At 36.2% G+C, this 58049-nt stretch overlaps 1 protein-coding gene across 7 annotated transcripts; it reads right to left on the bottom strand.

Moving 5' to 3' along the window:
- Positions 1 to 242: 242 nt before the first annotated feature.
- On the bottom strand, positions 243 to 55976 carry LOC117409357 (interleukin-11 receptor subunit alpha). 7 transcript variants are annotated; one of them, XM_058994432.1, is made up of 13 exons: positions 55794 to 55976; positions 31180 to 31245; positions 27688 to 27784; positions 26266 to 26326; positions 25475 to 25641; positions 21980 to 22094; positions 18495 to 18661; positions 16690 to 16853; positions 15179 to 15320; positions 14500 to 14586; positions 8394 to 8496; positions 7473 to 7554; positions 243 to 3758 (listed from the first exon to the last, which is right to left on the bottom strand). In XM_058994432.1, the coding sequence occupies exons 3-12, from the start codon at positions 27782 to 27784 to the stop codon at positions 7476 to 7478; spliced, it is 1182 nt and encodes a 393-aa protein (XP_058850415.1). In that variant the 5' UTR covers positions 31180 to 31245; positions 55794 to 55976; the 3' UTR covers positions 243 to 3758; positions 7473 to 7475. The 7 variants fall into 7 exon arrangements, with proteins under 7 accessions (XP_058850415.1, XP_058850403.1, XP_033871175.3 ...); XM_058994420.1 differs by having other exon boundaries at positions 26266 to 26332; positions 55794 to 55974; XM_034015284.3 differs by lacking the exon at positions 31180 to 31245 and having other exon boundaries at positions 55794 to 55975.
- Between the last annotated feature and the right edge of the window lie 2073 nt (positions 55977 to 58049).

Genomic DNA, 58049 nt, shown 5'->3' with positions numbered 1-58049 from the left:
AGTGTTATTTCCTAATTGCTTATGCAAATTGTGTTACATAGTGTAATTTATCTGCTCATAACGCATTGTAGTTAAACCCATTTTATTCAAACTGCTCCACAAAGCTATCTCCCCAGTTAATTTGCTTGAAGAAACTAAAAACATAACAATATTATTGTCCACCATACACACCTTGAGAAGGGCTTTCATCCTTGGTATAACTCATCACAAGCGTTTCCACATGGGTGACCAATTCCACAGCATCATTGCAAACACAGTTATTTATTAGTGTAGATTGAGATTAAGTACCAGTTTCAAGATCTAAAATCACTTTTATTACATGAAAATACATACATGAATAGTAACAAAATCAGCTTATTCGGTCTGTTGTCCTGCGCACAACACACTGTACAGTAAGTGTGGTCTCCTCCTTTTTTTCTTTTTACTCACAATGACAAAACTTGTTTTCTTCTGTTGATACCCCATACCTCAGATTGTGTATTACCCACAAAAGGACATTTCAAAGAAAAAAATATAGGGATGCCACATGCTCTACATTTTACTGAAGTCTAATGAAAAATGCACACCTTGGGTTGTTACAGCTTTCATGATGTATTTAGCTTATAATGCTAAATGCACAACATTTCTTTATTGATTCCAAATTCAAAATCATGACAAGGGAGGTCAACAATATACACTGAATTGTGCGATGATGCAATTGTCTATAAATAAAACAGATACAGAGCACTCTGCAATGGAATGCATTTACTGTGGTATGTGAATATTGCATCTTTTCAGCCAAGTTTTACCATCAAAAATATGTTTGAATGGTTTTTCCCTTTCTAAAATATACTGGACAAACATCTTATCATTTTAATGTAACTCCATGCAATTCCTGTGTTATGCATAACATTTAAAAACAAAATATTGAAGTCTAAATACTTATTTGTTCATTTTAAATCCATTGATTGTTTCAGTGAGTTTTGCAGGGTCTAACAAAAACACTTAAGTAGTATCAAATCAACCCTTTATTTAACAAGGTGGGACCAGCTGAGTAAATTGTATTTTTGAATCATATTTCCTTACATGCTGTAATAGAGGTGTGTATCATGATGCCCAACCAAAAAGCACTGCATCTAATTTAAGTTGCGCCTTTTAGTCCATTATTAAATTAAAATGTCATCATAAATCATACAAAATAAAGACAATTTGATCTGTATAATGACAACACCACTTAATGTGACCTAGATTTTGTGACTGAGACCTTATTGTGACCTCAGTGTATTATCACATCTCTTCTGGAGACTTACTAGAGAACTAAGAAGTGGCACTTAGCCAGGCCCGAAAAAAACAGGTCACGTACTCCTGCTCATCTGTCATGGCATCATTCATATCCCGGGTATAGAGTTTAACATCTCATCCTAAAGAAACCAGCCTGGGGCCCAGTGAGGACCCTGACCCCTACTAAATCAACAACACTTCATTCAGAACTCCATTTTTCTTAGAAGGTACCCCGTCCAAATACTGTCCAGGCCCAGCCTTGCATTTCATAGTCTGATGAGTTCAAGTTCCAAGGCAGCAGATATTCACTGGCCAATTCATGAGCCCATTCTTGAAGTTTTCTTTTCAGAATACTGACCTATCTAATGTCTAGGCATTTTTGGTTGAATGTTAATATTTTATTAAAACACCCAAAATACTAGGAATTGATGAAAAATACAAATATTTATGGTATATCAGCTGTTCCATCATAAAATTCACTCACTGACAGCTGATAAACCTCTACTGCCCTGGTATATTTTACACTTTTTATGACCTTCTTTCCTAAAACTCAATAAACCAACCTATCATCTGTTAAATTTCCCATGTATCGCTTCACCATATTCTGTAGTATTTTGCTCAAAAAGCCAGCTGCCCCGTTTATAGTCAAGTTCATCCAACTGTACCCCGATGACTGGCCCTACTGGAACCACACACACACACACACACACACACACACTATTTACTGTAACAACTGTTAAACAGGGTGAGTCATTTCCCTAATGTGTCATCTACTATCCAAGTATCCACAATGCTAAAATATAGAACATGTAAAAAAAATAAAACAAAGTTTCTAAAAACACGGGTTCTTAAAACATTCATATTATTCCAGAGATCTACTATACAAATTGAGTCAGAACTTGTCTGAATTGGCAGGGTATGGTTTTGAAGGTAAAGAATTAAACTACAGTATATCTTTTAATTTGTAGAAAATCTGATTATATTGTTTATAAAATTGCTAAAATAACAAATAAAATGTTGTATTATTATGCTTACATAATTCTGCTGGTATGGTACCCAGCAAAAAAGGATATCATCTTCTAATGAAAAATCTGAAAGGTGCTCTATGAGAATACCTTTATTAGCATTAACTGAAACTAAATTTCACTGTTGGGCCCTCTTTCTTTAGTTGTATTTGTTCTGTTTTCAGGTTTTACCACATCTGTGGTAGTTCTGATTGTATGTTCTCACACATGTTCAAGTAGTGAAAACTGTGGACTTTAAAAAGGCCTTACAGGTTGTGGTTTCAACCATGGACCTATTTGTTGAGCATTGTGTTTTAGAATTATTTGAAAAGTAACAGGAAGAGTGACTGTGCTTTTGTAATTACTGCAACAACTTTTCACTCAAAAATGACTAAACACAAGTTCCCTACGTCTCTATTGATTTCTTTTCACATTTCTTAAAGGCTACTGCCAAGATTTACAACGTGACCTGGTTTTATTTTGTGTGCCAAGAAATAAGATGTGATAGAGCTTCTTTTTCTCATGGCCCTACACCTTACTAGAGGGATTCACATTTTTTAAATCGCAACTTAAGATCTATTTGTAGGTTTATTTTATATACAGGTTTTAACGCTGTTACAGATGTGGTTAAGGCCTGAAAACGTAGCTAATGATTTTCCGCAGCATTCAAACAAACGCCCTTCTCCGTACTGTCTCTTTAGTCATTCAGGTGTGCATTCTACTGCACCAGCCTTCTCCATATCCTTTGGACCCTCCAGCTTACAAAACCAAATTCCTTACACTGTACACATCTCTGTGAGGTAGAACTCATTCCTTAGCACAGTAATGCTGCTCATCTCAATGCATTCCACATCAACCAACAGTGGACAACTGGTAGTTTGTATCTATTATTTAAATCACCCAAATATGCACATTTACTTCTTATACTGTTATAAGGCTATACAATAATATGTACATAATGCCCTGTATTCTAATCATTCATGAAGGACAGAAATCTCTTTTTTAATAGATAACCTCAATATCCAGTACTTGGATCTTTGCACATCTCAGAAGGGAGTTCTAAAAAATAACATTATTTTAGGGAAATGTAGCTAGATAATGGTTGATGAGATCTTCATTCTTGTGACAACATGGAATCCACGCAACTCTACGTAAAACTCACAAGTTCTTTCTGTAGAAAATATTACACTTTGTGTCCACTGGTGTGAAGAACTGAAGAATTTAGCAAACTCCAGCCAGTCCATGAATCAAGTGCTACAAAATCGCTGTAGGTTTATAAGACAGACTGAACTAAATCCACTTGAAACGAAACAAAACAAACAGGTTGATACTGGATCTGTAAATGTAGACAGTCACAAGGCACCAAGTTAGCAACTTCTTTTCAGAAGATCTTTAATGGCTCTTCTTCTGTCCTATTGTTATTAATGGCAGTGGTGATAATTCCCTTTGAGATGACCCTATAAGGGTTGATTCTTGTAAATGTCATCTGTGCACCTGAAAAAAAAGAAAAACGTCCAGTATTTAATGTTGATTTGTAAACAAATGTAAAGGCTATAGAATGTAGTATATGCTGGTGTTCTGACTAACTGATTCCTCTGACCTGTATTGCCTAAAAAAAATGTTTTAATAGAATAGTATATGGCAACAGTGCAGAACTCTGTTCCCTCGAGATCCATTTCAGTCCAGGGTTTTGTTCCAATTACAGTGGTTTGCAGAAGTATTCACCCCCTACCAATAATGTCACATTTTTGTTGAATTACAAATAATGTATGCACAGTTTTTCAAACAAACTTTTTTTTATTAAAAGCTGTAGTGGTTAAACGCAACACTGTTATCTGAGGAGGAGGTTAAATGTCAGCAAAACTTGCAAAGAAAATGTACAAAATGAAATTTTACTGGTTGCACAAGTATTCAGCCCCTTAATCCAGTACTTGGTAGAAGCACCTTTTGCAGCAATTACTGCTATGAGTCTCTTTGGATAGGTCTCTACTAGCTTTGCACAGTAGGATGGTGAAATTTTCACCCATTCTTCACAGGAAAATTGCTCCAGTTCTGATAAGTTTGTTGGGGATCGTCGATGGACTGCAATCTTCAAGTCTCGCCATAAATGTTCGATCGGATTCAAGTCAGGACTTTGACTGGGCCACTCAAGAACATTAATTCTCTTCTTGTTCAACCACTCCAGTGTGGCTTTGGCTTTGTGCTTTGGGTCATTGTCCTGCTAAAATGTGAATTTCCTCCCCAGTTGAGTCTTGTCTGACTCATACAAGTTTTCCTCAAGGATTCGCCTATATTTTGCACCATCCATTCTCCCCTCTATCCTGACAAGCTTCCCAGTCCCTGCTGAAGAGAAGCATCCCCATAACAAGATGCTTCCACCACCATGCTTGACAGTTGGGATGGTGCTGACTGGGTGATGTACAGTGTTGGACTTGCGCCAGACGTAATGCTTGGAATTTAGACCGTAAAGTTCAATTTTTGTCTCGTCTGACCACAAAACCTTTTTCCACATGTCTGTGGTATCATCTACATGCTTTTTCGCAAACTCCATACGTGCTTTAAGATGAGGCTTTTTGAGTAATGGCTTCTTTCTTGCCACCCATCCATACAGGCCAGCTTTGTGTAGGGACCAGCTTATTGTTGATGTGTGAGCACTGACTCCCATCTCTGACACAGTACTTTGCTGATCTATCAAGGTCATTGTTGGCTTCAGAGTGACATCCCGAACCAGTTTACTGCTTGCCTGGCTGCTCAGTTTGGGAGGGCGACCTGATCTGGGTAGTTTCTGGGTGGTATGATGCATCTTCCACTTCTTATGATGGACTTCACCATTGCTGAGAGGGATAATCAGCGCCTTTGAAATGTTCTTGTACCCTTCTCCTGCTCTGTGCCTCTCTACCACTTTATCTCTGACTTGTTTTGAAAGCTCCTTGGTCTTCATGGTTGCTTGGTTGGATCACTATCTGAGTTGCAGCTTGAAAGTCTTTATATACCTTTATATATTATTACAAGTTAAACCACTTTGAGTACACACAGGCTGAAACCATTTCACAAATTTTGTGACCTTTCAAACAAATCATTTGCAACTGAGCTGATTTAGGGCTGCAGTAGCAAAGGGGTTGAATACTTAAGCAACTGAGGTCTAATCTGTTTTTCTCTGTATAATCTTACTTATTTCTATTCTATATGCATTTTCTTTTAACTTTATCAATGTGGAGTAGTTTGTGTAGATTCCACATGTAAAGTCTAATTTGAAAGTGTTGTGGAGTACGTTCAGGTGCCAACAAAATGTGAAAACTTTGCAGGTGGGTGAATACTTCTGCAAACCACTGTATGGAGTAGTGGAGTAGTGGTTAGGGCTCTGGACTCTTGACCGGAGGGTTGTGGGTTCAATCCCCAGTGGGGGACACTGCTGTTGTACCCTTGAGCAAGGTACTTTACCTAGATTGCTCCAGTAAAAACCCAACTGTATAAATGGGTAATTGTATGTAAAAATAATGTGTTATCTGTATAATGTGAAATAATGTATAATGTGACATCTTGTAACAATTGTAAGTCGCCCTGGATAAGGGCGTCTGCTAAGAAATAAATAATAATAATAATAATAATAATAATTGACTAATTACAGGAATACATTATTTAACTGACTAATACCACCTTTCATTAACTAATTTAGGGCCTGCCTGGAATAAAGAATTAGGGAGGTGCCATATCCATTGTAAAGTATAGCGAGGGCGGAGCTATAAACTTTTTTTTTTTAATTCAGACCCAGTCTGGAATGGACCTCGAGGGCCGGTGGTGCGCTAAACTGGAGTATGGAATGGACGTGTTTTGTTTCCTTTATTTTTGGTTTTCTGAGAGGAATAAAAAAAGTTCCTCAGATCTACATAGTGTTAATATTAAATTGATATTACTTCCAGATGGTGATGATTAATTCACATGTAGGTTACCAGGTATTATATTGCCAAGTTTTCATACCAGACATATCATTTAATTAAATAGATCTATATTAAACATTAACCATCCACATGGAACAATCTATACATGGTTGTTTTGTGTGTTTAATGTGGTTTATTATGGTGCCTCAAGATTTTCCAAGAAGAAAATCACCTCAGTAAATCAGGCAGGTTTATTTAACGTACTCCCTTAACTCGGCACTGCAGGATTTCCTTCATGTGCCAATCACAGCAGTTAACAATGAAATGCTTTTCCTAAGAATCCATCATGAGAAAGACAAGGGCATACTTCCTTTCCACATACAAAAAAGGCCCTGTTGCAAATGTATCCAGTAGGTTTAATGACCTGAACACTATACACCTCCATGTATACTATATTAAATTGTATTATATTATATTACTGTGTAAAATAGGAGTTTTTATTTTTAAAATTTTATTTTTGTGATTTCTTTAAAAGTATAAACGTATGTTTCAATGTTTTTATTGCTCAATATATATTTTTGCATGAGGTATTCTATACATATATAGGGATATACATGTGTTCATTTAATTTGTTAAGTTCACTCTTATAGGTATCCGTATTCATGTTCTTTTTGTAATTGCTCTTATTTGAAATCATTCTCATCCATTCATCGTACTTACTATGTGCTCATACTGGACTTTACTCGTATAAGCAAATATTGGTAATATAAGTTAACTGCTCTTAGTGGAACCTGCTCTGACATGTAATTATTTACTGTAATCTCTATTTTATGCTCTTATTTGAATCTTTTGCTACTGATTTTATTGTACTTTGCAACTGCTCTTATCTGTAATGTGATATTCTGTAAAGTGATATTATGAAATGTGATACTTTACAATGTGATATTTTGTAATGTGATACTTTGTACTGTGATATTTTGTAACAATTGTAAGTCGCCCTGGATAAGGGTGTCTGCTATGAAATAATAATAATAATAATAATAATAATAATAATAATAATAATAATAATAATAATAATAATAATGTTGTTGAAGCTGACACCCTGGGATCCTTCAAGAAGCTGCTTGATAAGATTCTGAGATCAATAAGCTACAAACAACCAAACAAGCAAGAATGAATGGCCTCCTCTCGTTTGTAAACTTTCTTATGTTCTTAATAATAATAAGTACATATTCCATATGTATTTATGGGTCTTGAGATCCTGCAAATCATTTTTACGAGAGTATTATCTGAACAGCAACATGAGAGAAATAGATCAGTGTGTACCTACATCCTACATTGGCAGGGATTTCATCTTCATCATTGAGGTAAGTTCTTGTTTTGATGTCTCCTCCTTTCCTTTATGTCTTACCCTTAACAAAATGAAAAAAAAGCTTTACAAAATCATAACAGCAATTTTCAGTCAGATGTGAAAATATTATGTGAGAACTTCATACATCAAAAAGCCCATTCTGGTATATTTATTTAACTCTATGCCTAATAAAGTATTGCTGGTGAGAGGTACACTAATAACTGTAATCAAAGACCGATTGTGACAGAAAAATAACCAATGATTTTGGAAACTACTTTTCCAGCTATTTTGGACAGACCTTGGAAAATGATATTTGGAGGCCTTTCACTTCGAAAACAAACCACTGACCAATTTCAAAAGAATGAAAATGTCTTAACTAAATGGTTCCTAAAAGGTTTTTCTGTCATTATTTATAACTGCTTAAATTAAATCTTGAAATGGTCAATAACTGAGCTTTTACTGGAATAACATATAGATTGCCACCACTGTATATCCAGCTGGCTACGTTAAAGCAGTTTGTAAGGCCTCCCTCCCCTAATAACCAATAAGAAAATGTATCAGATTACACTGAAGGGATGACTACATTATATGTGGTTTTTATGAAGATATTTCAGCATGATGTACCAGTATTTGAGCTAAAAATCAGATAAAACACCAAGCAACACTGAAAAGAAAAAAATACCACAGCATTTTTAAGTATCTTGGTACATTTTTGGGATGTACCAAGATACTGGGCTAAAATATATACCTGAAACGATCATGCACACTAAAGAAGCCTGGTGAAATAGGTGATATGTTATCTTCTTTTCTCTTACATCTATTATTATCCACAAGGAGGGGTTCGCTAGACTAAATGTCAAACTGGCAAATACCCCGCCAAAGTATTACACCACATCTTACCAGATCAAAATGGTAAAAAAAGCCAACAATGCCAGAAAAACTCCTCCTAAGGATCCAAGAGAGACGAGTAGGGCCAGCTTCTCATACTGTTCTTCGCTTTCAACTAAATGACAAAAACACATGCGCATTATTAATAAAAGCAAATAAAGGCATCAAATTGAAATCATTAATCCACCTCTCTGATCATTTTTTATGCTTGTGTGCCTTTCCAAGTGTTTTTACACGGGGACACTGTGACGGGGTACACCCCGCCCCTGTGCTTATTTGTATTATTTTCGGATTGTTTTGTGTGTTGTTATTGGTGTAGGTGTGTGTGTGTAGATTATTGGGTGGCAGGAAAAGATGTTAAAATCGTCCCTGCAAAAACACATGGGAAGGTGGCTGGAGCCATGAGTTGAATAAGTGATTAAATAATTAATTAAGGCTCCAGCCACAGGTGTATAAATAAGGTGATCACGGGTGTTAACTTGGTTAGTGGTGTGGATAATTAATGTCAGTTTAAACTAGTGAAGAATGAAAATTATTGTTGGTGAAGGTGAAGGTGAAGGAGAGGGTTTGTGTGCTGTGCAGGTGTGTAAATAAATAAATAAATGTATATATATATATATATATATATATATATATATATATATATATATATATACAGGCGTGCTCAAATTTGTTGGTACCCTTACAGCTCATTGAAATAATGCTTCATTCCTCCTGAAAAGTGATGAAATTAAAAGCTATTTTATCATGTATACTTGCATGCCTTTGGTATGTCATAGAATAAAGCAAAGAAGCTGTGAAAAGAGATGAATTATTGCTTATTCTACAAGATATTCTAAAATGGCCTGGACACATTTGTTGGTACCCCTTAGAAAAGATAATAAATAATTGGATTATAGTGATATTTCAAACTAATTAGTTTCTTTAATTAGTATCACACATGTCTCCAATCTTGTAATCAGTCATTCAGCCTATTTAAATGGAGAAAAGTAGTCACTGTGCTGTTTGCTATCATTGTGTGCACCACACTGAACATGGACCAGAGAAAGCAAAGGAGAGAGTTGTCTGAGGAGATCAGAAAGAAAATAATAGACAAGCATGGTAAAGGTAAAGGCTACAAGACCATCTCCAAGCAGCTTGATGTTCCTGTGACAACAGTTGCAAATATTATTAAGAAGTTTAAGGTCCATGGAACTGTAGCCAACCTCCCTGGGCGCGGCCGCAAGAGGAAAATCGACCCCAGATTGAACAGAAGGATAGTGCGAATGGTAGAAAAAGAACCAAGGATAACTGCCAAAGAGATACAAGCTGAACTCCAAGGTGAAGGTACGTCAGTACCTGATCGCACCATCCGTCGCTTTTTGAGCGAAAGTGGGCTCCATGGAAGAAGACCCAGGAGGACTCCACTTTTGAAAGAAAAACATAAAAAAGCCAGACTGAAATTTGCTAAAATGCATATTGACAAGCCACAATCCTTCTGGGAGAATGTCCTTTGGACAGATGAGTCAAAACTGGAGCTTTTTAGCAAGTCACATCAGCTCTATGTTCACAGACGAAAAAATGAAGCTTTCAAAGAAAAGAACACCATACCTACAGTGAAACATGGAGAAGGCTTGGTTATGTTTTGGGGCTGCTTTGCTGCGCCTGGCACAGGGTGCCTTGAATCTGTGCAGGGCACAATGAAATCTCAAGACTATCAAGGCATTCTGGAGCGAAACGTACTGCCCAGTGTCAGAAAGCTCTGTCTCAGTCGCAGGTCATGGGTCCTCCAACAGGATAATGACCCAAAACACACAGCTAAAAGCACCCAAGAATGGATAAGAACAAAACATTGGACTATTCTGAAGTGGCCTTCTATGAGTCCTGATCTGAATCCTATCGAACATCTATGGAAAGAGCTGAAACTTGCAGTCTGGAGAAGGCACCCATCAAACCTGAGACAGCTGGAGCAGTTTGCTCAGGAAGAGTGGGCCAAACTACCTGTTAACAGGTGAAGAAGTCTCATTGAGAGCTACAGAAAACGTTTGATTGCAGTGATTGCCTCTAAAGGTTGTGCAACAAAATATTAGGTTAGCGGTCCCATCATTTTTGTCCATGCCATTTTCATTTGTTTTATTATTTACAATATTATGTTGAATAAAAAAATCAAAAGCAAAGTCTGATTTCTATTAAATATGGAATAAACAATGGTGGATGCCAATTACTTTTGTCAGTTTCAAGTTATTTCAGAGAAAATTGTGCATTCTTCGTTTTTTGTGGAGGGGTACCAACAAATTTGAGCACGTCTGTATATACAGTGCCTTGCAAAAGTATTCAGACCCCTGACCAATTCTCTCATATTACTGAATTACAAATGGTACATTGAAATTTCGTTCTGTTTGATATTTTATTTTAAAACACTGAAACTCAAAATCAATTATTGTAAGGTGACATTGGTTTTATGTTGGGAAATATTTTTAAGAAAAATAAAAAACTGAAATATCTTGCTTGCATAAGTATTCAACCCCTGTGCTGTGGAAGCTCCCAGTTTACACCGATGAAAGAAATTGCCCTAACGAAGACACAATTACCTTACCATTGGCCTCCACCTGTGAACCATTAAAGTTGCTGTCACATTTTCTGGATAAAAACCCCACTGTTGAAGGATAATTGGTTAGGCTGTGAATCTGAAGGAAAATGAAGACCAAAGAGCATTCTACAGAAGTTAATGCATAGATTAGGGAAAGGGTACAAAATAATATCCAAGTGTTTGGATATCCCAGTGAGCACAGATGGATCAATAATCAGGAAGTAAAAGCTGCATCACACCACCCAGGCACTGCCAAGAAAAGGCCGTCCCTCAAAACTCTCAAACAAGAAGGAGACTTGTGAGAGAAGCCACAGAGAGGCCAACAATCACTTTGAAGGAGCTACAGAGTTCAGTGGCTGGGAGTGGAGTAATGGTGCACCAGTCAACCATATCAAGAGCTCTGCATAACACTGGCCTGTATGGGAGGGTGGCAAGAAAGAAGCCGTTACTCAAAAAGTACAATCTGAAAGCACGTCTGGAGTTTGCCAGAAAGCATGAGAGTGACCCAGCTGCAATGTGGGAAAAGGTTTTGTGGTCAGATGAGACCAAGATAGCGCTTTTTGGCTTTTTGGTGGTGGCAGCATCATGCTGTGGGGATGCTTCTCATCAGCAGGGACTGGGCAACTTGTTAAAATTGAAGGAAGAATGGATGGAGCAAAATACAGGGAAATACTGCAAGAGAACCTGCTTCAGTCCGCTAAAAAACTGAAGCTTGGGAGGAAATTCACCTTTCAGCAGGACAATGATCCCAAGCACAAGACCAAAACAACATTGGAGTGGCTCAAGAACAAAAAGGTGAATGTCCTACAGTGGCCCAGTCAAAGTCCTGATCTCAATCCCATTGAGAATCTGTGGCACTATTTGAAAATTGCGGTCCACAAGCATCGTCCAACCAACCTGAACAACCTGGAGCAAATCTGCCAAGAAGAATGGGCCAAACTCACTCAGACACTGTGTGCAAAGCTGGTACATACTTACCCCAAAAGACTTAAAGCTGTTATTGCAGTGAAAGGTGGCTCTACCAAATATTAATGTGTGGGGGTTGAATATTTATGCAAGCAAGATATTTCAGTTTTTTATTTTTCTTAAAAATATTTCCCAACATAAAACCAATGTCACCTTACAATAATTGATTTTGAGTTTCAGTGTTTTAAAATAAAATATCAAACAGAACGAAATTTCAATGTACTATTTGTAATTCAGTAATATGAGAGAATTGGTCAGGGGTCTGAATACTTTTCCAAGGCACTGTGTATATATATATATATATATATATATATATATATATATATCTTGGCGAGAGCCGAGTTCAAATCAGCATGAAGTTTTAAAATCTACTCTCGTGTAATGGAAATCATTATATATAAAAAATAACCTATGACAGGGTGTACGGTAAGACAATGGGTGCGTTGTGAGGCCGCTTATAAAATGGCTACATTTTGTTTTTATTTAAATAATTACACAAACTAGCTTTAAGGAAAAAAAATAAGAAATACATAATGTATCCTTCCACTGAGAAAAAATAGTCCCTGAAGACTGTTTGACTGTAACATATATTTTGTACTTTTTTATTTATTTGCCATAAACATAACATTGAACTTTTCCATTTATTGTAACATTTTCAAGATGAAATAACATCTGAGGGAGGATTCATGGAACAGCCAAACACTGCACTGGCACTCGAGGGAGGTTTTTTTTTTTTTTGATTTTTTTTTGTAGGAAATGATCCTGCTCAGGCTTTGCGGTCTTCAAGAGAAGCTGACCAATAATTTCTGAGGCTTTTTTCACACCGATGGCCGGTAACTGGCATAATTTCCCTAGATTGTAAACCAGCATTAGATTATATGTGGACTAAACGACTTCTGTGTCAGTTTGCGCAGTGCCGCAGTCCTTCCCGTCCGCGGCGAGCACAATAGAATTTTATGCCGAACCCAACCTGAAGCCCAACGGTTGTGTCAGCAGAGAGCAGGAGAGATTTTAATTGTGTTTTAAATATGTTTCTGAAATCGGAGGGTAGTGATGAGATGTACATGTTGTGTTGAATTAAAAAATTGCATACTCACTAGTCAGTTTTATAAGGCGATATTTAGTTTAATAAGTAGATGCCGCTGCTGCATATATATTACATGCTGAGTGAGACTTACGTGGTGATTTCTCAGATGGCTTTTGAATAGTGTTACTGTTACTGCTTGCCTCAGAGTTTTCTTTGTTCTGTTCTCTGACTAAATAAATACCACAGTATACTTGCCAGTTTTTCTGTAATTCTTAGTGACAGAGATGAAAAAAAAACAGATTGTTGAGTGATTTAAATGTTGTTTCAGTTGTATGTTGACATGTTTACTATTAAGGCATAGTAATATTAATAGATCAGGTAAGTAAGTTGGTCTATGATGTCACAGTCGTGTGCTAAGACAATTATTACCGCACGGTCATGTGATCTTGTTCAGCCAATCACAGCACTTAATCCAAGCCATTATATATAGACGTGCATAGACCTACAGTAATTTGAATGTGAGCTGTGTACAGCTAAAATTACAGGTAACTTAATGATGATACACTAATAATGAACTAATAATAATTTTGCATTAATGTATAGTGCACATAAGTACAGTATTGTCATTGTCACGATAACCTACCCATGTCACCCTACCTACCCTATTTTATTCCGCACCATAACTGGAACCACAACATCAATTTATTTTGGCCCAGTCATGCTGCAACCTATTAATAGAACTTTAAATAAACACATAGAGTAGAATCCTGTACATTTAAAAAGGAGTAATTGGTTTCCTGGGTTCATGTTTGTTGAAACAGTTTGTAAGGATGAAAGGTTTTTTTTTTTTTAAATTTTCTACCATCAACACTTTTCAAGCTCTAATATAGGATGTTTCCTTTGGCACTATGTGTAACCGCTGATGGTGAGCTTCAATCCCAATTTTTCTTTCTTTTTTATTTATTTATTTATTTTTTCAATCGCAGCATGACATTTACAAACTGTAGCCAAATCTAATTTAAATTCAGAAGCTTGACCTTTTTATCTACAGAGATTTTCACATTATGTAAGATTTACTTAGAAAAAGTTTGATTTTTCTAAAAGGAAAAAACAAGATGTTAATAGCATTCAAAAATACTCAGTAAGTCCTTTTCAAGAGTAAGTAGCAAGGTTCTGAAAAATATAGCGTTATACGTCCCCACAAGCTGCTACAACTGTTTAAATAACGTACCTGCAATTTTTTTTCATTGTTAACATCCTGACATCTTTTAACACTTAACTTTAAAGTCTGTTTCAAAGCTCTTTTCAAAATGTCCGCTCTAATGCACTAGGGTTTGAGATCTGTCCTCTAAATCAGTGGTTTTCAGCCCCGGTCCTGGGGACCCCCTGTGTCTGCTGGTTTTCATTCCAAATGAGCAACACGTGGGGATGTGTAATGCTTTATTTTTTGGAACATGACAGTTAACTATATTTCTATAACATTACTAGTTTTACCGGTCTGGTAAAAACTTTGCATTGGTTTAAGTACTTAACAGTCATACTGTACTAACATTTACCTTTCGATTCTGAAGTTGAAGAATGATCTGTATTTTCTGTGTGACTCTGTGTACTGCTTTCAGACTCCTCTGGTTTAGGAGTTGGTTCTAATGTACAAAATACAAATGTGGTTAGTTTAGATGTTGGAAGTGTATCATTTTCTTCCAACTGTATAAAGAAAGATCACAGAAAGTTGATCAAATTAAACCAACAAGTTGCTGAAAACATTTCCTTCTGTTACACTGAACAAGAAATGGTTTGCTTGAGCTGTACTCTAAATGAATATAATTGATTCATCAGTACAAAATTATCTGGAAAATTCCACTTTGAATAGCATCTCTTGTGTTGAGAATACTATTTTGATCGCCCGGCTAGGGGACTGAATAGCAATTTTGAAGTCTGGGGTTAACATTTTAGATTAGGATTACATTTATGTATAGATTCTCCTAGAAGCGTGATGTTCCTGGAGAATTTGCCCCCTGATGAAGCAACAACGTGCACCTTATATTTACCCCAGATGACAAAACTCATTTTAAAAGAACCGAAGTAACAATAATTTGTATAAAGTAAATAGACATGTATGGTATCTATACAAATAAAAAATAACAAAAAAAATATATATATATAAAAAAATATTCTTTCTGGGATTCATTTAAGTTTTCCAGACACCTGAGAGGCACTGTGTACAAAGATGCTTACCAAGCCAAGGAAGAGCTTTGATTTCAGTGCTCCATTCACTCCAGTTTCCGTTACCCAATAAATCCATTGCTCTGACTTGGATTATGTGAAAATGACCAGCTAAAACATCTGTTAATTCTGTCGTGAGATGTGTAGCTTCCACCTGTGTTACATAAATAAAACAGATGCTAAAACACAGATGCATAAACCATCCAAAACAAACAGACATCCTCCTGCTCAAGAAGAACTTCCTAAATTGAAGTGAAATTGAAAACGAAATAAAAAATAAAATACAATAATTCTTTCAAGGTATTTATTGTTGTATTTTTCTTTATTGTTCTACTAAATCAGCTATTTTAATGTACAGAATGTTTGATTTTTAAAGGTATGTTAGCTTTTTAAATGGATCTGTATATAAACCTAAAAGGCAGAGGTTTATTTAAATAATGTATTTATTTAAGTGCTGCTGAGACACTGCAGTCTGTGACCGTGAGATAACTCACTTCAACAACATGCAGCTACGTTTTGTCCAGCAGTGGCATTATTTCAAAACACAAGATTTTGAATTCGGATATCCTGACTAAATAAAGCTACCAGGTGGTTTCATGAAAAGCAAAATACTTATTTACTTCATTTCCTTCCACCTATTTATACTAATCTATTGAAACACATTGTTTTCAAAGTCTGTTTGTTATGAATAAAATAGTTTTGATAATCACAAACCTGTTTTAGACAGTTCTAGGGTTCTTTAATAACAGTCTGGTAAAGTTATCAAACCTTAATTATAAACTGTTTAAATAACGGTATTCTTGAAAAATGGTAATAAATAAATAAATAGAAATACTACGACTACTACTACTACTACTACTACTACTACTACTACTACTACTAATAATAATAATAATAATAATAATAATAATAATAATAATAAATACAATAACATAATCTTACTGTCTATCCTCATGTTTTCTGTTGCATGAAATTAAGATAACACCTAGGTTACAGTACTTCCCACTTGATTAGCCACATACAGTAGAGAACCCGAAAAAAGAAATTTAAGTTTACAAATACAGTATAAGCTTTTATGTTAGATTACTAACTCCAACCCACATATATTACTACATTGTCTATCACTTTGCTAACTGTTTTAGTCATGTATCTACAGTATTTTCATATCGAATCAGGATATCAGAAGGGGGACCAACCAAATGAAACAAATATTCCATCTGCTGGAATAGCTGATGCACCAGCTACACGTAGGGAATGCATTGTGCTTGCTGTGTGGACAAAGCAGTCCCTACGTTACCATCTTGCACAAAGCTGCAAAGTGGAAAGGAAACATAAACAAGAACTAAAAATGGAATATGCAAAGTGACTGAAACATGTTCTTCTATAACGTTCCAGCTGTATTGCTGACTCCTTTTTTTCTAGTAGTTTCTGTTTTTGCACTTGTCAACAAAGGGCAAACAATTGAAACCTCAGCATTTGTCATCTGACCACAAACCACAGGTAATTGACCTGCTAAAACTCACCACAGACCAGGACCTTGATTCCATAGGCTTGTACTGGACCTGAAACCTCAGGGGGAAAGAGCTCTCTTTGGGCCAGGTGGCAGGATACTCCCAGTACACTCGCAGTCGTCTTGGGGAACCATGGACAGGCTCTGCTGAGACTCGCTCTGGGGGATCTGGCTTCACTACAGGACAACAGAACACGAACATTAGGTTAGGCGTGCTATGCTAAGCCAAGGCCTACTGACCACAACAAGCAGAAGCTTGCCATTTGAACCACCAGGAAGTCGTTGCTCTAAACAGATGATAAATGAGGCAATTAGGGATGGCTTGCCATATTATAATCTCACTCCTTGAGGAAAGGGAATGTTTTTCACCTAATGTAGCATATAATATGGGACACTCTTCCTCAAGATAAGTGGGCATTTAGTTATAAAAAATGAGGTTATGCTAGCTAATAAATCAAAAATGTCTGCAAAATTTGTATTGCAATCCGTCAAACCCATTGAGAGACACGCAGGCTACAAATGCTTAGGCATATGGGATGATCAGTATAACGAAGGGACTTATACTGTCAGTGCACTAGTAATTAGAGATTATTTTTCATAATTACAGTAATTTCTGTAGTACATTTTAAAAAAAAATGTTGCATTCAATAATGAGCAAATCCAAACACAATGTATATGTTATATATTCGTTTAAAGAAGGTGTAATACATTTAATACATTTTCACACTATAATTAACAAAAGTATGTAATTAATGCAGCTACAATCCATAGGCCTATGTGTCTTTGTTATTGATAAACAGAAATCGGTTTTCATATCCAGCTTTGAAAACGGACAAACACTTCTGGCATTTAAGTACGAAAATTCCTCAGAAAAAAGGATAACTAGTAGACATTCCCTCCATTTAAGTATGCAAGTACAGTATCTCATTATTATTAAGCTAACATATCATCCAAGCAAACCTTAACGAAAAAAATCAATTTGAAAAAATACTTATTTTCTGAGAATCTTGCCCAAAGTATAACAACAAACGAATAACAAATCTATAGTAAAATAATAAATATTGATGTTACAATCTGCATGAGCCTCATTATTTAACAGAAATATCAGATAGTGTATGTGATAGTGTATGTGATAGTGATAGTGTATGTGATTGTGATAGTGTATGTTTTTGTCTATCTGCAACTACAACAGACTTTTCTTTTGCAATTTAAAAACACAAGTGTAATAAAGTTTCATACTGCATATAATTTGCTCCTACACAATCATTTTGAGAATTTGTCCCAGTGTGTGGTGAAAGCATTTTGCATCAACAACATACCATAGAAAATGTTCATCTAGTTTCCAAGGAACTATTATATAACAGAGTGAGTAAATACAGTATGTTTGAGGCATAGCTCCTGCATGCTGAAAGTGTAGACATGCTTGCATGTGAACACTGCCTAATTCATGCTTTCCTGAGGGGGTTACACCAGACTGGTATGAAAGTTGTAATTGTAGTTCTAAAGTATTTAATTGCTCACATAACTGTAGTGTTGGCATGTTAGCAAAATTGTATTTTTCCATTTAAAAAAAAAAAAAAAAAATATATATATATATATATATATATATATATATATATATATATATATATATATATATATATATTCTGTATAACAACATAAAACACTGTACAAAAAAGATTAGATATTGTTTAAGAAAAAAACAGTCTGAAGACTCAATGAAGGATTCTGAATTCTAAGCCTGAAATGAAATGTGTTTGTAAAAAACATTACAAAAAAAAATAGTACACAAGTATTCAACTGAGTTTACCAACTTACCAATATCAAGGAACTGTATTTTAGACAAGGTAAATGTGGATCCAAGAGGGTTCACTTCAGTGATGTTAACCACATAAGAAGAGTGCCAGTTTTTGGGGTTTTTTATGGTGCACACATTTGTTCTGAAGAAGTCCTGATGACATGTCTCGCTCGCTTTAGAGGCATGCCTAAACAGAACAAAACAGTGGTGCTATTATTAATATTAATAACTAAATACATACCTTTTTTGTTTTTGTTTTGTAAAAAGTTTAACATGGGACAAAAATGGGCAAGGCAAACATTATGTCCACCATTTGGGAACTATAAAATGAAACAACTGCCGGATTTGAAAAGTCAACATCAAAGCAAGAAAAATAAAAGCTCTTGGAAATGTTTTCCGTTGTTTTACGGTATGTTTTGGATGTTTTATTTCTATTTCAGAAGTACTATTTACCATCTGTTGTAAAGCACATTATAACAGTTGGAGTTGAAGGATGGATAACTTGTTACTTTAATTCAACCATACTTTCTAAAGTAGATAAACAATGTGTGACAGGGCAGAGGCCCTGCACATGTGTTGTGTTGAGTTGGAAGGGAAGGACTTAATCTCTCCCTGCCAACTCCATGTGAGAATGTGGCTGGAGTGAATAATTGAACAATTGATGATTAATTAGGTTGTGGGGTGAAGAGTTTCGGTAGGGTAGGGACTGTGTTGGTGAGACCGTGAGTGAAAGTAATGCCCAGCCTGACGATAAAATCAAATTAAAAGGTTCTGACATTAATTGTGCCTATTTTTCATTTGGAGTGGAAGTGAGCCGAACAATCTTATGGGCATGCTTTGTGTTGCGTGCCTTGGCATGAAAAGCTTTAGAAGTCCCGTATTGTTTGCTGTTGATATGTATAGAGTTCAACTTATTGAAATAGAAAGCTGTCAAAGAAGTGGTCTCTGCTATCCCACTTCCAGGCATATTTTGCTGATTTACCATTTGCCTAATGAATATCACCCAATGATTCCACCCCCCTCAGTCAGACAGCAAATGATCATTTTTACAATGATGTTAAGTTGGTGGGCTCTAAAAAAGTTTTCTACAAGAGCAAGTTGACGGTTATTGGGGATGAGAAACCAGCAGTTACAGTAATACATCAATACAGGGTTTCCTAGCTAAAGCAGATGTTCAAGAGAAGAAACTGAATAAATTACAAAAGGAACGATCTTTGAATTATTAGACACGCTACTCTTCAGCTGAATAGCAGCCAACCCTTGCTGTTATTTTCTTCTCATATAGCCAAGCGCATATACAGTGTCAAACATTATGGACTACTGCCCTGCACACATTGTGAACACATCATGGAATGTGTTGTGTTGGACTGATGAAACTTGAAGTCACTCATATTTCTTATATTCATATACTAGGACAGCACTGTAAACAAGATCCAGGTCTCTGTGGGATTTCCTGGTATACCGGTATGTTTTAAAAAAGCAACCTTCTTAGCAGGCTTATTTGGCAGGCAATACGGACCAAAATGTGCAGTCCCTAGCATTCTCACATTGTGCCGACAAAAAGGAGCTCTGCTGTTTAATGCTGCTAGTGATTATTTCTGGTGGACTTCACCCACCCCTTATTTGTTATATGAGACTAATCACGGTACCCTGGAGTACCCCATGCAATATCTCCATCTTTGTCGAATTATTTATTTTGAGCACGGGGCACAAGTACGTGCAGCAAAACCATTAAAAGCATTGGAGTCGCTTGTCTGCTAATATAATTGAGACTGAAACTTGTACTGGCAGATTCCTCCAAAACCAGTATTAAAATACAGTAATAACACTAAATTTAAATAAACCGCCTGCATTGCACTTAGTGGTGCTATGTATAAGATGATAAACGCTGTATTAGTGTACCTTTTATGGAACGTGATGTTTATATGTGTATGTTGCCAGACATCCTAGGCATACAGTTGAAATCATTTTGACATGCTAATGATCCTTTTCATTGGAACCTCTTTGTCTCATTATGTGTACTGCATTTTGCACTGTTCGATGTAATGACTCACAACAGAGTTTCATAACGGCATTTAATTTCACGTTGAGATATTACTTCAAGGTTTTAACACATAGGAGACAAATAGAAAAATAAAGAAACTGAGGCATAATTTTATATAATTCAGTTTTATATAATTCACAGGTAACAGAATGTGTACTACATATCTCTCCTCTTAGTAAGCTGAGCTATGGAGTGTCTTTTTCCATTAAATGTCAAGTAGACATTTTTAAGTAGCAGATACTGTTTCACAAAAGCACAAAACATAATAAAAAGGTGTGTGTTGGAGTCCTAATGGCAGGACAAAACATAATACTGTACTGAAAAAAGTACAAAAACAAAGTCATCTTTTATACATATACATAAAATGTCAAGTTAAAGTTAAAGTATAAGATGTGACCGGAAAAAAAATAAAATAATGTTTTTACTCAGAATTGGATTTAAAGGGAAATTTAAAAATAGCTCAATTAAATAAAAAAAACACTAAATACCTTCCAAATTATTTGCTTTTCAAACTTTCACTAGGCAAAATGTTATTTATTAGAAATGTTTTCCATACATTTATTACCTTTATTTGTGTGCTAACAAAACCTGAAAAATAAATATTCAGTACTTTTTCTGCCGTGTTGTTTAATTTGCCCTGGCATTTGTATTATTTTTTTGTAATATCGTATATTGACTACCTACTCATTTTGGAAAAATACAGCTGTTGCATTGTGCCTGAGTTCTTAATTAATTTAGATTCTCATTTTAGCTGTTGAAAAAAACTAAAAACCTACCGGTATAAATTAGTGGCAATTACCGGAGCTGTGTTTTGAATGCAGTTTATTCATATTGTCACTTTACAGTGCTGGCAGGATGCAACCTGCTTGTTTCTCTCCCAGTTGACAGTATACTTATTAAAAGCACACTCCACCGCCGCAGGTACTTTGTACTCTCCATGTTGTTGTTGTTTTGTTTTTTTTCGTGTCTGTGACAAAACTCAAAAATCACTAAAATCATTTTCCTCAGGATTTTCTGTGATCAGTGATCAGAAATCTGTCTTTGCTTCCCGCCTACACATTTTGATTCCCGGGCTCCCTGCTGCTTGTGACGCTATGATCACAGAATGGTGCTATAGGCTAGAAAGGTGTTTTCTATTTCCTTAGCAATGGTCTTAACAACCACGACAGGTACCTGTTTATGTGCAAAATGACAAGATGACTGCATGTGTTAGAGAGGGGCTGCATGTATTGAAAATAAAATAAGTTTGTTATTGATTTTATCAATTAACATCGGTACCCTTTCCACTCCTCACTTCATCACAGCTTGGTGTAAATATTCATAACAAATATGTTCTTTAAAAGTATACCATAAGACTAGACAAAGATGGAGGTAATTGTTGAAATGTTTGGTGACAGGTACATTGGGAGGTTTGACAGATAATACATTTGAATGTATTCTTTAAAAGAATGAATCTCCCACCTGAAGGTTGAAATGTACTCAGTAGGCAGAAAGGTCTTCACATTTTGCTCCCAGGAACAGCAGATGCTATAGTAATTTGCTGCTATGCAGTGGATTCTCAGTAATGCTGGACCATCTGTGTGTTTAAATGAACAACAACAAATGAACACTGCTAAGTTTCAAGGGTTTTCAAATCACCCCAACATATCCTAACATTTTCTATATGAAAAAAACACAATAAAATACCCCTTGTGAAGATAACTTCCTTATATTGCAATGTATTGGCCCTGTATATACGTTTCAAGGCATTTGCATTACTATGGTGCAGTTTACCTTGCTGTTAAAGAGCTCATATATTGGAAATTAAAAAACACGTCTATGGATTTTTAGAGAATCATAGAATATTGCCGTGTATACCCTGTAAAGTCACTGTCTGTACTTTATTGTAGCATTTAGTAGACCAACATTAGGTCTGCGAAATCAGCTAAAGATGACTTTTTATATAAAAAGGCCTGCATATTAGTCCTCTCTGTGTTATTTTGTCCTAACCATTTGGTCCCAAGTAGAAACTAATTGCTGTCAACCATGATAAAAGGAGAACTGTTAAAGGAAATGTGATGATGTGTTACAGATACAATTCTCTCAGCCTTGTGCAGAAATAAACACAGAACAACACACCTTTACAGGTAACCTACACTGCTATACTGCTGTACTGCATGCTTATCAGTCATACAGACAGTATCTGGTATATGTTAAATTTACGTGACAGAACATTTAAAAACTCCCATAATCGCAGACAGATGGGGCCACACTGCATTTTGACTAATTACAGTACAAATACAAACACCATTTTTCTGAGAGGAATAAAAAAAAAGAAACAGCTTAGTTATTGCTAATATTACACCATTAAAATAAACTTTATAAAGGGCCCTTGATCTTTTGGAACTTTAAGACAGGATAGTATTTCAAGTGGATTTAGTGCTGTGGTAAATAATATACTCCCAAGTATCCAAATGTGGAAGAACTGTATGCAAAGCCCAAATCCAAATCTGGGAAACAGCTCAAAAACTGTATGTGACAAATTGAGCAATTTTTAATAGAAGACATACGAAGCTTGAGATCATCCATATAACAATAACCCACCAAGTCAGCATAGTTAAATATAGGACTTTCTCTCTTTAATAGTAGTTCAAAGTAGTTTCGAAACTAAACATATTCACTTAACAAAAGGGGCTATTTGCAGTTCCAGAGCAATAGGGCAATGCAAACAGGAAAACGAATACCTGGCTTTGTCCTTTGCTGGTTTTAAAAATAGTTTGCAGATGTCTGTTTTTCTTGGATGCAACCTTTAACTTGACTTCAAATAACTTAACAAAGGTTTTGAAACTGTTTGAAACTTTATAATGCTGCCAGATATTCTTAGCTCAAATTAACCAGTTCTAAGATGTAATTTAAAAGAAAAACAGGACAGCTACAAATGCTTTGTTTATGTTGTTATATAAACTTAATTTGCAGGCTGTAGTATTCATGGAAGGCAGTGCAATTTGGTGTGTACAGTAGGTGCGGCAGCCAGCTATGCATCAGAGGTGTTGTCGGATGTCATTTTAGAAACCTGTCGTGGTCATGTAATAGCATTAGTGGCACCGGCTATACTCCTTGAAGGTACCTGTTGTCTTTGTGCTATACAGCACTGTCCTGTCATGTCAACTTTTGATTATTCAGGTTAATCAGTCATCAAAAACACAATAAAAAACTTTACTGTGTCTATTTTAAATGACCGAACAAAAACATGAAAAATATGCTGAAAAATAAAATATTTGAGACGAATAATCCTTTATAAAAGTGTACCACAGTAAAAGCATAACAAAGTGTAATAAAGCCCAGTGAAAGCATGGGACAAACATAGGTAAGCATTGTAAAGAATAGCGAGGTATGGTAAAGTATATTAATAAACATGGCAGACCAGGATAAACTATGGTCAATGAACTGCATAACCATGGGAAAAGCATGGTAATACTGCAGAAATACCACACAAAAATACTGTGGTACACTTTTAAAGGGCCATTTGGCTGGGAAGTGGATTTTTGGTCTTTACCCTTACACTGATGACCATGTAATAAGAAAAGTACAGCTCTTGATCTATGTAAAATAACACTGTAAATCCTAGTGCTCAACAATAAACAATCTCTCTCCCACCTTTATCTTCAGGAAACCAAAGACTGTTGGGAACTGCCCTTCCTCTTGCCAATAGACCATGGCATCTAGAAACTTACTGCCTAACACTAAATCGGTGGTAATTTAAAGAGACAGAAAGTGGCTCAGAACCTGTAATATTGTGTGTGTTCTGTGTTGGGGGCGGGTTTTACAGGTAAACAGCTTTAAGCAATCCATTGCAAAAACATTAAGTATGTTGTCTTATTTTCAGAAAAGCTAGTTTCCAAATTTCCAAGATAGTTCAGAGTCATTGTAACTTGTTTGTTAACTTTACGTGCAGCTGAAGGTATTGTCAATTACTCAGTGATAACCGCTGCAGAAAATTGGTATCATAGAAAAAACATAACGCTGCATGCAAGAAACTGGCCAATAAATGGTGTACTACATCATGACTATAATGAATTCCTAAACAACATGAAGAAAGTTGGGTAGGATATACAGGGTGATTATAAAGTAAGTTTACCACATCAATAATATGGTGTGTTAATGTGGTAAACTTACTTTCTAATCACCCTGTATATATGCTGTTAGGACCCAGGGTTTTGAAATGGCAAGAAATTTGGCAGTGATTAACCAACAAACCTGGTCCAGCAAAATCCCCTGTAAATTTGACTAATTTACAATAACTGTGGGACTTAGAGACTTTGGGGTCTATGGTTTTAGGCTCATTTGGTGCAGGTATTCATTAACCAGTGTGAGCATGTCATGTTGATAATTCCCTGATAAAATAGTACATTTTTGATGTTGGTATTAGGTTGTTTTGACTAGCACTCTAGGCGGAGCATGGAGGATTGTTACAGGCGTGGCGTGTGTAAATCAATAGAGTTAGAGAAGTAGGCAGGTTCAATAAATAGGATGGATGAGCCTGTGCAACTGTGACTGTTGCACCCTACGTCTGTGTAGGTCAAATAAAGTGTGTTTTACCCTCCTAGTGTAATTAAGGGATTATTAGTATCTATACATCTTCCTGAACCCCTCCACACCTGACAGGCCCCTTACTTACCATTATATTTTATGTAACTTGTGCTAGAGAAGGTCCTTAGCCATTTTCGTGACAACTGAATGAGCAGTTCTTGAAATAATTGTAACACTCTAAATCTCTAAAACAGGTCTCTATTGTGTACTATCAAAGGTTAATGTCATATGAGACCCTGCTTTATTCTAAACAACATGCTTCCTTTGGATACAACTGGCTTGCACAAACATCACAGGGATTAAACTAGAAACCCTCAGGACATGGGTAATTCAATTAAGCTCCAGCAAAACAGGCTGGGGATAGGGGTGCATGTACCAGTGACTTACATCCAAGCCTCAGTGCGGTGGCTCTCAGGAGCTGCCCCTTCTTGTCGTGACAGCTGTAGTTGCCTTCCATTGTGGAGTCTGAATTGGTCAGGATGAGATTTCCATTCTGTAAGACTGCAAATGAGGAAACAACTCGGCTGCCATTCAGTCTCCACTCCACTGCAGAGCTGTCAATACAAAAAGAGGAATCAAATGAAAATTACACCTAAATTTGTATTGGCTATCCATGTAAGCTTAATCATTTTCATTGGCAAAGAAGTGTAGATTTTGGTTGACTTTCTTTTGAAGTTATGGTTGCGTTTTGAAGTTATGGTTGATTTTAGTTGATAATAGATTCTGAAAAAGTACAATGCTTGCTCAGTAGCCCCATTTAAACCATGACATGGTGAATCCACACCAAAGAAATACCTAATTAACAAAATGCCAAGCACTGCACATGTAAATAACAACTAAATGGATCAAGAGCATATTTATACATGGGAAGATAAATAACAATTCCTAGAATTGCAATGTAAGAAATTAATCAAGAAACAGCCTAACATATATGTAAGCCCCTCCCCCTTCTTTTCTCAAATGCTATAGAAATACATACATTTGTGATAAAGGGGAATGGTTCAACTTTCATGCAGTCAGCATATTATTATTATTATTATTATTATTATTATTATTATTATTATTATTATTAACAAACACTAATTTACAAAAAGTTTAGTTTTTTCTGAAGATGCTGCTATTGTCAAATATTTTACATAATACAATACCCTTACCCATATGGAAAAATACCTACGTACCCATTTCTGGAAGCACTGCACAAAAGAGTTACATTTGATCCTATTCTTCCATACTGGACATCTGAAACTTGGCAAGAAAGAGCAGATAGTTAATAGAGCTAACTACAAACCAGGCAAGCCCCTGTGAATAGCACAGTGTATGCCCCTAGAGAGCATAGCTCTGATTTGCCAGACCTTACATAGCACTAGGATGGCTAATCCTGTCCCGGACTTTGGCTTAACACAGCCACATGGCAAAAAACAATACGTTTTCATGAACAAGTACAAATAAACTGATAAGTAAACTGATAGGATAAAATTTCTTTTTGGGAGTAGTAGAAGGACAAGAATAAAAAACAAAATGTCTTTATCCATGCTCATGCTCAATCCTCAAACAGACCATTTGCGTTTCTCAATCACTTTCAACTGAAGGAAAGGTTTGCAATTGATATTGTAGTAGTATGGTTTAGTAGTTATGGCAGACAAGTATCAAACAGGCTCAAAGGTGTCAATACAGTATTACAGTTAGAAAAAATGAGGAGTCATTATTAACATAAACACTGTAAAGAGCTGAGACAAGAACTGTGCTTCACGTTGTTTGTCCAGATCAAACTGTATCACCACCTGCAAATAAAAATAGAGCAGCTTCCTGTGAAACTGTGTAATTTGAACACTAGAATTACTAATGGAACTGAAAGAGGTGTGAACTTTGTGAATCAACAATCTGTTACAAAAAAAAGAAAAACCAAATACCACTCATTAAATTATTACAGTGCATTACTCTAAAGATCATAGTACAACCATTAGCAGACCCACAGCACCAGCAGAGGCAACAAATATTGTATAATGGTACTGCCCCTTCTACAGACATGGTAGCATGACACTGCAATGTATTACTAGAGCTTATTGGAAGAATCAGGCTGTTTGCTTGCATCAACAACCTTTTGCTTACATGCTCACATTGAGCAACATGATTTTCGCACGAATAATCCTGGATTCAAATTAAAACTGAACGCTGTCTTACAGTAAAGTTTGATTGATAACTTTTGACCTTTGAGCAAGTATGTTTCTAAACTGGTTGACAACAAAGATCTGGTTATTCCTGACCTGCTATACAATATCATACATTGCTTTTTCTGTTTTTGAACAGATAAGCAGGCCTGCAAGAATTGTGATATACGGCCTTCTTACACTGACAGTCCCACAAGGGATAATGGTCTTTCCAGCACACAAAGTACAATTATTTGCATTCTGGCAGTGGCTTTGCCAGAGGCTGTTTAGATACTGAAAAAAACGAAGAGACCAGTCATTTGACTTTTTTTTTCTTTACAAGCATATTAAAACAGAAAAAAATGATTCCACGCATGATTACAGCTCATACACATAAAAACAGCCACTGTGAAGATTAATTTATAGTATGCTGTGTGAACAGTGCAAACTTACTTTCATTCGTCCATATTTCTGCCTTGACATGGATGGAGATTAGGGATGTGATTAGAGTGATGATCACAATGCCTGGACATGATGCAAAACCAGTCATCTGCAGAACAAAACATTGTGGCCCTTTAATTACACACACTGACCCTTTGGAACACAGCAACAAGAAATTACTCACCCCTGAAATGAGCTATTACTATATCTGATACTGTTCTCAGTATGAAGGGATTGTTCTGGTTACCCCAAGGACACCTTCAATGAATGTCTGTGATTACTCATCAGTACAAAAATCAAATGTTCTGAAAGATGACACAAACAAAATGAAGACAATACGTGTTATCAAAAATCAGGCCCTATGGAGTTATAGGCCTTCTATTTTAGAAATCCAAACTCTGTAGTTCAATAAATATATTTGAACTTCGCAAACAGGTTTAAAACCAAATGAATATAAAATCATGATACACAGAGACAGTCTACCTTTGATTTATGTCTTAACAAATGCATTGGCAATTGTATTATATGTATAAAGTATTGGCTTCTTAGTTTAGTTTTGTGTTAAATGTGTAGTACATAGCTGCCTCCCCAAGATACTGCCTCATTGTGCTGCTCTCTAACTTGGAACTCATGCAGTTTGCATGCAAATGCACAGACTCTCAGCAGGGAGCCCCAGTGTCGACAATAACATTCTTGAGAACCACAATCACAATTTAATTGAAAAAAGGTTTTTTTCATGTTTTCGTTTGGTAGAAATGTAAAACATTTAGTGATGTTCCAGAGACTGATATTATTATTATTTTATTTGTTTTGAATGACTCTGAAAAAGCATACTTGTTTCTAATAGAGCCATTCTAATACAGGAATTATAGGAAGTTCCACAAAGGAACTAGCTCAGTTTTAGCTCAGTGTTTCCAGAAAGTGAGCATACAAAGGATAATAAGACAATGTTAGTCCAACACAGCATTGCACCCCATTGTCATCTGGCACACTGAGATTCCAATACCATCATATGTAATATAATCAAAGAACAATTTAAGTGTTGACTCTGAAATATTTTATAGTCATCCATTTGCCAAATACTCAAACCAATGTAAAAAATTGTACAACAGAATGGTCCATGGACAAATTAAAGAAAATACACTGCAGTTCCTGTATTTACTGTATCTATGCATGCTTCCCAAGTCAAGACATTGTTGTGGGTCAAAAATGAGTTTATTTAACATATTAAATTGCGAGTGTGAATTGTGTCAAATGTTTAAATAACAAAAATATTTCAATTTTTTGCCAGAAGAATACAGCTTAAAGGTCTATCCAGCACCTACAGCACTTGGTTAAACAAACAAACAAACAAACAAAAAAAAAAAAACACAAAATGCTGGTGGAATCTTAATTTTAATATTAACCAAAAAAGATGTTACAGTAGCAGAGGTATACTACATCACTTAACACTAACAGACAGGAATCGTGGCATTTTTTTTTAATATATAGTTTAAAGTTAATTCTGGTAAATACATCTTTGCCTTTAAGGTTCATGATTTGTTGTTTAAAGCAGCTTGCTTAGAGTCAAGCAGTAAATTTGTGACTAACTGAACTATGAATTAAAAGGCTATAGAAACCCTTTATTATTTGATTCTACAACAAACACAGTACCTTACCTTTGCTGTATCCTGTTTTGTACGTATCACAGAAATGTATCTTTCATCATAATATGATTGTTTTTATATTTTTCTTCACACATTGATAATGAATCAGCCTGGGATTAAAACACTCAATTTTCAAAAAATAAATAAATAAAAATATTTCTCTCTTTTTTTGCAATAAATGAAGGGAAACTCCCTACTACACTATCTCTGTAAACAGTCCTTGCATAAGCATCTGCCAACGCTGGCAACAGAACAGGGAATTACTAATTGTATATACTACATATATTGTACCATTAACCTCACATCATTATTTGTAACTGTTAGTTTAATGCTAAAGGGTCACCAGAAGGGAAATTGCCTTTTCCGTTGAAGGGATGCAGAGATGATCCATGTAGTCAAATCTAATGCCAAAAAATAAATCTGTCTGAAAATGAACCCTTATTTCTGAGTAAATCCTTCCTGCTACACATTTGCAGTTACTGTAGCATTTAGTTATTTTATCAAATGTCTCCAGTGGCATGAAGTGGAGCCACAACCAAACCAAAATAAATTAAACAGATTCAGTTGTATTTCACTTACCTAAAGATAAGTTATCAATGTATTCTTGATTATATATATGTATCTTTCAACTGCCCGTTTTCGTGACTGGTTTCACAGACCTGGATCAGATCTGATCTTGGACAATTAATTTGGGCTACACTGTATTACAGCCAATTAGCACCAGTTTGTGTAATTTCTACTGTTTGATAAAAAACAAAACAAAACAAAAAAAATGTATTAGTGCTTGCTGTAATTAAAAGACTTTGCTGCTTTACTGTGTTACAGTACTGGTTTCTGCAGTCGAGTAATATACTTAACCTTCCTAAGGCAGAAAATCAGTCATCAACACTTGAAAATAAAGACTCTGTCAGGTTACTTTAGTTCAGTGCACAGAGTGAAGTTCAAATTTACTGGCTTCCTTAACTGTCATGTGAGAGTAGTTTGATCTTGCGGGTGTTGTTCAGTACAGCGGACTTTCTGAGTCAGAGAGGGTCACTTCGGTCTAGGATTTTGTCAAGGAGCATTGAGTGGGCTGGTACTGCAGTAAATAGACACTGCAGGTCAAACCACAAAACTCACCCACAGACCTAGGGTACAGCAGGTACTACAAGGCCCATTTCACACACAAATGCTGCTACTGAGCTGTCTCAGAGACATAAAAAAATATTTAAAATACCCATTTACACAGCACGAAATTGCGCAATCTATGCCGGTATAATACCGCCATAACCCTTTCACACAGCCAAAGGGATCCTGTGAGTACAACTTTCAAACCTGTCAGTCAACAGATCGTTTTCATGGCAACAGCGATTTGCCCATAAATTACAGCATCACGCACCGTCCCTTCTATTTGTGAATTCACCTCCTCATCAGCCCGTAAAGTTAACAATTCCTTAACTTATTCCAGACTCATATTACTACCTCGTTCTTGATCAGCCATTGTATTTGAAAATAAATGAAAGCATGTAACACCAACGACAAAAATACCCAACATGTCTGGTACACATGCAGTCATGGGATGTTGACTTTCAATCCACGCCCACTATAGCGCTTCAGTGCCGGCACAGCATTTCACACAGGAGTTTAGATGGTTCAGTGTCTTCTCTGAACCACCTCGTAAGGTAGTTAAAATATGACAGCTCTGTGACGGTATAGGCAATCCACACAGACTAAAATGCCACATCAGTGCTGGTTCTGAGCCGTCATAACCCGTCTGTGTGGAAGGTGTACAAGTCATCAAAATGTCTATGAATTGGTGTCTATTTTTGCGATATTGTCGCATGGCAACTAGGGAACTGACCAATGAGGAACTCCTTACCTTGCGTGCCTTCAGTAAACAATGGCGGAAGAAAAGATCATTCTTGCAGCATCAAAATACCTGGAGCTGTACAATAAAGGGCACAAAAATGATGAAGAGGCAATCAGGGAGAATATCTGGCAGTCCATTTCCAGGGAACTGGATATAGCTGGGGTGTGTGGTTCATTTACCTTTACTGAAATAAGTATTCTGAAAAGCTGTTTTATTCTACATTTTTATTAGCTGTATAACAGGTCTATCATACGTGTGATTTTTTTCCAGCTGATGATACAATAACATCGTGCAAGCCTGTCTCCACTGGTGTGAAAGGTAGTGTCGCAGCGAAAGTACCATTTTAATTGCAGGACAAATTGCATCAAATCCGGTGTGCTGAGACCTTAAGTCTTGGTTCTGTTAGTATTCATGGCAATACATTTCCTAATCCCCTACCCACGCATAGCACTCTACACAAATCTCTGCCTAAAAGGGAACCTATTCTAGGTAAGCCAGGACTGCGGCAGCTACTATTTCACCCACATTCCCATCCAACTGGCACTTGCCAGAGAAGCATGAGTCAGAATAGAAAGAGGCATTTCAAGATCAAGTCCTCCCTGCCAATAACTACTGCAGTCACCTACTGTAAGAACATGACCCTTCTGTGACAGGATCTATAATTTAGGATCACAAACTTACCAGTAACACACCTTTTCCAAGTGATAGCTAATTGAACCACCATGTACACCACAGTTTTGTTTACTGTGCATATTAATTGCAGCCATTTCAAATTTCACACTGCTCTGCAGCCCGCTCCCATCAGTTCCCTGAGGACCACACCTAGAAAGTTCAGTGCAGTCAATGGGATTTTCTGTCCAAGTGACACGCAAGATATGCCACTTACTGTACATGTGAAGTTTGTGGTACAAATGCTACACTGTAGTGGGACCCTTACTATAACCCTGTAAAACCCAAATAAATATGTGCTTCTTCAACATTTTATAGACAGCCAATAACACTTACGGTAAGTGCTCTAAGTGTAATATACAGTACCAGTACTTTACAGTTGATCATGTGACACCTTATTTTATGATACAACTTTTCTTCCAAATAATTCCTAATAAAGTATGCCCTTTGTTTTATATAAAAAGGAACGCAGAACTTAAAAACTAAATTCAGAAACTCTGGTTTGGAACTCCTGCAGCACAATGGATGAGCAAATATTCTATCATTAAATACAGTTAGCATTCGGATATCCATTACTCAGATACATGTCAGTCGTGTTTTACAGTCCTTGTATTAAGAATAAAATCAATCCCCATTATATGTATGTAACAAATTAATGCACTTATCTGTCACATGCGATTTCTGACTCCGTCACCAGTTTTCTAATACAAAGCCCTTCAATGTTACAATGTGCTTGTTTATCTGTCACAGCCCGCAGGTTTTTCTTTTTATTGTACCGTTACACAGCGCTTCCTCCAATTTCACATGACGAAAACGCAGCAAAAACAAAGCGAACGAGACAAGCTATGGTAATGTAAAAGTTAATCATTAAACAGTTTTAGATACTGTGATGCATTTTTTTTTTTAATCTGTCATGTTTAGTTGCTTTTGTGCATTTTCATTTACAAGTAAACTGTGACATTAGGGTCTTATCGAGCACTATATTCTGCAATTTTGAATACCGACTTTGGATACTGTTTTAATTCTGGAAACTGTTGTTGGTTTTTTTTTTTAATCTTTTGCTTAATTGCATTGGCTTTTATGTTTTACGCAGTTCTCTACATGGGTAACATTTTGATTTCATTTTCCTGTTGGGTCGTTTATGGAGAATTTTACATACTGCTACAATATGTACCAGATTTAAAAGTATGTACTGTATTACAGTCCACGTGTCCACAGTCATCTCTTTTGGCAAGTGATATTTTCAGAATCATACCGTTCTGAATTAAAATACTTGAAACATATAGTACAGTACCAACAAAACCAATTACAGTACATTTAAATGGAAACTTACTTATTTTAAAACACAGTCCTTTCAGCTATGTATTTTTGACATTCAATCTTTTTTGTTTTCCCTGAAAAGACGGACAAGGGTTGGAACGGGCCAAAATGAAATAATCAGATATGCGTCACACTCGTTTAACTGTCACTGAAGTCAAAATTTGATAGGGTAGGATATGTGACTGCTGACTATACTGTATTCTTGAACCATGGACCAAATATTAAACCATATGTTGACAATTTATTTTTCTGACAAAACATTGTAGGAAAAGATGCATTCTTACCATTCTAAATTACCAATTCAATTCTAACTAAGCAAAGGATGAAATGCTAAACTTCTTGGCCTTTAATAAGTGATCTATCACATATGTGTTACAACTTGCAGCTTGCTTCAGCCATGTGTTATCTGCAAGGCCACATTCATCAAATTACTGTACTTGGCAAAGAATGCACAACACTATGTTCAGAGCTCTGTCCTTGACTTGTTGTGACCCCCTAACATTTTTCTAACTATATTTTGGACTCAATGTGGAAATAGGAAGTGCTGGCTCCAAGTGTCTAGCTTCAAGCTGGCAGGGAAAACAACAGCAGAAATATAATTTTCAAAATTAGTGGAAAAGAAAAAATAATTATTGTAATCATCTACCTTCACATTTATCATAGACATGACATGTGCTTCTGTCATATCTGCATTCTGCATGTGTGTGAGATCTAAATACTGTAGCAAATGGAAAGGAACATAATATGTTGGTAATTATTTCATTAGCTACGGTGTAGCCTCTTTAACTGATTGAAAATGTTTTATAAAAGGGGAATGGATACACAGGGTTGCATTGCTATTTACTAATGTATATTCTCTCCTGAATTATCACTGTACGTCCTAAAACTAAATTCAGGGGCACACTGCAAAATCTAAAACTCCTACTGCAGTACCTCTGCGTCGTTACAAAACCACAAAGCAGCTAGCTGCTGTTTAGAAAGCATAGGGTTGAGCACTGTCAAAATGAAGCCGGTAAACCAGGGGCATAGACACAGTAGTAGAACTACAATTCCTAGGTGCTCCTCTCACACTGCCTCACCATCCTTTCACTACACACAGTCAGCAGCTTCTCCTCAACTACAGTAGTTACAATGTACTGAGTGATGTAGACATATATTTAATATTTTTGGACACAACAGTTTACTTTGATATTAAAAGATATTAGAAACCACATCGTGAGGCAGCACATTTCTAAATGAACACACCACCAGGCTATGGTACGACACGTAGTGATTCATTTTACAACATATGAAATGGACAGCTGTTCAGTTAGATCACAAACAGCTCCATGTCACAGTGTTGATTTAAAATATGGGTTGCAATAAGGCAGCCAGTAAAAAGTTATAGAATTTAAATGATTAATTCCTGTCTGAACTGACACAACTAAACTACAAGGGTTTCATAATATCACAACCTGAAGCTGTACCTGTGCAGTTTCTGCTAAAGCAAGCGCGTAAATCATTCCTGAGAAAGTCTTAAACTGAATTTAGTGCCTTGAGGTACTGTTTTTTGCATGCCTCACCAAGTATAACCCATCATATAGTAATATACAGGAAACTTATCGTTAACCTTCAGGATGTAATGCAAAATGAGTAACTGATTAATTGGAAAACAGTTTTGCATTTCAGACTGTATAAAATATGTAGACATTCAGTATATTTATGAGTGTACATACTGTTTTTACAGTTCTATGGATGGGCATTTGTCTTCTGTGACTCTTCAACTTGCTGAATTCATTAAAACAATTGCATACAACCTCATAATAGTGGGGAACAGAACCAAGCAAAATTGCAGACTGCAACAAAGCATTCCCCCAAAACCACGAAAACAACAACTCACTGCTATTATTAGCTACAGTATATGACCCTAGTCATCTGCAAATGCAAATGGGTGGGATTTACAAGGTTAGGAAAACAGCCTCTAATGAAACGGTTCTATATTGCAGCTGTTCTTCCATGATACCAAATTGAATTGTTTTACTGGAATTCAATTTTAATACAGAATAATAATGAAATTAGCCTTTCAATAACTAATGAGTGAAAGCTTTTTGAGTATGGGCAGATGGAGTTTTATCAGAAAGGTTAAACATTTAACATTTTTTAACCCAACAGAAAGAATAAACACAGCTGCAAAACAGTGCACTCAGGGATGAGTGAAAAGAGATGCTGAAAGAAAAGCTGTACAGTGTTCTTTCATAAAGTCAGGTACCATCCAAATTAGATGACTTGTCACAATATGTTATACTGTACACACAGAATTCACAATTGTTAAACATGTGACCTGCATTTTATTCTAATCCCAAAAGATATACAAAATTCTAATTAAAAACACTCTACATTAAAAAAGAACAACCACAAAATATACTCCTGGGGTCTATTAAGGTCTACTTTCAGTTTATAATATTTCAGTACAAAACATTCTACATTAGAGTTGACGGAAGGCTATAGGGGTGTGGGCTTTTCGGCTTTAAAAAATAAAAAAATAACAAGTGTGTGTGTGTGTGTGGGAGGGTGGGGTTCCCTTTTCAACAAAGCCTGGGACACACAGAGCTGCCTTACAGAAAAGCGTGCCTCCCTAAACCCGTGTGGCAACGGGGACATAACAACATGACCATTCCAATAACCAGAGTCTCACCATTTCACAAATGAACAAGCTGTGCAAAAGTGGAAGATTATTGTTATAAGTACATAAGTCACAAAACCGGGATGGTTGCACTGTATGCCGTTATAGGCATCACTTTTGTTTTACACAACACTTTCCACATACTTTTTTAAAATACAGGCACCATTTGCTTTTATTATACTAGAACTGGAGTGATTCACATTTAAATGAACATTAAAATACAGTATCTAAATATTAAGAAACTAAAGCAACATATGGCTTGGTATAGTAAAAAAGCAAACACTCCTTACTCAAATGTACTGAGGCATACAGTACATAAATAAAATACCACAGTGGTCCATGGCAATGGTAACTGTGGCAATATAATGTGTAATGTCTCAAAAGCAATGCATTTTCTGTCCCTTATCCATATTGCTAATGCTTTTAGGGGAAGTAGAACTATAGTTCTGACTTTTCTAATAAACTTCAGTCAAAATGTAAAAATTAACATGGAAAAATTAAATCTAAACATGGACTTACTCAATTTGTCATCACTAAATAAACAGTCGCAACATAGCCTGTGTGTTTGTGCATATTTTCCAAAAATAAAATTAATGAACTGTGATCGGCTTATTTGTTTGTTTGTTTGTTTGTTTTAAACATGTTGCACCTTGTACCTTGTGATATTCTATAGTTAATTCTACAGATGGGTTGAAAGTACAGGGATTGACCCTGCCTTCTGTTATCTGCAGTAAATCTAGCCCATTTTACATACCAGTACAGTACCTTTATATAAAGGCATGAGACAGTCAGTAATATTTGATATTAGCCAGGTTTACATTTTCTTAAAAACATACACCTCTGTAAATGGTATCTCTATTAATTTCTGTCTACAGGGAAAACCCCTGCTTTATCTGTGATGAATGTATGTCTCTGCTCTGTTTGGTTTCAGAAGCAATGCCAAAATGTAACACTTCAGTGTCGAAATCTCAGTAAGAACTAAAAATACAGTAGGTTGCAAGCTGTGGGATGTCTTACAGTAATACTCAGTACTTCATTTTTATTTAGGGGCAGGTGTTAAATGTTTTCTGTTTATATAACAGATACTGTTATACTTAGTATTTGGTTCTTCTCAGTTAATTCAGTTAACTGAACAAAAAATATTGACAAGCCAGTGTCAGACTTGCTAAACCAACCAGCAGTATAGAACAGTTTGGATATCAAACTATTGAATTCATTCAAAATACTTCAAACAAGCATATAAGTGACATTCAATAATATTTTCTAAGAAACTTTAGCCAAAATATAAAAAATAACGACACAGAAACTGTCTAAACATGGACTCAGTAGCAAATAAACATTATTATTATTTATTTCTTAGCAGACGCTCTTATCCAGGGCGACTTACAATTGTTACAAGATATCACGTTATTTTTACATACAATTACATTACTTTTTACATACAATTACCCATTTATACAGTTGGGTTTTTACTGGAGCAATGTAGGTAAATTACCTTGCTCAAGGATACAGCAGAACTGTCCCCCACCTGGGATTGAACGCACAACCCTCCGGTCAAGAGTCCAGAGCCCTAACCACTACTCCACACTGCTGATCTTAATATAGTCTGTGTGTTCAGGGACGTTGTATTCATATCGCTGCTACTGACTCTTAAACCTACCAACAATAGTACAGAAACGTTTGGATATCAAACTTTATTTAACCCATAAAAAAAAGACTTCAAATCAACAATACAAATGACATTCATTCCCCCTGTCAGGACTGTAATAAAAAGAGCAATGAGTACCATGAAAAAAGAGTAATAGAACACTGGTTCTCTTGTCTAATAAACTTCAGTCAAAATATTAAAAATAACAATGTCACCATGACACAGTGGACCATATTTTCAAAGAGTTTATTCCAGTCTTTAATTTATCTAGTGTATTAGAAACTGAAATGCTTTGAAAATATGGTCCAATACCTCACATACTGTACTGTAGACCAACATTCTGATACTCAACAAATTGTGTCCTAATTAAGTTTCATCACAACTGGAAAAGCAGTTTCCTCGACATGCAATAGAATACACCACGTAAAAATGTGTGACATACAGTCAGATGGAAAGGCAGCCTCCAACTACAACAGATTATGATAATCTCGATAAATTGTGTCAGATAATGTTGTTAGCAAGTTTCATTTTGTATATGCGAAACAGTAAAGTGTGAGACAGTGTTAAGCGAAACTGTGCAGCAATGTGACAAAACAAATAGAACTTATGCTTTTGATGATTATCTTTCACACCACAGGCAACACAAGTGCTCACCCTTTATAATGCTATAGTGGGGAGCCATAGTTACAAGACCGTGCTTTTTGTGTTCTGCCTTATAACGAGTATAGAAGGGCTACTGTAATAGCATTATGGAGCAAATGGGAGCCACTACCCTACTGTGTTATAACCGATGCCGCACTATAACGAGGCATGTTATAACAGATGAGCACTGTATATTTACTTATAACTAAGGAAAAGCAGGAAAGGTTGCCTCTATAACACAATAGAGGGAAAAACAGAATATCAAACACCCAAGCTTATCACAGATGTGACTTTACTTAGTTAAATACCAGAGAGAGTTAATTACATAAATCCCCTCTGAGAGACAAGCAATTGCAGAACACCTCGTGCACATATGACTGTAAATATGACTTATAACAATCAAAAAAAAAAAAAACAAAGAATACTTTAAAAAAATTTAGAAGGTGTATACATTTTCATGCGTCAAGTAGACTACATTGTGAATCATTACAGCAAAGCTTTCACGAATTCAGTGAGTTATTCAAGTGCTACAGCAGACATCCCAACACTGTGCTTGCTTCAGAGACAATCATGAAACAAGTCCAAAACGTCAGGCATTTTTGTTATTACTTGTGCTTGGAATTAGTTTGGTCAAACTGAATTCTTAGTCTTTAACCCATATCTTATTTAATGAGGGTATATTCTCTTTCAACTACCTACATATACTCATCACCCACATGTTGTTTTACTAAATACAGTCTAAAATAATACAGAACTTATGCAGTTTTATATTTCAAGTCAGTTGTTTTAAAAAAAAAAAGGTCCTGTTATCAGCAATTTGGCAAACTCTATTTATACTAAGCAAACTTACCTCACTGATGTGTACAACAGCCATCACAGTCAACTACACATTCTGCCAATGGCTCTGCATGCACTCTTCAAACATTAATGGTTTATGAGGGAAAAAAAAACACCCCTGATAACTACGAAAATAGAAAAGTAACATAACCACTAAGAAAGAGTCTTTTTTTAATACTCCTAATGGTAACATTCCTTTCCATAAAAAGCCTGCTATAACTTGTACTGAAGCATAGCTAGTGTCTGCTGCCCTGTCATTTAAGCTGAAACACCAAACAATTCAGAAAACAAGGGCTCACCTAACAACTATTTTAAATAGCATTGCTTTAGTACTAAACACCTGTGGCTTTTAAATCCAGCCTTGGAAGGTAAATAGGAACTGGAAGGTCTCTTTACAGTTACTTATAAAACCTGATTTGTTTGGAGGTGGGTCTACAGACCTGTCACACGCGGAAGCATCACACTTTTTACAAAGTAATAGTGTTAATAGTTTAGAATGCACATTTTAAATGTTTGTCAAGTGTCAAAAATATGCATATTGTTTTGTATTGATTGTATGGAGTAGTTTACGCAGTAAGCCAATATGTATATATTTTTTTAGCCTTTTCCATATACAATTAAATGATGTACACATACAGGGCAAAGGCCCGAATGCTAAAGCTAAGGCTGGTAGCGACTGATTATGGGGCGCTACAGTAGGTGGGCGCAAATGGGTGCAATTAGACTTTGCCCTGTGAAGTAATTTTGGTAGCATGTTTTGCCCCAAGCTTTTCTGTCTGCGCTACTGATAGGTGTCGGCCACATATTTAGGAAGTAGACTTATTTTCACCAAAGCAATTTTGAAGACAGGGCAAAGGTTTGCCTTTACAATCTAAACAAACGTCCTCAAAGCAGGTCTTTTCAAAGAGCTAACTCTATCGCAGGTAAGCTACTGAACACACAATAAACAAGTAGCTTGTGCTTTGCATGGCCTTCCATTAAAAAAAAAAATGATGGCAGGTTTCTTGTGATGGCTTTTCTGATTACAAACAATCCCAATATGTTGCAGTTTAAATGTTTAGTAAATGAATCAAAAACCAACACCTCTATTACAAAGCAATTAATGTACACTGCATACTATAGAAGGATGGCATGGTTATAGATTCCAGTCCATGGAGTTACAGCATCTTTAAGGAATGGAATGACCGTCCAATAAGCAATTGGAAAGAAAGATGATGAATGAAAAAAAACTGTTTTTTAAGTAGCATGCAGCATAAGGGACTGCTTAAATAACTCTTGTTTGTCTCTAAGTCACACACAGTAGTCCACAAGACAGGGCAGTGACTAATGGTTTCCTTCCATTCTGAAACACTTTCCAAAACATTTTTAATGAATGGCATTAGTGCTCCCATTCAAACAAACAAGCACATGTTCAGTCACACTAACATAAGGCCCTGATAAACACGTTTTGCTCGAGAAGTGTGAATAATGTAAATTATTGCTCTGCTATCCTTAAATGTTTAATGAATAAATAGAAAAGTACACTGCATGTTGTGCACAAGTGTTCAGAACTAATAGACCCGTTTAAGATAAATTGCTCAAATTGAAACACTCAATTCCAGAGGCACCAAGCATAGTATGGTGAGGACAGATAAACAAAGTTTACAGTGGTGTTAAGCAAATGCTCAAATCAAGATCATACAGACCCCAGAGAGAACAGGCACACAGAACAGCAAAGCAGTTTTACAAAGCCTCCTAATGACAAAAACAAACAGAAAATGCCCACTGCACCTTGCACACATTGCACAGAAGAACAGTGTTTTTTAAAACTTAAGCCACATGTAAATACATTCTGAGTGCTCTATGGAATCCTGTTTTAGAAAGATTTCTGCGTGAATTTATCAAACATATGCTCAAAAATAGTCCTCACTCCACTATCATCAAAGGTTCAAGCAACAGATTAGTCAAACAAAAAACAAAATCCAGTCATCTTAAATGCAAACCAAAAATGTTAAAATGTTCAACACATCTGGAAGAGCTATCACCATCCCAGCTACTTTAGCCAAGGTTAAATATGTCTATGGCAGGTACTAGACCCATGTAGGGTGTGACAGGCTGACAGACATGATCAGCGCATAAGGGTCCCTGTTTATTTATTTATTTTTTTTAATGACCCCCCCCCCCCCCCCAAAGAAAAAAGAAAATTAAGTCTACTTTTTAAGAGAAATAGTAATGAGATCTGTCAACAGCAAACACAAAAAAACGTTGTCACTAAAACTGGGCAGAGTTCTCCCGGAGGGATACTTCAAACACCCATTCATTCCTATGGCTCAACTCCAATAGGAATACAAGTCCATGCCAGACTAATTTCTTAAACTCAGACTGCCTTGAAACCTTTTCAAACAGGCATGAAATTATGTCATTTTGCTCAAATGATCATTGGAATGATCACAGTTTGGCCCAACACATATAATACGGGGTACATTATAAGGCACATTATGTTTTAATCTGCATTTTAAACAGCTCTCTTTAGGAAAACAGTATTCCTAGTGCATGGCTTATAAACATGATGGACTGCAAGTTCAGTCAGTTTCTAAGCAATGAAAACTGATCTAAAAAACTCACCGTTCATGTGTAGTATTTTTGTTTTTAAAGTGCTACCGAAATACTGTTGTGATAAGCAATAAATGAAGAAGCGAAATAGAAGTTGCGGGCTTCTTACTTTCGAGTCCAGATAAGTGTAGTTTTATTGAAGATAAAAGTTCTGAGTTGCAAAGTTACAACCAGGCATCTTAAAGGTTACAGGTATACTCTCTCCAAGCACGGATCAGAGCAATACAAAAAACATTTCGGTATTCTCAGTTTAAATGCAGTCTTTCAGTGACATCAAAATGTTTCTTTAAACCAATCAGACAAAGACACAAATCTCTTATCACTTTGTTAATTGTCCATTGTCCTAACCCTAGCTTCCAAGCATCTGGTTCAATCCAGTTTCTCTTTGAAGTAGCTAGTTTTTTTATAACCCTTCTAAGAAGACCTGTTTTATATCTAGTCTGTAAATATGTTTAACAATGTGTTGGCACCTCTAACACAAAAACAATGATCCACCCTAAATGGCAAATGCCTTTCTTGTTAGAACTGGACATCAAAGGAGAGGCCAACACCTATTTCAGATTGTTTTGGAGCCTTGTCCTAGCAAAGACAAAACTGACCAGAAAGATCTTTATCAACTTACTGTCTAACTAGGAATTTAACCAGAATCTGACTTAATGTTTAACCCATTCTGTGAGGTTGTATTCGAAGCCCAAAAAATAATTTATATCTAAATAAAATGTTCCAACAAATACTTTTTCAATCAGCCACATTCATTCTTATATCATTTACTCCCACACAGCCTGACAGAAAATCCCTGATGTGGGTAAGAAAGCTATAGCTTGTCAGTGCTGCACCAGACAAAGACTTCTTTAAGTGACTGAACACACAGAGAGCTGTGTTCAAGAGGACCAGAAAGGCCAAGGTGCTTAAAATACTTCACATCCTTTTCATCAGCCAAGCCTACCTCTCAATTATCAATGTTGCTAAACCAATAAAAAAGAGCAATAGCACAAAATATAAATGAATAAAACTTACAAAGAACCTACAATACATCCATATTTTATTTGTGCTTTTACAGCAAATAAGCGAAACCTTACATTAAGGTTTGTGTTTAATTTTATAATAAATTACAAAATACAGAAATGTTTGCCATAGTTTAGGTAAATTTGTAAATTCATGCAAATCCCTCACATGAAGCTTGTCAAAAGATGAATTTCCAAAGCTATTGATGGGCCTTCATGATTAAACTAAATAGTGCTATATGATTTATAAGTGATGACAGCATAGGAGTAAAAAACACAGCTAAAAGTAGTATTTACATTCTTTACACGCCACCATTTTTATTCTCATCCAATTTGATATGCTGTCACGTTTCTCAAAGATGCAGAATACAAACTTGCAATATAAAATGCAATTTTAATTTAGTCAGGAGTTAACCAAGCATGCTGCATATGTTTATGGTATAGCATAATCCCTTTAATTAACTTTATTAATTTGTCTAAAAACTTCAATAATCAACAAAATACTGCGATTCAACAAAAATCAACAGAATACTGCGGTTCAAAAGCCGCATTACTAAGTAATGGATATGCTGGAAAAAACAATTACATTTAGGGAAGATTCTGCCAAGTTAAGAATCCTGGCTGGTTGCTGTGGAAAACATCCACCACTGTGTTCTATCACAATACCTAACTTTAATCAGCTTTTGAGAAAAAAAAGACCCCAAATGAATGCTTCAGGCAGGGCAAACTGTATTCTTGGTAGATGAGTCACAGCCATGAAAGGCCCTAGACCCAGTCATTCGTAAAGAACACTGACTGACTTCAGGGAATGAATGGTCCTCTCATATGTACATGTAACCTGTGCAAAATGAACCCCAAATGCTAAATTTCCAAACACTCTCAGTCTTCCTAAATGTGCAAATGTCTGTAACATTCAAGGGAAACAGGGAAAAGTTCTCCTGCAAACACTTTTAAAAAAAGAAAATGGAAGCAACAGTATTCCAAAAGAGGCCCTCAAATGAAGTTTACAGCCAGATTCCTGTTTCGTCTCCTGTTACAGAGATCCATATTGACAAACCCATACTGTATTTCTTTCTCACAAAGCATACACAAATGTAATTTTGTATACCTAAAGAAACAAATGTTAAACTCTCATCTTCACCCTAAAGATTATTTCCATTAATTTGTACTACCATTTAAAAATAACACTGACAATGCATGGTAACTTAATGATATTACTTCAATTCAAATGGCTTGTAATCCTCTCGATAGCCAAACGCTGCGTGTAGAATGATGTATTTGACAGATTCAGGGTGTTCAAAGCACACCTATGGTTGATTTGTTAGCATCTTGAAATGGTAAGCATGTGTAAACGTGCTTTCTTTTAACTTTCTTTAAGGAGTACATATCACTGCGGTTAAAAATCATACTTGTGTTCATGCTGAGCAATCACAAACAGATACCAAAAGTACTATGAGCACGTAAGGAGAAAGGAGCCTGAGTAATAAAATCTTCACAACAGAGCTGTCAGGCGTTAAAAGGGTTTATGTGTTATGAGGAAGAAACACTGCTTGACAAGGGATCAACCACTGTGCCAACACAATGTGAAGGTTTTATTAGTGTTTGTCACAGAATGTGCGTTTTAAGTAAATGCCAAAAATAACATAAATCTTGGGGGCTTAGGCTACACAATGTCAGTCTGGATTAAATCCAGCACACTCAAAATCTGCTGGACTTTGGTGTACATACTTTTATGTTAATTTAAGACTTGATTTTGAAAATGTGTTTTACTTTACAAAAATAGGACCAAAGCATCAAAGTGTCCAGTATCTTTCCAATATTACAAAAACAAAAACTGCTTTATTTTTTTTTTTTTTTAATGTATAAACGACCATGGCCTTGTGAATACATTATACATTAGCAATATGAATCAGACTGAGGGTTGCTGGTTTCCAGTGAAAAGACTGAATGTACCGTTTTAATGTATGGACGCTGAAGGTTTTTATGTGTGTCAGAGGTGGCAACCCTAATCGGTTCTCACTGCCAGTGCAGGATGAGCCATTGTGAATCATCCATTGGAAGGACTTGTACTTCATGCAAAAAGATGAACACTGTGTACTGCAGTAGAAGTCAAAAAAGGTTGTATTAAATGCTGCCTCAAACCAACAGACCCAGTGGCTGCATCTTGTATAGCACAATGGGGCAAATCCTGCATTGTTAATCACCACTTTAAATGAATAAACATTTTTTATTGTTTTTGGACAAAATTGTGATTGATTAAATCTTTGTCTAATTAGGTACCACTTAGATCCACAGGGTATAAATGCAGACCAATTGTTTCATGTTAATTTAGCATCCCTTTTGCAAAATACATTAAGCATTTTTTTCCCCCTAACATTTCTTGTGATTTGCACATAGAAAGTCAACCACAGTAGGTGTTCTACTTCTCTTCCAGGCCATGCTAGGCAGTGTTTGCTAAAATGATCAGCTACCAACTTCTCAGTCTCAGGATGAGGTAAAGGCAAAGTAGAATCATCTCCATTGTCTGAACTCAGTGAGATCCCTTATTTACGAGATATTTTAGTTACACATGTGAGAACAGGATGGCTTGTAGTGACGTCAGAGCAGGAAGGATAATGGACACAGACGGGCCTGAAGTAAATGAAAGCACTGATGCGCGGATTTATTGTAAAATAAAAGGTTTAAACAAAACACAAAACACTGAACAAAACAAACGGCACTTTGGCCAAAATAAATACAGACAAAACAGACAGTGGACAAACCCCAAACAAGTATTGTGCTGGTCCTTCCAGCACGAGTTTGCTATTTTAATTATTTATTATTTCTTTCATTTTTTCTCCTCTCTCTCCTGTTCTCCACTGCGAACACACCGACCCCGTGTGCACGAAACACTCTTTAATTAAAAGTTGAAAATAAAGACCTTTAACACTCTTATGCAGCTGTGCTGAGACTTGATTGTTAATCAATTATTCAATTGAATCTCAGCACAGTCTGCATGTGAAACATAAAACACAAAATATGCATAGGGGCGGGGCACTCTGCCACATATGCAACTTACAGCTTTTACCTTACCTTTTACACTACAACAGAGAAACCACCTATTTATAGCATCTGATAAAAGAAAAATGCCCTACTCACAGTGCCTAAATAATGCACGATCTACCCGTCTTGATACCACGAGCCATTCACTTCATTTATAATCAGGTTTTCAACACAAGATGATCATACATTATTTAGGTAATGTGGATAAGGTACAACTGTTCTATTTTTGTTCTTTTAAATTTGTATTGCAGGCTTGTGATTAACATAGTCTCCAGATAAATGACTTTAGCTACACTGTTTGAAGGCTGTTAGTGCTGTCTTATACACACTGTTGGACCGTTGGTAGTAATTGAGGTCCATGATGGATAAACACTCACTTAAATCATCAAAACAGGCGTCTAGAACTGTATTTGGGCTTTGTAGACTTTTCAAAGCCATTTTATTTATTTAGGTTAAAAGAAAAATATTACAGGTGGTCTTAGAATAGTTTTGACACAATGTGACGAGGTACTCCCAGGCCCTGTGCTTATTATGTTTTTTGTTATTTTTGTATTCGTTTTATTTTTTAAATGTACTGTTTTGTGTGAAAAAACACACAGTTTTATTATTATTATTTACAGCCTGGATGAGGTTAGGATTCCCCATCCAGATAAACAGTGAGTGCTTATTGATAAACTCTCTGTTGACCACGCATATGATAAAACCCGTGTTGAATGTGGTTGAGGGGTAAATTAGGTAATTGATAGCCAGTTGACCCCTCGGCCACAATATAAAAGACCTGCAGCTTTGGCTGAACGGGGTTGAGTGTTCAGAGGTGGAACGAGAAAGTGAAACAGTAAGAACTAGAAACAAATATAAGCAATTGCTACTCATGTTGGCTTTAAACCAGCACAATGCTTGTTTTATTTAGTGTTCGCTTTATTTTGTGTTTTGTCTGTCTTTTTGCCAACGTGCCATTTTGCTTTACAAAAGTGTTTTTATTTTTTCAAACTTTTTATTTTTTTTATTTATAACACCGTGTAACAATTTTCTTTTTTTTTTTGGTTCCTGGGTAGTGTTATTTCCTAATTGCTTATGCCTCAAAAGTATAGAAAATGGCTATTATTCCCCACAAACTTTGCTTTTGTGACCAGGACAGTGATATTTTGAAATTTACCTATTTTCTAGAACATTCCAGATAGATTCAGTGCTGAGTAAACTTGGAGTAACTTCTAGAACTTTCTAGAACTTTCCAGTAATATAAATAGTAGTATAAACACAGGGGCCTTAAGCCCACCAGTTCAGTTTAGTTCCAGCTGCCTAAGTGGATACATATCTGCATTTTTCTGAGATGGCATCAAGAGGCTGCAAGCATCCGGCAGACGTATTTTGCTATGTCTGCGGCCAATTTATCAAGACAAGAGCGAAAAAGTACTCCGTGGAAGCATCTGCTAAGATGTGTGAGGCCTACAAGGCATATTTTGGCATGCCTGTCGGGGATCAAGACAAACCCTGGGCACCTCATTTCACCTGCGAGCACTGCAAAAAAAATCTGGAAGGTAAGATGGACAATTGTTGCTCGGAATTTTATGTTATAGAATTTGTTAAAATTTTTAAAATTGTAAAAGTTTTTAATTTTAAAATGTTTTACAATTTTCAGTGTTATTGAAAAAATATATCATATATGAAAAATGTTGTGAGAATCTCTTACACATTAGTCATGGGTGAAATAAATGTATTTTTGTAGGATGGTACAGAGGGGAAAAGAGAGCCATGAAGTTTGCTATCCCAAGAATTTGGCGGGAACCCACTGACCACTCAAGCAACTGCTACTTCTGCATGGTGGACCCTTCCAAGCGGACCGAGTTCTCTGTGGGGAGGAACAACGTCAAGTGGGAGCCACTGGTGGACCCCCGGAAGGTGCTGATGAATGAATTCCCCAAGAAGCTCACTAGTAAGGAGAAAGCGGCTTGGAACAGCTTTGTCGCAGTGGTTCGGGGCTTCCTGGGCAATCACAAGGCCGTAAACTATGTGGAGCTGGTTGAGACGCTGGTGAAGAACTACGGCACAATGGGCTGTAGGATGTCCCTCAATGTTTATCTTGATAAATTCAAGGAGAACATGGGAGCGTACTCGGAGGAGCAAGGCGAGCGCTTCCACCAGGATATACTGGACTTTGAACGCCGCTACCAAGGACAGTATAACGAGAACATGATGGGAGACTACATTTGGGGGCTGATTCGTGAAAGTGATTTACAGTATAATCGTAAATCTCGAAAAACTACTCACTTCTAAATCTTTTGTAGTCATTTTTGTATTACTTTAGTATAAATACATGTTAATTTGGATTCATATGTTTTTTTTTCTGACTTTATGTGAACGAAAAGACACAAATTCGCCTGTTTTCTCATTGGAAATAGGTAAATTTCAAAATATCACTGTCCTGGTCACAAAAGCAAAGTTTGTGGGGAATAATAGCCATTTTCTATACTTTTGAGGCATAAGCAATTAGGAAATAACACTTACTACCCAGGAACAAAAATTGTGTTACATTGTGTAATTACACTGTGTGAGCAGCGCTTTCAGTCATACCCGTCTGCTGTTGATTTTCATTCATTTCCTGGTATGACGTCAACCAAAAAAATAAAAGTTACTTGGAAACTGGATTTACTTTTGTCAGCATAGCACATAAACTTCGTCCTTAGTGAGTCGTCTGTGGTGATGTACTGGCTAATGACAGACTATTTTTTATTGAAAACAAAAGCTGGAGAAAAGTTTGTAGCGTTTTTGGTAATATTTTCTTCTGAGAAACTAGTGTGAAGTTCATCAAAATTTAAAGAAACAGTGAAGTTAATAGGATGATACATTTTACAAATTTTGGCACTTCAGTGTGATTGGTTAATTTCTGATGTGTGATGTGTAATCCTCGCTATTGTGGCACCTAAAATTGCTAAGGTGGGGCACGATTCAAAGAAAGCTGAGAACCCCTATAACATACAATTTAAGTCTTTACATACAGAATTTGTTTCTGTTTTAATAATGCAAATTAAAATGTTTAACCCTTCAAAACTGTGACTATGATCCAGTATCTCATTATTGAAACTGATAACAGAGTAGCTTACTAGATGAATCCCTCGCAATGTAACAACTCCAATAAAAGCAGCAAAATATCACACTTCCTAAAAATAGCTCAATTTTCCTACCAGCTGAAGCTGTAAAAACTCAGACTGTAAAGCTCAATCTGTAAAAACATACAAAGCAACTGGACAAGCGGGGAAAGCATTTATCAAAACTTCTCTTTAAACAAGGTCAATGAAATGTGCCATAGGTTTATTAAACATTAATTTTCCCAAACCTAAAAAAAAAAAGCTTCTTGCGGGGAGTTGTTATTTGCTTGCTTATTGCTGTATTTTGCTTTTTAGAAAAATAACTTTTTAAGAGAAACCTACTGTGGTTGACTTTCTCTGTGTCACAACACCTGAAACCTACTGTACTAGGGGTTTGTGACAAAGGCCCTGCACAGTATAAATAGCATAAACATTGATATTAGGGCAGAGATTGGAGTTAAAGCCATGCATCTGGTTAATATTCTCTCAAATAGGCAGACAAGCCAGCCATGTGAGAATGTGGTTGGACTGTGTTGTTGGACCTGACTGGAGCAGAACTGTAAATACATGTGAGAATGTGGTCAGGTTTATAATTAATTGTCAATTTAACCTGGTTATCTGTATTTAAGGGGGAACTGCTAGTCTTCTATCCAGATCAGCCTAGGACTTATGTACAGTTGATGTCTTTCTGTGGTCAATGGCCTGAGTTCATATAGCAAACTCTTTTTTTGATTTTGTAAATAAGGCAGAATTTCATAGTGGGTGTGCAGGCATGCACTGACCACAGGATCCTAACCAGAGGCATCTGGATCCATCGACCAGCACGCCAGACTGAGGCACGTGCCTTAGAACCACTTCGCTAGAAGCCTAATATAGGCCCAGCTGAAGAGCTCCTGCAAGAGGGATGAAGGGACTCATGGTGAGTGGTCGCGGGCAGAAAGGACTCCGGTAAGGTCGTGGCAAGATAGATTGTTTTGAATCACCTGTGGAGCCAGGTTGGCTAGCTTCATTGGTATGTGAGCAATGGCATCTGTGGACTGGAACAGCACAGAGTCCTGTGAGGGGCCCATTTTTACATCTGCTTCCGACCCATACCCGCTACTATAGGACCAGACCCGAACCCGCAACCCGCTGCAGCGCTGTCTTCTTACCCACGACCTGACCCGACCCGCTTTAATAAGACCTGCAAGCCGACTCAAACCCGCAAGTGTTTGTCCTTTACCTACTGCCTGCGTCGACTGACTCTCTCACGCTCTCACACACACAGAGATATCTCTACCATTCTCCACAGATTATACTGTACAAGGCTTATACAATATGTGGTTTATACAATACGTGGTAGCTTTCTCTAGTGGTCTGGATCAGTGGTGTAGTGGTAAATAAAAAAAGTGGGTAAACTCCTGTTTGGTGGAATTGAACAGATAGACTGAATAGATAAATATGAACAGCTACTTTGTTATTGGCCCTCAGCCAACCACAGCCCCCCATACAGTTATTTCCCCTCTCACGTGCCGTCCTGACTCAACAGTACACTTCACGTGAACAGTTCTGTGAAATACGCAAGATCTCGACTTTATGCCACAATAAAGACACATTTATTTTCTCAAGAACAGCACTGAGCCATTCATAATTAGCGTGTGTTTTCCTTAATATTAAAAGGACTGCTAAGTAATTCAGAATATGGGCAGCTGGCTCTTTGAGCTAAAATATATATATATATATATATATATATATATATATATATATATATATATAAATGGCAATACATGCTATACTGAGTATCCTGGTGCCTTTCCTATAGGTTATATGGTCTGATTGCATCTTGACCACTGGATTATGTTTTTACTGTAACATAAAGAGTAATAATGGTATATGTAGTGTCAGAGTGGGTCATAATATCATTCTGTGAATGGAATTAACAGAACTGGAATATACAGAGGGGGGTTCTAAGCCATTCTCTGTGTCTACTTGGTTTCTGGTCACAAACTCCCCCACTGACAAAGAATGCTTTTAAAAACAGTCGTAAACTAAATACTGGACAAGTGGTTTATCTTCACCATCGTTGAATAAATCCCTTGGTGCCAACAGGATCGTCAAAGAGGTAAAATCAGACAGGTTTGAATGCCTTGACACCCCTGAGAGAGAACAGTACCCCTCATAAATACAGCCAACAGTGGAGAAACAGCAGACCAATTGAGAACAATGGGCCATCTAGGAACGAGAACAACTAATGGGAAACACCCCATGTGGACTCAGGCACAGCCCAAAATAAACAAACTATCCAATCACAGGGGTGAAGAGAGAATTACAAAAGGCGTGACATTCAAACAGGGCTCCTGGCATGAAATCCAGGGATCTTGACACTCAAACAAGTCTCTGAACTTCAACAATCTGAAGACTCAGCCTGCGACTGGCCTGAACAGAAAAAACGTTTCTGGAAAATCTGATACAAGATAACCACTCTAGTGTTTGCCTTGGTTTGGGAGTCCGCTGCATAAGACGTCTAAACTCCTAAAAGTACTTGTAATCAAATCTCTAACTTAGCCCCGATTGACCACTGGAGAAAGAGTTGGATGAATATTTGAAGTCGACAGAGATTGAAATATATCCAATCTATTGAGCTAGCAGTGCCGGAGTTTGCAGTGGAATATCTCAGACATAACATGACGAAGAGTGCACATTTTGGTGGAGGAATTGCTGGTTCAGTGGAATACCTAAACAGTTAATGACTCTTGTTTTTGCAAAGACATTTCTTTCATACCATGAAGCACGAGGTTCGAAACACGAGCAAAACAGAAACCGGAATCTGAACTTTTCCTTTTTTTTTTTATTTAGCAGACACCTTTATCCAAGGTGACTTACAGAGTCTAGGGTGTGTGAACTATGTATCAGCTGCAGAGTCACTTACAACTACGTCTCACCCGAAAGACAGAGCACAAGGAGGTTAAGTGACTTGCTCAGGGTCACACAATGAGTCACTGGACCACACAGCCTCCTTCACCTACAGGAGCACCTTTGAGTCGCTGGAAGAGGCAGCAAAAGTCTGTTAAGTATTCAATTAGTAGTGTGTTTGTCCTCTTATGAACTTGAGAATAAGCAGACCTTAAAGTAAAATTAACATTTTGTTTAGGTAGAATGTAAGAAAAGTATTATTGCTTTCAATTCATGCTTTGAGTTAATGAACATTATAGTAATTGTTTGTTGTATGTGATTTATATAAATTGATGTGAGTTTTACAAGGCAATTACCATACTGCGTCTAAAGCTAGAATCCAAATTTAGCTGTCTTGATAATAGATAATTCTCGATAGGTTGTCTGGACGCAAAAAGCGTCTTTATCTCGCAAGAGTGAGAATTGCCTTCTGAACTAAAACATATATATGAGACTAATTTAATGATGCTTTGATTATCAAATATTAACTAAAGTAAATATTTGTGTTACTTATGATACCCCTGTTAAGAATAACCTTCGTCTTAAATAACTGGCAGGAATGTGGTTGTAACCTTTAAGGGACTCTCCCATAGATTGCTCTGGATCGCTAATCAGCTATCGGGAGTGGGGTGTCGTTGTTTATATTTTCTTTTCTATACTGTTTAGTTTGGTTCATTCTTCCTTTCTGTATTACTTCAGTTTAGTTGTTGCACATTTATTATTTTTCCCTTGTTTAGTTTTATTTCTAATAAAACTGTTATTTTATATTCACTAGAAACGTTGTCCAGTCTGATTATTTCAATAAAGGTGGGTTCTACATGATTTTGAATTCAAATAAGGTTTTATATGATTACAACTTAAACTAGTCCAAATACAAATATACCTTGCACACTACATATATTTGGCATCAAATTTAGTGTAGGTTTCATAATGCTGGCCACTACACTATAGCTGGGAGAGCCATATGGTAACCCACAAGGGAGGCAGCACAGGGAAACCTGTCTGAAACTTATTCTTGTTGCAAAAGGAGGCAACATTTTTCAGAATTGTGGAAAACAAATCATAAAATTAAGAATGAAATTAGGAGCAAACCTTTTAAAAGAAAAGTTGAAAAAAAAAGCATACCAAAAGGTGTTGGCTTTTTCGGGTGAAGTTGTCTCTTCTGAGGTTCTGTCTTGTACTGTATTCCTTAAATGATTGATGCCATTCACATCCATTTAATCACACTTCACAGTATTTATTTATGTTCTCATAGGATAAGAAGTATATGGCTGTTTTTTTCAAACCCTGATTACCACTAATCCCGGGCTACATAATGTTATCTTTTAGTAATTTCATTCACAATTAGTGCAAATTGCTAGTGTTATAAACGGACAGATGGTTATTAACACCTATCAGGGAAGTCCTTTTAGACATGCAATAGAGCACATAGAGTCAAAGCATAACATTTGTACATGGTTTCCAGGGTTTTGTCACACATAGGTATTGATTAGTACATCAGTACCTTGATCATCAGCCTTCAAAAACGTCTCTAAACAGGAGAGGTGCCATGTGTTCTATGGAAAGCATTCCAATGCCCTTGTAGTTAGTGTAACTGTCATAGTAATATTGAAGCTATTTAGCAATCTACCGCTTCGTCAGCGGCAAATGCACCCCAGTGTGTTTTAAATGAGCATATCTCATAACTCTGTGAAGACTAGGATATCCTTACATGTGATGCAGCTTTAATTACTTACCTTTATCATGGTATGAAAAACTTCCTTGTCAGACTCAGGGAAACAGGAATAATCCTTCTTTAAAGGGGTAATATTTTTAGGGTGCATTTGCTCCCATTTCCGCCTTGCAAGGGTTACAAAAAAATATATACATTTTTCACAGACCACAATCACAGCTCCTGCTTACTGGCAGGATATATTGCTGAGAGTTGCGGGAGAGTTGAGGGAGATGCAGAAATGGTGTACCGCTTCTAAAATTATCCATGTATCCTTAAATATGTATTTGTTTAGCCAAGAGTAATTTTCATGAAACTCTGGATCTGTGTGTGTGTGTGTGTGTAAATTACATGTCTCCAGCTACAGGACTTTGAAACTTTGATAATGGTGCTATTTTAATTGGCATTGTTGATGTTTTTTGAAGGATGGATCTTTATTTTATTTAATTTTTTGTTATGTCTGCAGGTTCTCTTTATGTATTTTTTTTTAACAAAAAGACTGAAGCTGCTTTTTTATGCACAATTGAGCACAGGTTGTGTTACTAGGTTTTTGTGCATGTTAAGTTTCCAAGTACACTATAATATTTATTTGTGTAGTTTATATGTGTGCGTATGACATTTTAAAGGCATTTAAATGTTGATTGCATGTTTTTTTTTTAAATATATAAATATAAAAACAATCTTAGCACTTCAAAACAACATGTATTCAATACTGAACAGTTTAAATAATAAAAACCTGTTTTGTGTCATTCTTCTGCTGTAAGTTATACGATAACCACCTTTATATATGTGGGGTGTGCTTGTACCCATCCACCTTCCGTGTGAGCTCAGCTACTGTTTAAATGAATGCCTTCATAGCAACATTTTATTTACCTTTAAAACTATATATAATTTGATTAGGAACATGATATTAGTCGGACTGTCTACCTGCATTATTCGCTTGCTTCATATGGCAGAAGTAATCAACATACAGTTGTCTTTGCTATGATGAATGTCTAGCGATTGAGCTGGGTTCCTGTCCATGACACTTCTGCCCATGGGTTACATCATTAAAATAGGTCTCTATAAGTACCAAAGTTATGAAAATCAAACTTACTTTGATTGAACTTTGTAGCCTTCATCATATATTGTAACATTGCTTTTTATTTTCTTCTACACTTGTTTTGCTGTCTGCACTGTCATATTTATCACGACTGCAATACCGTTACCTAATGTCTTCTATTTGTGTACAAATTCACATGTTTACAGCTTTAAACTCATGTAGTCACAAGTGTAGTTACTCTCAATAAACCCAGAATGATACTGGGCTTTAGCTGTGTTTTTTATACATAACTGAACAAGCCTCCAAAAATGATTGCTTCTTTAGCATTTGATTAAACAAAGCTGATACATTTTAAATATCAAAAGTAACATTTTAACCTTGAAGAATGTTTAACCAAAATGCTTTATCTGCTGAAGACAATGTTGTTGGAAGAAAATAACTTGCTTGAGGCAGCTACAGCACTTTGCTTTTGCCCATAAAAGAGTAAATGTCTCAGAAATGTTACATTCATAAAGAATTCAATCAGGCATGATTCAGTGACGGCTGCCAAACTTTTTAAAACAACGTGTTTGCATAAATGATCCAATTGTATTTGTTATACGTTTTCTTCTGTGTATTTTTTTTTATTTCTATGACAGTTTGAGAGAATTTCTGAACGCCTTGTTGGATTAATCCGAAAATATGTATACAGATTAATTGTGGTGGGAAAGTATCGCGCACATTAACAGATTGTTGTCAAAATGTACCCCAAAACCCTGAAACCCTTCATGTTAGCTTTTAAGATTAGCAAAATAAAAACACTAATAGTTGCCATGTTAGGAAAACATCCTTCCAGTTTTTATACAATTCGTTAGCCTTAAAATTCCTTAATTATTATTATTATTATTATTATTATTATTATTATTATTATTATTATTATTATTATCATTATTATTATTATGGTACAATAACTTTATTTAAAAGATTCCAGAGACGAGTTCTTTGACATGACGTAAAACATGAAAAATAAATGATTGCACATAAACTTCCAAATAATATCTGCAATAAATCTACCAACAGAACTTATGAGATTGCAAGATGTAGGAACAGACTTGTCATTCTAGCTCTACAAAAATCAAAACGACCACAACGTTTAAACAGATACACAATATAGCACCCTTTAAAGCTAGTCCCGTTTCATAATTTAAAAGATCACGTTTATGAATACCTAATAGCAATCTTAATGATGTAGTTGGCGGTTGTATTGTTTTTTTATTTGTTTATTTTACTGCTTTTTTTCTTTTTTGGTGTTTTTCTTCTTTTTTTCTTTTTTTTTGGAAGAGAAATGAAACCTATCGGTAAAGTCCATTAAGTTTAACTTTGTTCGTAGTTTAACAAATACATTTTTTTTTCATTTAAAGTCACAAAACTCTAACAGCAACAACAAACATGTCTTACCTTGTTTTCTCTGGATATTATCGATGTATAAACCCCATCTTCATCTGTTTTGAGCAGCTACGTTTCAGCAGGCTCGATTAGTTCACTGACATCTGTTTATCAGTAGGGCAGGATGTATAGTACTACTATTCAGACGTGAACAGGGGCGCCTATTGGTGCCATTGGAGAGACGTCTTGTCAATTAGGGGGTGTAGAGTAGAGTTCCTGCTTCCAAGGGGAAAAAATAAAAAAGTTCTCTACGAACTGGATAAGGAAAAATCCGGGCTCTAAAACTGTGGAACCGTATTCCAATAACTATTTGTGCATATTTAGTCTATTAAGTGATGCATATTACATCTGAAAAATGCTCGTTTCATTTGAATCTTAATTTAAAAAATAGATTGGCCGCATTCATTTCAAAAAAGAAAGCAAACTTTAATTCGATATTCTATTCCAGTAATTTACAGCTTGCCTCTGGGCAGGTAACTGAAGTGCAAGTATAACTGTATTGTAACAGAAACTAAAATATGACTACACAAGGTATAATTTTACTTGAAAAGAATGCCTTCTAACTGTTTATTTAACTGGCTTCAAACAACCTAATTCGGATTTAAAAAAAACAAAACTGCTTTGTACAAAATATTGAATGCTAGGGATCGCTTTGGAATGGAAATCCCTGCGGCCACTGTGACTAAAATGATAGACATGACTGTGATATCACATTACAAACGCTAACAATGTAATTTCATGAATGGTCTTAGGACAACAAGAAAGCCAGGCTTAAAAACAAAATCAGCTACACTGTATAGTCACCATCGCCTTAGTGGTTGAAAAAAAAAAACTGAGAAGAGTGACTCACCTCTGATTCAGAGTTAGGACTCTTAAGCAATACACAACTATCTTTAATTTGCCCCAGGCCAGTCTTGAGAAAGCTAGGAAAAAAATTACTGGCACAATAATATTAATGATGTTAATTTTGGAGAATTTTAGTCTGTTCATAAAATTAAACAATTTAACCTTTAGGTATTGGCTGCAAATCTGTATTACATTCTAACTGGAATGGACCATGCCCATGGAATTGGGATTCACTTTGAATATGTGGCATTGTTTTAAAGGTGAACTTACTTAAAATGGTCTTACTATATACTATAGAAATATAGTATACTTATAGTATATAGTATATAGTATCTCAGAAATTACAAAATAATAGTAAAAGGTAAAACCACTGAGTGATTTTGCCACCATTTGGTTTAGCTTTTAAGTTATGCATTTCACTTTAAAGTTTGGTTGAGCTGTTTAGGTGTGTTAATGGAGTGCTCTGGAGGAGTCAAGGGGGGGGGGCAAGGGGGAGGGCAAGAGGGGGCAGGGGGGGGCGCTCCCCCTCCCCCTCCCCCTCCCCCCCATCTGAATTTCCAAAAAAAAAAAAAATAGTTGTACAGTGTTTTCAGGAAAATTAATCGACTGATCTTTAGGTCTGTGTTGCAGTTTTTTTTTTTTTTAATAAACAAATAAAAACAGATTACCTATAATTTTCTCTGAGAAACATCATCCCTCTCTTACGTGTCCAGACGAGTTATACATACACACACACACACACACACACACACGCACACGCACACGCACACACACACACACTTGGGCTTCTGGCTTTCGGTGTTTTCTAACGACTTTTTGCCTCTCCTTTACTAATTAATTTCACAATTAACAGTTTATCTGTTTTAATTCAGAAACCAAGACACATTAAACAGTGCTCAGGGTCATTTTAAAAAAGGAGAGTTACAGTTAAACGCAACAAAAACACTGATGCTGGCGAGTAAATGATTCCTGAGATGAATATTATGTTAGTTTAAGGTAGGGCTAAGGAAAGGTAACGAGTGCGTGACGAATCATTACCATTTTGCTAATTTGCATATATTTTGCGTCGTGTTTTGTATCATTTACGGCACTAAGTTTTGTATGCAAAACCAATGAGGTATGACTTTAATAAATTTCACAAAACAAAATGTAATGTACAGTCATATTTTTCAGACAAAAACAAAATTGGTTAAGAACAAATATGTAAATAGATATTGGTTTTGTTAAAAATGCATTACCCTGAAATTTGACCTTTGACCTTTCTGGTCTCAGAATGCATATAAAATGACCCAATCTTAATTAATTGTTAGTAATTTACTTTACACAAAACAAAAACAACAAAATCTATCTGTTAATTAGTTTCAAACTGCTAATTGCCGTTTGGTTATAAGCTACTCTCTCAAAGCTCCACTGTGCACATTT

This window comes from Acipenser ruthenus, chromosome 2, assembly GCF_902713425.1.
Source record: "Acipenser ruthenus chromosome 2, fAciRut3.2 maternal haplotype, whole genome shotgun sequence".
Classification (NCBI taxonomy): domain Eukaryota; kingdom Metazoa; phylum Chordata; class Actinopteri; order Acipenseriformes; family Acipenseridae; genus Acipenser; species Acipenser ruthenus.
This window is presented reverse-complemented; position numbering and strand designations above follow the sequence as displayed.

Coding starts and splice junctions, on each gene's coding strand:
- LOC117409357 (XM_058994398.1), bottom strand. CDS start 38,985: ATGGCTGTTGTACACATCAGTGAG. Junction 27,785..38,961: donor CTGTTGTACACATCAGTGAG/GTAAGTTTGCTT, acceptor TTTGTTCTGCAG/ATGACTGGTTTTGCATCATG. Junction 25,642..26,265: donor TGCAGTGCTTCCAGAAATGG/GTACGTAGGTAT, acceptor TTGTATTGACAG/CTCTGCAGTGGAGTGGAGAC.